This window comes from Camellia sinensis, chromosome 10, assembly GCF_055761805.1.
Source record: "Camellia sinensis isolate YWXY chromosome 10, ASM5576180v1, whole genome shotgun sequence".
NCBI classification, from domain to species: domain Eukaryota; kingdom Viridiplantae; phylum Streptophyta; class Magnoliopsida; order Ericales; family Theaceae; genus Camellia; species Camellia sinensis.
In genome coordinates, this window is record NC_138970.1 from 176,374,327 (window position 1) to 176,446,415 (window position 72,089).

At 35.7% G+C, this 72,089-nt stretch overlaps 3 protein-coding genes, 1 long non-coding RNA gene and 1 pseudogene across 8 annotated transcripts; 4 read left to right on the plus strand and 1 right to left on the minus strand.

The window, feature by feature from the left end:
• Nucleotides 1–23,416: 23,416 nt before the first annotated feature.
• On the plus strand, nucleotides 23,417–24,794 carry LOC114306771 (putative carboxylesterase 18 pseudogene; annotated as a pseudogene). The gene has a single exon (XR_014342955.1). The product of XR_014342955.1 is annotated as a putative carboxylesterase 18 pseudogene (transcript).
• A 134-nt stretch (nucleotides 24,795–24,928) lies between these two features.
• Nucleotides 24,929–34,341, plus strand: LOC145788748 (uncharacterized). Of its 2 annotated transcripts, XM_082892864.1 has the most exons (3): nucleotides 24,929–30,099; nucleotides 31,387–31,795; nucleotides 33,352–34,341. In XM_082892864.1, the coding sequence occupies exons 2-3, from the start codon at nucleotides 31,394–31,396 to the stop codon at nucleotides 34,063–34,065; spliced, it is 1,116 nt and encodes a 371-aa protein (XP_082748990.1). In that variant the 5' UTR covers nucleotides 24,929–30,099; nucleotides 31,387–31,393; the 3' UTR covers nucleotides 34,066–34,341. The 2 variants fall into 2 exon arrangements, with proteins under 2 accessions (XP_082748990.1, XP_082748989.1); XM_082892863.1 differs by having other exon boundaries at nucleotides 29,973–31,795.
• Nucleotides 34,342–39,586: 5,245 nt separating this feature from the next.
• LOC114306774 (uncharacterized) lies at nucleotides 39,587–40,555 on the plus strand. The gene is made up of 2 exons (XR_014342956.1): nucleotides 39,587–39,818; nucleotides 40,000–40,555. It is a non-coding gene; the product is annotated as an uncharacterized LOC114306774 (long non-coding RNA).
• An 8,130-nt stretch (nucleotides 40,556–48,685) lies between these two features.
• LOC114297443 (uncharacterized) lies at nucleotides 48,686–49,114 on the minus strand. Its single transcript, XM_028241874.2, has one exon. It carries the CDS (start codon nucleotides 49,112–49,114, stop codon nucleotides 48,686–48,688), a length of 429 nt encoding a protein of 142 aa, XP_028097675.2.
• Nucleotides 49,115–52,878: 3,764 nt separating this feature from the next.
• Nucleotides 52,879–59,774, plus strand: LOC114306772 (uncharacterized). Of its 3 annotated transcripts, XR_003644816.2 has the most exons (3): nucleotides 52,904–53,155; nucleotides 53,877–56,036; nucleotides 58,873–59,774. XR_003644816.2 is itself a non-coding variant. In XM_028252063.2 (2 exons), the coding sequence occupies exon 2, from the start codon at nucleotides 53,922–53,924 to the stop codon at nucleotides 55,884–55,886; it is 1,965 nt and encodes a 654-aa protein (XP_028107864.1). In that variant the 5' UTR covers nucleotides 52,879–53,033; nucleotides 53,877–53,921; the 3' UTR covers nucleotides 55,887–56,333. The 3 variants fall into 3 exon arrangements, 2 of the variants coding, with proteins under 2 accessions (XP_028107864.1, XP_028107863.1); XM_028252063.2 differs by lacking the exon at nucleotides 58,873–59,774 and having other exon boundaries at nucleotides 52,879–53,033; nucleotides 53,877–56,333; XM_028252062.2 differs by lacking the exon at nucleotides 58,873–59,774 and having other exon boundaries at nucleotides 53,877–56,333.
• Nucleotides 59,775–72,089: the final 12,315 nt, after the last annotated feature.

Below are 72,089 nucleotides of genomic sequence, written 5' to 3' on the forward strand. Positions count from 1 at the left end.
TTGTTTTTTTGTCATTTAAAGATAATCACATAATACTTATTTAATTTATAGACTTACGGGTTATTTGGAATGATTTAAGTGTATTTTTTAAATTTTATGAAAAAATGTGTAAAAAAAATAAAAAGATTATGTAATCCAAAAAAAATAAAAAAGTGTGTTATGTTAGGAGATGCCAAAGTGCATTATTAATTTTCTCTCCAAAGTAACTGGCCTTAACAAACACCTACCCAAGTGCCAACTGTCAAATTTCTTTTGTATCATTTTTTATTTTGGGGTTGGCTTCTTTTAAGTTGTCATTTCAATTTGAGGGCGCGTTTAGACTTGATAGGCTCATTTTGAGACTGATTTTGGTGATCAAACCGTTCACATTTTAAAATTTGTTTAGTGGAATATTATGCAAAAAATCATGATAATTAGACACCGGTAGCTATATGTTTAAATCATATTTGTTTTTAAAAATTGAAAGACAAGTATAATTTTAAGAATAGCCATCCATTTTTTGTAATACAAATTTAATTCAAACATATACCTATCGGTATCTGATCATCTTAATTTTTTGTATAAAAAATCTACTTAATGAGTCCTAAAAACTAAACAGTTCAAATCATTGAAATCGATTCCAAAATGAGCCTACCACCAGTGGTGGAGGTAGGATTTTAGTTCAAAAGGGGGCAATAGTAAAGTAAAATGTTATATCTACAATACTGTTCTGATCCTGTCGTGCTTCGACCGTAACAAACTTAACCCTTATTTCTAACCACAACAGTGACTTAGACTGTAATAATTGTCTTTAAAGAAAAGCAAGTATTTTATTGAGAGATTTTATCAAATAAGTAATCATGTAATTTTTTTACATATTTGCAGATATATTCGTCAAAAAAAAAAAGTACCAATAAGAATAAATTAGTAAGCACTATAAAAAATAATAGAAAATAAACATTTGAAGGTAAACTTTATAACATCGTAAATGTGATTTCACCATAAAATAAACATTTAAGTGCAAAATTATAGAAAATATTTAAAATAAAATAAAAAATAATAGTATATATTTAAATTTATAAGGGCCAAATTGAAGAACTATTTACAAACCCATACTAAAATATAAATTATAGAAAGTTGAGAAGGGGCACGTGCCGCTCCCGGGCCCATGCTGCTTCCGTCCCTGAAACCCAAATGCTCTCTCAGGTTGAGATGGTTAACTTGAGAGAAGATCAACGCTCTCTCTCTACTGGCTTTTTTTTACTCTTTCCTTTCATTTTTTTTTTCTTCTCTTTTCTTTCTCTTCTTTCCCTTCTCCTATTTTTCTTACAATATGTTTGGTTTTGGAGTTTTCAAAAATATTTTTTGAGTTTTTAATTTGTATTTTTTTAATAAACTTTTTAAATATTTTAATTAATATTTTCACTTTTTAAATCTACTTAATCTAAACACACTTAAAAAGTATTAACAAATACAAAAAATCTTCAGGAAATTTATGGAAAAATCTTCAGGAAATTTACTAAATATTAACAAATACAAAAAATTATCTATATAAATAAATTAGATACAATTTTGTATTTTTTTTATATTTATTGAATTTTTTTTTAAAGATTTTTTCATAAATTTTTTATGTACATCTACATTAGTTGCATCTAAAAAATAAAATAAAAAATTGACCAAAATATTAAAAAAAAAATCACTAAAAATAAAAAGGGGAGATTGACCAATAAGTCTTATATTTTGGACTTATAATCCATATAGTCTCATATTTTTTCTTGTAATCTATTTAGTCTTTTTAAATGTGTAATGGCTTATTTGCCCCCTAGATTGAAGTATTACATGTGGGGAGTTACATCGGAGTGTTACGTTTGGGAAAAATACAATAAGGATTTTTTTAGTGTGTTACGTTTTTGAAGTGTTACATTGCAGTGTTATATTATTGGAGTGTTACGTTTAGATGAAGTACACCAAAGAGTTTTTTTAATGTTGGAGTATTATGTTTGGGAAAGTATACTAAGGAGTTTTTCAGTATTGGAGTGTTACATTTGAAACAAGTAGACTAAAGAGTCTTTTAGTGTGTTACATTGGAGTGTTATATTGGATGAGTGTTTTTAGTATGTTACGTTGAAGGAATGTTACGTTTATAATAAATACATTAAATTTTTTTTAGAGTGTTATATTTGAAAAAAGTGTAGTACACTAAGAAGCTTTTTAGTGTTGGAGTGTTACATTTGGGAAAAGTACACTAAGAACTCATTTGGGGTGTGGGTTGACTTCTTGCCTATTTTAGTCTGGGGCTAAAAAGTCCTATTTGGGATAGGCTTTTTGGCATTTTTGACTTTTGTGAGAGAAAAAATGAAATAATTATAGGTTGGATGTGATATTTTGTCATATTTGGCTAAAATAGCTTATTTTGTATTATATGGCTATTCTAGCTTAGATGGGCATCCCAAACAAGCTCTAAGGAGTTTTTTTGGAGTGTTATATTAGAATGACGGAAATGTGATCAAAAAATTGGATCCAATTTTCCTAAGATGGAGTCCCTAATACAGAAAGGTAGAAACGTTCACCAAATCATACCAAAATTTAAAATAGGATCTCTCGGTAAGATTGTTAAAATAAACAGGACTTATCAGTGTATTAGAAAATTTATGAGACTGATTGGAGTAACTGATTCCCATATGAGACTTTCTAACAATTTTCTCAATAAAAAGTCTAAATTTAAAAAAAATCGAAGACTATTTTTAAAATATATCGTCTTCTTGTTTTTGTTAGCCAGTAGTAAGTAACGGCTACACTCTATCATCTTCTTCTTTTATTATTATTATTCAAAGTTAGGATTTAAAACGAAAAAGAAGACGATAAAATATATATATATATATATAGGATATTACGGACTTTTTGTTATTACTATTAATAAAGTTAGAGGTATAATTTAGTTCATGATAATTTTCAAATGAAAAAAAGGAATCATCATGTAGGCTAAATCATATGGAGATAAGGGCAAAATTTGTGTTTATTTCATGAATTTTGTTAATGAATCTTTTATTGTTAAAAAAGTTGAAATGGTGGATTCCTTATGTCAATACGTGTTGTGAGACCAGGAAAATCCTCTCACATGGATTATAGAGATCCAACGAAGAGATGAGCATTGTCTCTGTAGATCTGCAAAGATGAATATAGTTGGCGCCAGCCAACCAGGGTTGCCGGCCGGAGACACTTCGATGATAAAGTTAGCCACTAGAATCAGAGAAGGAAAAAAAAAAAAAAAATGAAGAGTGCTCAATATGCTGCGTGGTGCATAGAGATGAGGCATACCTTACTCCTTGGGATGCCCTCCATTTATGTAGATGGAGGATGTGATATTTGTTTGGTGCGTTTGTTTGTTTGGGTTGGGCCCATTGTCAGGCCTTGTTTAGGTTAGTCCCAATATATATATATATATATATATTTTTGGTTCCCACAATTGCCTCAAAACTTTCATTGTCTACAGTAAAAAGAATGAGAGTTTTTATTGCCGAATTATGCTGTTCAAATAATGTTAGGTTTCTTGATAAAGAGCATTTTGGATAAATAAATAAAATGAACAAATAACTGTATGAATGCATGCATGCTTGAATGTATGTACAAATATATGTATATGTATACAAGTGAGAGGGGTGAGCTAAAGCCCAGTGAGTAATATTAGTATAGAGAGGTTAAATGAATGATGTCTAAAATAGGGACCACTTGGGTCTAAATCAGAGATCTCTATAACGATGGACCATGGTAGTGTTACCCTCGGGCGAGGGCCGTAAGCCACGGTATTATTACCCCCGAGTGAGGGTTGTAGGCCACAGTATTATGACCCCCGGGCAAGGTTTATAGGTCGCGGTATTATGACCCTCGGGCAAGGGTTGTAGGCTGTAGTATTATGACCCCCCAGGCAAGGGTTGTATAACATAGGCTATGGTATTGGTACCCCCAGGCGAGGGCTATACTAAGGATGCTACAATTACTATATGTATGTTTTGCTTCGAATTCAAAGACTTTTGCTGATGGTTCTCTGTGCCGAGTGCGAAGATTGCGCCGTATTCGGACACTCTTGTTGATTTTAAGTGGCGATCAATTGCCAACATTGTAAGGATTTTGAATAATGCATCCTGTATCATTGATTTCCTGTACCAAATGAGATAGAATTGTTAATTACAAATAAGTGAAAAGTGGAAAAAGTACACCAATGGTAGAGCATTAAAAAATAGTATTGCTCTGTTGTAAGGAATTGGCGAGTATAGTTTGGAAGCAGATTGAAGTAGATTGCCGATTTATTTAAGTTGCTTTTTATTTTTTCCGAATGATACGGGTTGTTATAGTGGCAGGAAGACGCCAAACTTGTGGAATTTAGCATTGATCAAACTCCAGGCGTAGCGGCAAAAGTATTGTTTGAGCGGCGACGGAAATAGGGCAAAAATTGACAAATTTGTGGTATGGAATTGGCAAAATCAGACCATACGGATGTGTGTAGAAGGCTCCAAATAGTTGGAAACGACTATTGGATCTTTGTAATCGGACTCCTGATGGCATCGTTATAACTAGAATGGATTAGACGGCTCAGATTGGTGGGGACTAGTGCTCCGCGAGGCACTGGATAATTGCTCTGATAGATGCTGAGTGGGACAACTCAGCTCGGCTTGGCTTGATATCTTGCAGGTCGGCTTGGCTTGACTTGGTGGCTTTGGCCAAAAATAAGAAATAAGGAAAGATGGTGCCAATAAGATTTAAACCCTTGCCTTTGGAAGGAAGAAAGAGCATTGAACCACTGTGCCAAGACAGAGCCTTTTCTTTGTGTTTTGCAAGTTATATATTTGAACTTGAGTGGAGTTAAGCTCTTACGGGATGTAATTTAGCCGCGATACACCGAATAATTTGTTATGTTTCCAACACTGGGTTGTCTTCTCCTGAAAAATAGGTGAATTTCTGGGCAAACTTCGACTGGCTCGTACGGCTTCATTTTAGCTCCAATTTTGACGCAATTTGCTGTGTTGAACTCGGCTTAATGAGTATTTCACACTAGTATAGCCAAAACTTAATTTCGACAACTTTGGAAATTTCAATTTTCTAAACATGTGGTCCGTTATCGACGGACTTAGGTTAAATTTGGGCTCTGTTGGTGAGTATGGACTCCTCCAGTCGGCACAAACCTTCAGGTTGACCAAGTAATTCTTGTTGTATTGTTGAAAAATTGTGCTCATGAAGAAGAATGTAGACCCAGTTTGTAGAGAGAAAAATGGGTACGTAAATGCGATCGGTGACGCTTTGGCTAGTCGAGACACTTAATTCTTGGCATTATAGCTAACAATTAAAGATGCATTGCTCGTGGTGATTATCATTGCCGACGAGCATGAGGATGGCCCTGTTTGGTAGAGCTGTGGGAAAGTGCTTATAGCTTATGTCTAAACAGCTTATAACTTATAACTATGAACATAAACTGATTTCTGACTTATAAATTAAGCATTTCCTGCCCCACTCAAAGAATAAGCTGATTTCTGACTTCTAAAAAGTTATAAGCTATAAAGTATAAGCTAAACCAAACACATCAAAATAGCTTAAATTAAGCTGAAAGCTGAAATAAGCTGCTTTTAAGTTCTGCCAAACAGGCACGATGAAGTTGTAGCGCCGAGATGTGCTCGGTGGCACTTGTTTGGTGTTATCTTCTCTGTATCGTAGTTCAGAAAACGGTGCATGGTTTGAGTACTGAATTGATAAATGGGAATAGGTGGTCATTTGAGTGGCTGGTTAACATGGAATGGTTACCGAGTAGTGCAAAGGTCCATGCGTGGTCATGTCGAGTAGCCTTCTGCAAGGTTCACCGCGGCTAGACTGGGTTGCCGAGATGCCGAGTAACAATGGACAGCTTGGGGAGCGTAGTGATGTCGAGAAGGGTGGAAGAGTAGCTGAATAACTCCATTGTTGGTTTGTCGAACAACTTTTGTTGGAATACTTGTGATTCTAGTGTCAACCCAATAGGAAAGCCGAGGAAATTGAGTTATGTGCCGAGTAACTAGCGCTAAAACACCTAGATCCATCTCATTTACTGTGAATCTGCCGAGAGCATGGTCAACAAGACTTCTTTATGCATGTATCTTTAGTTTTGCCGAGATTTTGGTCAGCATCAAGATGAGCTGTTTATTATCTCTTTCGTTGAATTCTTGCAAACAATTCCCACAAACTACGCCAATTGTGAGACCAGGAAAATCCTTTCACATGGATTGTAGAGATCTAATGAAGATATGAGCTTTGCCGCTTTAGATCTACAAAGATGAACATAGTCGGCGCCATCCAACCGAGGTTGCCAGCTGGAGACACTCCGATGATAAAGTTAACCACTGGAATCAGAGAAGGAAGATGAAGAAAATGAAGCGTGCTCAGTATGCTGTGTGGTGCAGAGAGATGAGGCATACCTTACTCCTTACGATAACCTCCATTTATATAGATGGAGGATGTGATATTTGTTTAGTGGGCTTGCTTGTTTGGGTTGGGCCTATTGTCAGGCATTGTTTAGGTTAGTCCCAATAAGCTTATATATATTTTGTTTTGGTTCCACACGTGTCATAGAAAAGGTATAATCATTTTAAATTTCGTAAATCAATACTTTTAAGGTATTCCTTAACAAGATTCTTATTTTACCTACACATATTTAAAGGATTTCACTTTTATATAACATGCATTTTAATTAGAAAAAATTACAATTTGTACGCCTTCACAAAATAATTATAGATATATGAAAAAAATTAAGATTTTAATTATTAATGTTTGTAAAGTTTACCACATATTTGAGTAATTAAAATGGTGCACTATTATAATATTAATGTTTATATTTTTTTCATTATATAGTAAGCTATTATTTGCTTTTATTAATTAATATTTTCAAAAATATAATTTTTTTAAAAAAATTGTCTAAATATATATACATAAAGCACTTCCAAACTTAGCAGTGAGAATTTGGAATGTAACCTATTAACATGACTCAAATCGTGCACGTAAATAGAGAGTTATGGTTAATTATTTTTTAATTTGAACTCGAATATGACATAACTCGAAAACACGAATATTAAATGGGTTATGTTTGGATTGAACATGTGAAACCTGAAATGGACACGTTTAACCCACGTAAAAATTTGTGTCGATACATTGACATGAACTCATTATTTAATAACCATAAGATTTTAAGTAATTTATTCTCATCTATTAAATTAAAATTTAATAATCTCTCTATAATATACATACCTAATAAAGTGCAGTTCTAAATTAATGATAATCGACTATCAGCTGTAATTTTATAAATTGTTTTGCCTCTTCTAAAATCTTAAAGAACTCTTTAATCAAGCAAAAGCTACAAATTTTTTTTTTATTTATTCTTCTTGGCATACAAGTTACAACTTGTAATAGAGTCAATGTGATTGACAATTATAATATATTTTGTTAGTTTATTAATAATTTTTGTGTTAAAATTTGTATTAACTTTGTTTGATTTAGTTAGTTTATTAATATATTTTTTGTGTTATAATTATTGTGGGGAGCCAGAAAAAAATATATATCAGCTTATTGGGGCTAATCCAAACAAGACCTACAATGGGTCCAGCCCAAACAAATATCACACCCCCCTGCCTGTATAAAAGGGGGGCATCCCAAGTGGAGATATGTTCTCTTTCTCTACATTACATACCAACACTTTTCATTTTCTATACCTTCATTCTGTAAATCAAGTGACTGACTTCACCATTGGAGTGTCTTCGGCCGGCAACCCCGGTTGGGTGGCGTCGATTACGCTCATCTTTGCAGGTTTACAGGGATAAAGTTTGTCTCTTCGTTGGATCTCTACAATTCATGTGAGAGGATATTTTATAATGTCACAATTGGTGCGGTCTGTGGGAAAGAGCTAAAGAATTCAACGAAGAGAAGAATCAATACGACACCTAAGGTACTCGGACTAGTGAGCACTAAGGTTAACCATTATCTTTCTAAAAAAGGAGACCCACAACTGGGTTTTTGGCTTCTTTCATTCTGATTATGTTTTTTGCTAAAGTTCAGGTATACATATATATATATATATACACGTCTATGTATGTATCTATTTTTGCTCACAGATTTGATCAAACCCTTGTTGAATATTAATATTGCTTAGAAAGGTTGTCAAAAACAAGATGAAGATAGTAGCTCTACAATTGGTTCTTGACTCTCTTTAGAATTGTTCTTGGCAAGCGACTAAAAAAATAAAAAATAAAAACACTGCCAACCAAGAAGCCGAGCAGCTCATTCACTGCTTCATTGCTTCGGACCACCGCCAGAATTATAAAATGCCAAATGTACTCAAACCCAAATTCGTGTCACATCCCATCCTTGAAATCGGGTTCTGTGAACATAATAACCGAACTCACCAAACGAAGTTATGAAACAGTCTCGGCAAAGAATGAGGCTTGTTCAGCGTCGATGAACTCGCCGAGCACGTAAAATCAAACATTTTCCCTAAATTAACACCAAGGTTCTTCAACAAGCATGTTACCCAGCAATGTCGTCATGCCGCAAGAAGACCCATTGTCTAGCAAAGGCATTGGCCACCTTGACCAAGCTCAACGAGGAAAGCTAAAGCTTACTAATGCTAAACCACACCGAGTAGAATGAAGCACCAAACTTCTACACAACCAAAGTATTTCTTCTTCGGAAAACTATTTCAACAGTTGGAATCCAACGCCTTGAATTTCCTAGTAACCCACAAGCCATATCGACAACTGCAATACTATCGTTCTCACAACCATAACACGTTTGACAAGTGATAACTACAACAAGTTTGACGAGTTACTTACATTGCGCAACCATGCTCACCACTATTACTTCGCAACATTGAAGAGTCGAACACACATACACACACACAAAAAGAGTAGGCTAATTTTATTTTTGGTCAACTTTCGGAGGTCCAACGACATCCAATTCGAAGCAGAATGACGTGTCTAAATAGTGGAATGAACACTAGGCCGAGTGATGAATACAACGCTGCAAAAATGAGACCAATCAGACTTAAAAACAAGGGAGATACAAGAGCTCAAAGTTAGGAGTTTGAATATAAAATTCTGCATTTGATAACCTGTTGCATAAAGAATTTGGCTTTGCACCATTTGGGCCATTATTAATTCATCAACATTATTCGGCAGTGCATTCACTTAATTCGGCAACATTATTTTGCATCATTAGCACCATGATTAATTCATCATTTTTCATCAACATTACTCGGCAGTACCACAACTCCTAGAAGAGTACTTAGCAAAGCTACAATGCTACAAAGCAGCTTGGCAGTGCCATACCTCGTACAAGGATACTTGGCATCTCTTCCACCTTTCTCGGCATCAGTACAACTCACCCAAGCTGCCTATCGGTACATCACAACTCGGCATCTCTACAACCCAGTCGTGGCGGCGTAACTTGCAAAGTCTACTCGGCATGTCCACGCATGGACCTTCGCACTACTTGGCAACCATTCCACACTAACCGGACGTTCAATCATGAGCTCCACCCCCGTTTATTAATTCATCTCTCAAACCATGTCTAACGCCCTTCTGAACTACAATGCCGTGAACCAAGTGCTTCGGCCAGCCAAAATGTCGTCGACCGCGTTTATGTACCCATTTTCTCTCTCTAGCAAGTGGGTCTACATTTTTCTTCATGCAAGCAAGAAGTTCGTGGCCTACCAGTAGGTTCACATCGACTAGCGAAGTCTACAAACACCGACTAGTAAAGCCACGAACTAACTGTAGGCCGCCGATAGTTGCAAAATCGACTAAATATCCAAAAATCGACATTTTTAAGCATTGTCGAACTCAAGCTTTGACTATCCTAGTGTGAAGTCCTCATCAAGACAAGTCCAACGCCACAAACCGCGTCAAAATCAGAGCTAAAACAAAGTCATACGAACCCGTCGAAGTTTGGCGAATGATGTCAGCATTCTACTGGAGAAGACGACTTAAGTTGGCCAACCTAGGAAATTATTCCATGCATTGTGGCTAAGTTACATCCTGTCATAGCAGCATAATCAAGTTCGAATATATAATGTGCAAAATATATACACAAGGATATGCCATCGCAAAATGGTTTAGAATTATTCATTCACTCCAAGAACAAGAGTTCAATTCTCACCAGCAACAACTTTCTTTTTAATTTTGCTAAGCAGCCCAGCCAAGCTGTCTAACACAGCAATACAAGAGCAATTATCCAGTGCTTCACGGAGCACTAGTCTCTACCAATTTAAGCCATCAGTTCTATTTTTGGCTATAACAACGCCATTAAGAGTCCAATCATACCGATCCCATAGTCATTTCCAACTATTTGAACCCTTCTAAACACATCTGTATGGTCTAATTTTGCAAATTCTGAGTCGCATATTGAGCTTAATACCTCAGCCAATCGAGAACATTAAATGCAAAATCGACGGTCAAATCATATCCGATTGGCTTGCAATTTCAGTCACAGGATTTTGGGGCGAGGAAATAATCTTCTATCTTTCCCGATCATTCATTTCGTTACCTTGGCCATTTATTGCCCACAGTCAATTTTCCACTTTCCAATTGGGGCATATCAGCTGATCATCATCTCGGCACCTCTGTTATGCATGCATATTCGGCCAACTTGGTCCAAACATTACAACGACATTTACTTGAGTTACAAACTCCCACTCCTTTTCACACTGCTCTAAGTAAGCGCCAGTTTGGGGGCAATACATTACACACTTGGCAGTTGGCAGTTCGCATATTTTTGCACACCGTCATTTTACCAAAGTCGAATCTGCCCCGCAACATAAGGCAATAGGGCAAGTCTAATCAGCATTCCTTTCGACTAACACCTGTCATTCAAAAGTAATGGGGCAAGTCTACATTGGACTAAACGCAAACCGAGCAATGCTAATTGGCCCAAAATTTACTCGGCAATTAAATAGTTTGAAGGATATCTACTTGGCAATTCCTTACAAGCAGAACAATATTATTTGTGATTAACACGTCTAGCTCATTCGGTACAGGCCATCACTGACACAGGATGCATTATTCAAATCAGCAAAAGTCTTCGAGTCCAGCATAATCTTCACACTCGACACGGAGTGCCATCAACAAAGGCCTACACCCATGCTCGGGGGTTAGAATACCGCGGCCTACCCCTACGCCCAGAGGTTAAAATACCGCAGCCTACACCCTCGCTCGGGGGTAATAATACCGCGGTCCATTTTTTGGTTGATATATCTACCTTATTTAATCTACATTATATGGTTCAGGCAATCATTTCTATGCTCGGCACATAGAAATATCTCTAGCTCGACACAAAAGTCTATATTTTGAAACGCTTTTCGCACTCGGCGATATACTACACCCTTGCTCGGGGGTTAGAATACCACGGCCTACACTCTCACCCTGGGGTTATAATGCTGTGGCCCACACCCTCGCCTGGGGGTCATAATACTGTGGCTTACACCCTCGCCCGGGGGTCATAATACCGCAGCCTACGGCCCTTGTCCGGGAGTAACAATACCGTGACCCATCATTATGATTTGTTTGGAACTCATGTGATATAATTCATCATATGATCGCCATCTTTTATTTAACCTCTCTATACTATATTCCTTCCTGGTTTTTAGCTCACCCCCCCATCATATGATAGACATATATACATTTATCCATACATTCAAGACATACGTACATTTATACATACATTCAAGCATATATGCATTCATGCAATCATCCATTCATACATTTTATTCATTTATCCAGAGTGTTCTTTATCCAAAAAAAAACCTAACAGCTATTTGAGCGGCGTAACTCGACAAGAAAAACTCTCATTCCTTCTACCGCAGACAATGAAAGTTTTGGAGCAATTTTGGGAGCCAGAATAAAAATATATATTAGCTTATTGGGGCTAACCCAAACAAGGCCTACAATGGGTCCACCCCAAACAAATATCACACCCCCCCACCAATATATAGGGAGGGCATCCCAAGTGGAGGTATGTTCTCTCTCTCTACATTACACACAAACACTTTTCATTTTCTATACCTTCATTCTATAAATCAAGTGACTAACTTCACCATCGGAGTGTCTCCGGCCGGCAACCCCGGTTGGGTGGCGCCGATCACGCTCATCTTTACAGGTCTATAAGGACAAAGTTCATCTCTTCGTTGGATCTATACAATTCATGTGAGAGGATATTTCATGATCTCACAATTATCATTCACTCTGTTTGATATATTTTTAAAAAATTTGTTCTCTGAATTTTTTTACAAACTATAAATTAGTTTGACAAAAATATAAATCAAAAAATTATTCACCTCAAAAAAGAAAATTTAATAGTATTTTTTACTTTTTTTCGACAAACTAGGTTTTATGTTTAATTAATTTTTTTCAAAAAGAAAAATAAATTTTAAAAACCAAAACATTATATTTGTCTAATTTTTTTTCAACAAATGTTCAAGCGTAACAAGTACAATATCAGGGTTATAGTAAACGTTTGGCATATATATTATCATGTCAATATTTAAATAAGTTATTTTTATACATGTTGTGTGGGTGGTTTTCCAACCACACTGCCCGCTTAGTAACCAGCTGGAGAGCACTGGCAGAATAGATAGCACCTGACTGACCTGCAACAGAAATATAAGAATCCCGCGGTGGTTTCGACCACCCGGGGGCACTCCGACGATCAAGTCAGTATATCTCTCAAAGATAAATCAAGTAATAAACTCACAAGCTTGAGTATCAAAAGCATACCTTAGACCCATGGGGGTGCCTCTCTTTTATAGCCAATACAATCCTAGTCCCAATAGGAGCCTAGCCCTAATGGACTTAGGATTACTGCTAATCTGGGACTCCCAGTGGGATTAGGATAAACTCTCTAAGAGTCTTATCTTTTCCCAAACTGAAGTCTTTTCTCATTCTAGGACTCTTATCCCTTATCCATTTATCTCGGATTCCGATATCTTCGGAGATAACCTCGGCCTTGTCGAGATTACCTCGGCGTCACGACCAGGACACGTGGCACCTCGGCTGACACGTCGGCGTCACCTTGCCACGGTTGGGTACTCAGAAAATATATCCCCACAACTGGCCCCTAGGTTCTATTACCTCGGCATTCTGAGGTGATGGAACCTACACTGTTCGTTCATCTGTGCCCCTCTGTCCGAGATCAAACTCGCCGACCTCAAAGTTCTATGGACTTTACTGTCCACTGGTGTCAAGAATCAAGTTTCATGCTTTCCGAGCTGCTTGAAATCGCACCTCCTAGCCGAGGTTCTGGTTCTATTAATTCGTAAACTCCAAGAGCTTTGCAACTGCTTCATTCACACTCTCTGGTGAGTTCTTGATTTCTAGTCATCTACTTGACTCCGGTAATTTTCATATCGGCGTTCATTTCACTTGGTAGGTTTATAAACTCTTTGCTTGCTATTAAGCTCAATCTTTCATAACTCTTCTGATTTACTTTGAATCTGTTTATTTGCCATCTGTGGTCTTCTGTTCTCGTCTGTCTTCAAGTTTTTGATTTTTTATTGCTAAAATACCTAGAACTGTTCTTTGTCATATCCACTTTCTGTTGCTAGCATCATGTTTGGTTCATCACTTTCTTGTTCTTCACATGCTTACTTAGTGCCTGTGCACTTGGCTTTATTCTTGAACTTTGTCGTATTCTTGACTATTTTTTCTCTTTTTTCATTTAATCCTCTGGCTTCTTCTCTTTCTAGCTCTTTTGCTTAAATCCGTCATTTGTTCCAAGCTTTCAAGCTTCTGCAACTGTCTTCGTTCCTCTCCTCCGGTGAAGCTTTACGTCATTCTGTCATTGTCGTCAGACTTCGGCAATTCTTATTCCAGCTTCCCTCTTTCTGGTAAGCCACTGTTCCTCCTGATTTTATTTCTTGTTGCTTTCCAAGAAGCTCTGCTTCATTGTTAATCACCATTGCTTTTTTTACCCATTATTTCCAAATCATCTTCTTGAATACACACTGTTCACACATCTGTTGATTTTTACCACTGTTCTTGGCTTGACATACTTGTGCAATCTATTTGTCTTGATTTCTTGATAGCTTCATCATCATTCTTGATTATGAATTACATTCATGTTTCTGTTTTCTGTGTCTTTTTCCAGATTCTTGCTTTCAATCTTTGCCTTCAAACTCCGAGGTGTCAATCGCCGAGAAGAGCCTTGATCAAACTCTTCAGGAGATCGAGGCTGAGCTCGAGGCTGAGAAGGTTGCTGAGAAGTCTTCCCAACTGTCTTCTATATCTTGCCATTGATGCCGAGTAATTTTGTTTTCAATTCTCTTTCTTCTTCTTTGGCCAAGCCTGAGCCGAGAAGAAAGAAGCGCTCTTCGTCGCCCTCCTGGACAAGGATTTTCTTCAGTGTCTCTTCACTCTTTTCGGCTGGCTCCTTGCCGATATCATCTAGGACCTCCATGTCCTCGTCTTCAATCTCTACCTTCCCTGGTTCCCGAATGTTGCGGGTAGTTTTTATTGCTGCCATGGGGCAATTCTTTGCCTGTAGTTGGTCTCCTCTGACTTATTCAATCCTATGTTCTGTTGGGAACCGCAGTAGTTGATGCAACGTTGAGGGAACTGCCCCCATTGTATGCAGCCATGGCCTTCCCAAGATAATATTGTATGGTGAGGGCGTGTCAATCACGACGAATTTTGTCTTGATCTTCTCCTAACTGCTCTTGCATGATTCTATACTTAGAATATTTTGCATGCCTTTCATACTTTGCCTCCTTTGTGCAATCTTCTCGGGGTTACATACCTCGGGTATAATAGCTACAAAACTTTTACTTCGGCAAGATACTGACCTGCAAACTTTTCATAAATTCTAACAAGTGTGAAACATATACTACTCAATGTTGACTTTGCAAACTTTTTCTCAAGTTTCAACAAGTGTTTAAATGGTGATCTCGGTCTAGCCTACTTGTAAATTGCTACAAATTTCAACAAGGGTTAACATATACTGTAACAGGGATCAACAAGGATTAACATAACAAGTGTTAAACAACAATCTATTTGTAAATTGCTACGAATTTCAACAAGTGTTTAAACAACATACTTAGCTTTTTCCTCAACCTGTAAATTGCTGCAAATTTCAACAGATGATCATATGTCGGCTTAACGTCATCTTGTAAATTGCTACAAATTTCAACAAGTGCTTAAACAACATACTTAGCTTTTTCCTCAACCTGTAAATTGCTGCAAATTTCAACAGATGATCATATGTCGGCTTAACTTCATCTTGTAAATTGCTACAAATTTCAACAAGTGTTTAAACAACATACTTAGCTTTTTCCTCAACCTGTAAATTGCTGCAAATTTCAACAGATGATCATATGTCGGCTTAACGTCATCTTGTAAATTGCTACAAATTTCAACAAGTGTTAAGCATCTTCTTCGGGTAAACCAACTTGTAAATTTCTACAAGTGTTTAACCAATAACCTCGGCTTTACTTCGGCTTGTAAATTGCTACAAATTTCAACAAGCGAAGAGAAATAGTAATCTTGGCTTAACTTCAACTTGTAAATTGCTACAAATTTCAACAAGTGAAAATAAGGAATCAGCTTAACTCCAACTTGTAAATTGCTACAAATTTCAACAAGTAAAGATAAGGAATAATCTCGGCTTAACTTCGACTTGTAAATTGCTACAAATTTCAACAAGTGAAGATAAGGAATCAGTTTAACTCCAACTTGTAAATTGCTACAAATTTCAACAAGTGAAGATAAGGAATCGGCTTAACTTTGACTTGTAAATTGCTACAAATTTCAACAAGTGAAGATAAGGAATCAGCTTAACTCCAACTTGTAAATTGTTACAAATTTCAACAAGTGAAGATAAGGAATCAACTTAACTCCAACTTGTAAATTGCTACAAATTTCAACAAGTGAAGATAAGGAATCGGCTTAACTCCAACTTGTAAATTGCTACAAATTTCAACAAGTGAAGATAAGGAACCAGCTTAACTCCAACTTGTAAATTGCTACAAATTTCAACAAGTAAAGATAAGGAATCAGCTTAACTCCAACTTGTAAATTGCTACAAATTTCAACAAGTGAATTAAGGAATAATCTCGGCTTAAGTTCAGTTAAGCATCATCTCGGCTTAACTTTGGTTAAGCATCGTCTTAGTTTCTCTTCGGTTAAACATCATCTGGGCTTAACTTCGGTTAAGCGTCATCTCGGCTTAACTTTGGTTAAGCATCATCTCGGCTTAACTTCGGTTAAGCATTGTCTCGGTTTAACTTCGGTTAAACATTATCCAGGCTTAAACTTCGGTTAAGCATTATTTTGGCTTAACTTCGGTTAAGTATCATCTCGGCTTAACTTCGGTTAAGCATCATATTGGTTTAACCAACTTGTAAATTGCTACAAATTTCAACAAGTGGTAAACGCATTCTTCTTCTCTCTGCCCCCTAGTGTGAACTTAAAATCCACTTGGGTTCTCATCATACATGTAGCTTCGACCTTGTCGCCGAGGTTTAATTCAAGCCGAGGTTGTCGGCCTTGGTTTCTCTATTGATCTTACTTGGCTCCAACCTGAGTTTGATTTTCGGCCTCGCATCGGCGAGCCGTTTCTCTTTTCTTGTTCCGACGCCTTTGTTCCCGACATGTCCTCCTCGGCCCTAGTATACCTCTCAATTCTGGCCAACTTTAGTCTGATCTTGTATGTTTTCTTTTTATCTTCTGGGATCTGAGATCTGCTTATTGTGCTCTTCTCTTCTCGAACTCAAGTGCTGAGATCTTATCTTCTGGAATCTTGGATTTGCTCACTTAGGTTGAGCTTTTCTCTTCTCGGACCTACTCATCTAGGCCGAAATCATGTCTTCTAGAATTCGGGATCTGGAATTCGGGATCTGCTCACTTAGGTTGAGCTCTCGTCTTCTCGGGCCTACTTGTCTAGGCTGAGATCATGTCTTCTCGGATTCGGGATCCAGGATCTGAAATCCGGGATCTGCTCACTTAGGATGAGTTCTTCTATACTGAATGTTATCTCCTTGGGAGCGCTCATGCCCCCTGTCTTTGCATCCCTTCTGGAAGGGTCTTCGTTCCTCCGCAGGTATCTATCCTTCCATACCTGGAGGTCTTCTTCGTTGCTTCGATCTGTTGTCTTTGGTGTGTCACCTTCCTGGCCGGCTTCTTTCACTCCGTGACTCTGGTCACGAGTTTCTGTGTTGCTATTGTCCCCTTCAACGTCGAGATCGATAGGTCTCCGACTCCCAATAGGAGTGTTGTCTCTAATCTGATCCTTCTGTTCGTGATTGGCCATCTATTCTTCTTTCTTTCCCACAGACGGCGCCAAATTGTGTGGGTGATTTTCCAACCACACTGCCCGCTTAGTAACCAGCTGGAGAGCACTGGCAGAATAGATGGCACCTGACTGACCTGCAACAGAAATATAAGAATCCCGCGGTGGTTTCAACCACCCGGGGGCACTCTGACGATCAAGTCAGTATATCTCTCAAAGATAAATTAAGTAATAAACTCACAAGCTTGAGTATCAAAAGCATACCTTAGACCCATGGGGGTGCCTCTCTTTTATAGCCAATACAATCCTAGTCCCAATAGGAGCCTAGCCCTAATGGACTTAGGATTACTGCTAATCTGGGACTCCCAGTAGGATTAGGATAAACTCTCTAAGAGTCTTATCTTTTCCCAAACTGAAGTCTTTTCTCATTCTAGGACTCTTGTCTCTTATCCATTTATCTCGGATTCCGATATCTTCGGAGATAACCTCGGCCTTGCCGAGATTACCTCGGCGTCACGACCAAGACACGTGGCACCTCGGCTGACACGTCGGCGTCACCTTGCCACGTGTGGGTACTCAGAAAATATATCCCCACACATGTGATATAAAACAAGTTTTTTTTTTTTTTTTTTTTTTTTAAAATAGGCTATACAATTTACTTATTATCTGAAATATGAATTTTTATTAATTGTTTTAAGCGTGTCGTGTTAGGTTGAAACGATTATAAGTATATCAAGTCAATATCAACAAATTGACATATTTAATTAAATAAGTCATGTTAATATTAAATTATTTTAAATACAAACTTAATATATAATCCGACACAAAAATATCACGACACCAGATTCTCACCGTATCGCAAGTCACTCGTAACCCCGTGATATAAACGTGTTGCGTCTGTCTATCGTTCTCTGTTTGTTTATGGGAAAGTCACACCAAACTTGTCTAACAACAAATGTGGCCTAACAAGAGAAAACAAAAACCGTCACGTATTTGTTTTTCGTTTTTTTTAAGTGATGTCAATTTTGTACTTGGTAACAAATTTGTCAATACTTCGGAATTTGTAGAAGACTTGTTTACTATTTATTTTTGATACTCTATTCAATTCAAAACATTATTTTTTCAGGTGGGAATTTAACTTTTTTTTGTTATATAATTATTATATTTCAAAAATTTTAATTTTTCAAAATTACTTTTTGGTATTATAATTATTACACTTCAAAAATATTAATGTTAATGAATTTAAAAAAAAAGGCTAAAATAGAAATTTCATATTAATTTAATCTTTGATTTTTTAAAAATAGATTAATATTTTGAGATAATAAAAAATAAAATAATAGACTAATATTTTAAGATAGAGAGAGTAATTTAATATTTAAATTAGACTATGTGCATCTTAGACTTTCAAGTTAATAATTAGGTAAATTTTCAATATCTTTTAAAGGTGCTCACAGATCGGATGACCTCCCTTTGTTATCCTTGCGAATTTAGATGGATTGAGAAAAAATAATTTGTATCCGTCTGCTTGGGTTGCAGATATGGACTGAACGGACCATACAGATTAGTAAGTGAATGCCGATCGATTTGAGTAGTTTGAACTTTATTGTTTTAGGCATTTTTCTGAACAATTTAAGAGTAATTTTTTTACTATTTAAAGCCTTATTTGATTTCAAAAATTTTCATTATAAAAATAAATGTCCAATTTGTTGGACAATCTTCACTGTATTTAAAAGGATTTAATTCTGTTGTGTACAAAACAACAACAAGAATAAAAGAAATAGAGTAAAGGAGAGAATATGTTTGATTACAAAAATCAAACTCGAAATAAAAATAAATAAATAAAAAACAAAACAGATTTTATTTTGTTACAAAAACAAAATTAAAATCTGAATAAATAAAAAAACAACACTGAAAGTAATTAAATAACTTACTTGATTTAATTTCTTCGAATTATTTTTCTGATCAAGTCCAGTGTTTAACACTGTGTCCTTAAGACAGATTCGTCCTCTCCACGGTGCTTTCAGAATTCGGACGTCTATCTCCCAGGATGAAATGATCTACCACAAACAATAGCAGCACTACTAACTGTTTGCCTTACGAACACACTAAGTGTTTACACTCTTTCTTTCGGAAATAAAATACAAGAAGATGAAGAATAGAAAACAGAAGTGAAATACGAAATTTCTGAATGCAAAACATCAAATGAGGGTGGTCCTATTTATAGATGTGAAGGTGGCTCTTGGATTTGAAATAAACAGGTATGTAGCTCTTGGTTTTGAATTGAACAGGTATCATACCTGTTGGGTTTTGAATTCAAACAGATTTGAATTAATTCAAACAGATAGTAAAACGGGAAGGGCCCTGTTTGGGTGTGCATTAATTCCAAAACAGTTTATTTCTGTTTGAAACCGGGAAGGGCCCTGTTTGGATGAACAAAAAATCCAAACTAATTTAATTTGAATTCTGGATTTTATTTTAATAAAAAATAAAATTAAATTCAAATGTTTTTGGCCCAAAAAAGATTAGAAGCCCAACCGGACGGACGGCGGCGTGCGCGTGTGTGGTGATTTTTGGGTCCAATGGGTCTAGCCCATTTTGCCCATAACCTCTCCCTCTAAAACACTTGGGTACCCCTTGGGGCACACCCCAAGTATCTCACCCTAAGCCTTATAAACCCTTTCAAAACCTCCCACCAAATCAATGTGGGACAAGCCAATTTACAACCTTAAGGAATTTACACCAAAACTCCATTTCCATGGAGCACACTTTGGCTTCAATTTCCCATTCACTCGGTAATGGTTTTGAGCAACCAAATATACCACGTGAATCACAACGCGGCATAGAACGCGTTACCACTTTGACCCGAGTAAATCGACACTCGGGCCCCACCTAAAAAATAGACCGAACTTAGGAAAAAATTCTGGTTTTATCCAGAATTTTATAACCATTCCAACACAATTTTCATTTTTCATAAATAACTAATATCATTACTAAATAAAATGTCTTCTTTTTTTTTCTTTTTTTCTTTTTCTAACATATAAAGTACAAAAATATAATGTGTGTGTGAGTTTTTTGGATTAAATTTTTTGAAAATTGAGTTTTTTATTTTTTGTGCTTTTTTGTTTTTAATGAATATTTTTAAAATTTTAAGCATTTTTTTTTTACTTTTTTAGATGCACTTTACTTAGATGTATCTAAAAAGTAAAAAAATTGTAAAAAAATATTTTAAAAAATTAATAAATACATAAAAATATGAAAAATATATTGAATTCTCATATTTTTTTATATATTTCGTATTTAGTGAATTTTTAAAAGATTTTTTTCACAAAAATTATACTTTTTATGTGTATTTATGTTAGGTTTGTCTAAAATTTTTTAAAAAAATCAATAAAAACAAAAAAATACGAAAAATAAGAAAGTACAATTTTTTGAAAAATGTTTTTAAAAAACCAAAAACAAGCAAAGTAATTAAGTTGGGTAGGATGATTTCTTATTCGCCATCTGTCATGACCCAAATCCGCCCCTGTAGGTTTTGCATCGTAACCGACCAGTAATCCTTGGATTACCCAAGGCCTCTGACAGATTAGCAAATAGTAAGGGGCTGCGGAATCAATTATACAAAATAGACAAGGTCCAATGAGCTGTGATGACATACATGAGACAGAAGATTTCAAAACTTATATATATATACATAAGCGTGTCTGTCGAAGGACATCAATATTTACAAACATTTACAAAGTGTAATTCTCAGGACCTGACTTTACAAAGCAGACAGAGACTAGCATAAGTAAAAAAACAGCCATATAACTAAACTTCGATCGGAACCTCCTCGGGAGGCACAACGGTTGGCTGACAAAAACAAAGGTGAAGGCCGTCAACTCTGGCCCTGATCACGCGCCGACTCACCTACATATATAATATAAACTGTGAGCGAAAGCTCAGTGAACAATAACAGAGTAAAGGGGTTTCAATGAATGAGTCTATACAAATTCAGAAATCATAATTCATAATTTGTCCAGATCATATACAGAAATCATGAGGTATACATAAATATACGTGATACATCCATTAGCATTAACAGAGCAGATACAAAACAGATGCAGACATGTGAGGGTTACGAATAACCAGTTCCATAAAAGAACCTCCGGATCCGGGTAACAGAGAGTAAACACGCTGAGCCCCCATGACGGGGCCTCCGGTATGGATAACAGAGTGCAGACAGATTAGGTTCCATAAAGGAACCTCCGACTCCGGGTAACAGCCAATAGATATCACATGATGCTAATGATGTCACGAATACATAACAGAAATTGGACAGTCATTCATTGTACAGAACATAGCACTTTAGAAAACATATCTTATTTTATCACACAGAAAGTAAATACAGTTGGACATAACTTTACTAAGTTATTACTCACTGTTGGCCTTGAGATAGGTAGACGGAGTAGATTGGTCAAACAGTACGCGGCACGTGACCTATATAACACATAACAGACACACACTTGAAACACACGTTCTAATTATATATAACTTACTCCGTTGGCTCTTAGTGTGTTTTTAACCCTTAATCCTCATTATGGAGTCTCAAACATGGCCTAGGAATGCCTAGGATGGAATGAGAATGCAAGAATACATTGGAATACATTTCTAAAAACTTGCTGAAAAATAAGGTCCATGCTCGAGCGCGGCTTTCCCCGCTCAAGCGGACATGCAGACAATGAAGCTCCGCTCGAGCGTGGACTCCCCCGCTCGAGCGGACTGTAAACCTCGACAAAAGTACTAGATGCATGGTTTTCATGCTCGACGGGCGCTTAACCTACGCTCAAGCGTGAGACTTAGACCCTCACTCGAGCGTGGATTCCCTCGTTCGAACGGACTGTAAAACACACACAAACTTCTGGGTATATGCATTTCACGCTTGAGCGTAAACTTCCACGCTCGAGTGGAGTACACGTACTCAGAGTGCACGCTCAAGCGTAAAGTTCCACGCTCGAGCGTGGATCAAATTTCTGGAAATTCTAGATTTGATCACCAAGCTCAAATTCGACCTCAAATGCAACAAACTCAGTTTTCTGGGCCCAAAACTTGAGGAAATGCATGAAGACTCATAAAACAACATATTTTGAAGATCATTTTACAAAATCAAAGCCCAGATGTATGCCAATTGAGCAACATTCAACTTGAAACTTGAAATAAATTCATGAACATAACATGCACGTACATTTTTGAGCTAAGACTCTCCAAAACATGATCAAATGCTACTAAATAACATGAAACTCATTGTTTTCCCAAAATTAAAGTGAACTCAACACATACATAAGGAAATTCTTGAAAATCATCTTTCAAAATGTTATGAAACATGAATGCATGCATGGATTGACCTTCCCTTCTAATCCTTAAGCTTGATTCTCATATCATATAGCTCAATTAACTTGAATTTATGTGTGAACAACTTAAATTCATAATCAAGAGGGTGAATTTCCTACCTCAAGCCTTGAATTCTAAGTGTAGAGGCCCAATCTCCCAAGTCTTCTTCAAACTCCTCTAATTTTCTAAGCAAACTTTCTTGTTGAATCAATTTCTCACAACTCTCTCTCTCTCTCCCTCACGTTGGGCATCAAGAAAATGGAAGGGTGAAATGAAAAGGCAACTTAGTGGGGTTAAAAGGCCCTAATTAGGCTTAAATCGAAAATGTGCATAATGGGGTTAATTAGTGGGCATTAATTTAATCTAATTTAATCGCTCCGAACCGAATTTTAATTAAACCTACCATAAAATTCTATAAATCCTAATTAACACATAAATCAAGTCATTTTCTGATTCGAACGCCGATAAGGCTTTCAATTCGCAAATCGAAACTAAAACACGAACAAATCTTTCTACGCCTAACAGATATAAACACCACAATGCAACACACACATGCATTTTACTTCAGCATTTCACCTTAATCACTAATTAAGCATAATTAATCATGGATTAACGTTAATCATGAATCAGAATTATTACAGTATCTATCCAAAGATTTTTAAAAAAGTTACCCACGTCAGTCCATCCATACTGTCAAACAAATGAATTAAAATAAGTTACCAGGTCAAGTTGGTCGATAAACATCATAGTATCCCTTAAATTAAAGTGGTGCTGCATTTTTAATATATTATGTCTATTTTGATGTCTAATGAGAGAGAGAAATGGGATGTGGAGTGAAGAGTCAAATTTACTTCAAATCATTAAAGATGAATTAAGGTGCTCGTTACCAAAGCAATTTTTTCTTCAAATAACCCGACAACTTGGAATGTTTGTTTTCCAAACGCATTCTCGTTCGGCCAATAGCACGAGAGCTTATCATACTATAAAACTATTGTATAGTATAGTAGGTTTCTTCACCATAACAGAGTGAGAGAAGTGAAGAAGGTTCAATGGCTAGTGAAACCAAACCCAAACCAGCCCTTCCATGGAAGATCAAACTCTTACTCTCCGCCTACACCTTTGCTGTCAACACCTCTCGCCGCCCCAACGGCACCGTCAACCGCCGCCTCACCACCTTCCTCGACCTCAAATCTCCTCCCTCCGCCACCAAACCCATCCACGGCGTCACCACCTCCGACACCACAATCGACTCTTCTCTCAATCTCTGGTTCCGCCTCTACACCCCCACCATCACCCCCACCACCACCAGCCTCCCCGTCATCGTCTACTTCCACGGCGGTGGATTCGTCTACTTCTCCGCCAACACCAAAATCTACAACCGCTTCTGCCGCGGCCTCGCTGGAACCCTACCCGCCGTCGTCGTCTCCGTCAACTACCGCCTCGCTCCCGAACACCGCTTCCCCTCCCAATTCGACGACGCTCTCGACGCTCTCAAATTCCTCGACGACGCCGTTTTGCCTCCGATCGCCGATCTCAGCCGCTGCTTCATCACCGGCGACAGCGCCGGCGCCAACATAGCCCACCACGCGGCGGTCCGCGCCGCCGAGGAGGAATTCAGGAGAGTGAAGATAGCCGGAGTGATCGCGGTACAGCCGTTCTTCGGTGGCGAAAAGCGCACCGAATCGGAGCTCAGGCTCGCCAGAGTGCCATTGGTGAGCACCGAGATCACGGACTGGTTGTGGAGAGCGTTTTTGCCCGAAAAATCGGACCGCGATCACGAGGTTGTGAATGTTTCGGGTCCGAAATCGGCCAGTATTTCGGGGGTGAAGTTTCCCGCGACGATGGTGGTTGTTGGGGGTTTTGATCCACTGCAGGACAGGCAGAGAAGATATCATGGTTGGTTGAAGAAGTGTGGTGTAGAGACATGTTTGGTTGAGTACCCAAATGCAGTCCATGCTTTTTATTGGTTTCCTGAATTGCCAGAGTCTTCTATGTTAATTAGAGATGTCAGGGATTTCATTCAAAAGCATGAGTGAACTCAGCATGGAAATGAGTATTCGTATTGCTATTGGTATTGGTATAGGGATACTATAGGGATACGCTCCCCACCATATTTATTTCCTTATATTTATTCATATTCTTTTTATAAATTTTAATTTGGACAATGATTGGTGGTCACAAATTTTGTGATTTAAATGATCCGAAAATATCAAAACGACGTCGTTTTGGGTACAAAACAACTCCGAAAATGTCAAAACGACGTCGTTTTGACATTTTCGGCTCATTTGAGCCACAGAATTTGTGGCCACCAAACATTTTCCTTTTAATTTAGATTCATTTTGATTATTCAAATCATCTTTTTTATAAGCTTTATAGTAAAAATTATCGATATAAAAAATTAGATTTTATCGGATAATTATAAACACAGTAACAAATCACGTTTTGTTTTACAAAATGAATAGAAAATAGGATTGCAAATTTAAACCATTTGTTTTGTAAAATAAAACATGATTTGTTTATGTGTTTATAATTGTCCGATAAACCTAATTTTTTTTATGGATAACTTTTACTATGATACCTATGAAGTAGATGATTTAGATCATCAAAATGAGCCTAAATTAAAACCCACAAGAAAAATATGTATACATATAGAGAAGTAAAGTATGAATGGGAGTTTATCCCAAATAGAGGTGAATAGGAGTTTATCCCAAATAGGGATAGCGTAGGGCTGGATTATGTTGGATATTGGGGTGGTGATATTAAAGGTGTGGTTAATAATAATATTATTGAGTTAAGTTGAGTGAGATTATGAGTACGAGAGAATATTGGTGTGTGGTGATATTAGGTTGAAGATGTAAGAGAAGTTGTATTTGTGCGTCTATTAGTATAGCGACATTTGTTAGTTGAAATTAAATTTGTGAAATTATGTAAAATCCATAATTATATAAAGGGTTAATTGCACTAAGGCCTCGTTTGAGAACATGCTAATTTAGGCCAAGTTTGGGATGCGGCGAAAAAGCCACACTACGCCAAAACAGGGCATTAACGGCGATTTTTTTAACGGCGGTAACGAAAACCGCCGTTAAATGTACTATTAACGGCGGTAACGAAAACCGCCATTAATACCGCCGTTAATTTATCATTAACGGCGGTTTCGTTACCGCCGTTAAAAAAATCGCCACTAAAGTGTCTTTAACGACAGTAATGAAACCCTCTATTAACGGCGGTAACAAAACCGCCGCTAATGCCGGCCTTTAACGGCGGTAACAAAACCGCCGCTAATGCCTAATCATTACCGCCGTTAATGACGGCGGTCTTTGCCGGCAGAGCTCCGGCGAAACTTCGGCGTGCTCCGGCGAAACTCCGGCGAGCTCCGGCGAAACCATCTATAATAAAGTAAAAGTAATGTTTAAATATTTATTTAGGAAATATATTTCATGAAGAGTGGCTATGGCAGAGTGGTTGGTGTGGGTGGATGAGAGGTTTTGGGTTCAAAACTTGGGGAGTGCAAGAAGAAAGAATTACTTTTTGAAAAAATCTGAGCCTATTTACGGCGGTAAAAAACCGCCGTTTTTGGTCCTATATTACCGCCGTTTTTGGTCGACTTTTAACGACGGTAATTTACCTTTTTACGACGGTTGTACTTTTTCCGACACGTGCATAAACGGCGATAACGAAACCGCCGTTAATACCATCGTTAAAGGTTTTAACAGCGGTTTTACAGCCTTTAACGGCGGTAAAAAACCGCCGCTAAAGCCCAATTTTGGCGTAGTGCCAAAAAGTCAAAAAGTTATCAAAAAAGCCAAACAGTCACCCTACTTTCATGTTTTGGGCGGCCAAAATTGTGTGTGACCTACGGAGGGTAAAAATACTATTCTGCCCCTATTTTTTTTATTCCTTCCTCAACCCTTTTAACCTCTCACCCGAAGATCCCCTTGTAACGACCCCAAAAATGCGTATAGAAAGTTAGCCTTATTTAATTAGGGGTTAATGTGTTTTCTATTGGAATTGAAGAATGATCCGTTGAGTTATGCCTTTGAAACTGGGATTTGTGACCTTTACCATAGAATTTGGAACTTTTTTCCTCCGCTCGAGCGGAGCAGTGGGCGCTCGAGCGTACTTTTGGGGTTTCCAGCAAATTGTGCAGACGGCCTGAGATTCTGGGAGTTGTGATTTTCCGCTCGAGCGGGGGAGTTGACGCTCGAGCGGACGTCTTTGTTGGTCTTCGCACTCGAGTGCAAGGTTGGGCGCTCGAGTGAGTCTCCAAGTTGAGTTGTATTTCTGAGGCACAGGGGTTCATTTTTGGATATTTTTATTAGTGTTTTGGAACTTTCTATTCTATTTTGGAGTATTGGTTGAGGCGGTAATATGATGGTAAAGTAAGATTGGATCAAAAACTTTAATTTGAATAATTCGTTTACGACCAATCGTCACTCTTTTGCCCTTTTCTTGTTCCACACTTGGAATTTGGATGTGAGGTTAGAACCATTGGAAAGCTTATTTCCGGGGCTTCAATTTGGACACAAGAACGACCTAAAACGGAGTTCGGATGGAAGAGTTACATCTGTTTGAAGTTTTGGAATCTGTGCTGAGAGCAGGTCCGCTCGAGCGGGAATAGGGACGCTCGAGCGGGATTTTCGGGACAGCAGCTTTATAATCGGGATTTCTAGATCATTCTTGATATTTTCTTTTCCCCTCTTCTTTCCTCTCATTCTACGTCTGAAACCCTAGCCCCAAAACCTTGATTTCCTTTACTTTGATCAACAATCCACCATGATTCTTACATCAAGGATGGAGAACAAGAAAGGATCAACACTTTTAACCGATTGGAATTCGGGATTGCGAAGGATTCTTCTTAAAGCTTACTTTTCTTGCATGGTTCTTGAGGTAGGGGTTCTAATCCACTTCACTACTTATATTGATAGATAGATTTATGGTGTTTTCATTATATAAATGTACAAATTTCCATTTTGAGCATGTAGTGTATGGTATGAGAATTGGGGGTTTTAGGGTTTGTGATGTTGGGAGTTAAATTGGTGAGTTTAAATGATGGATTGGGAATCCTAGATGTAGAATCATTGGGAAAATTGGAATTAAAAGTGATGATTTAAGAAGTTTGATTTTTTTGTTAAAAATCCTCATTTTCTTGGAAACCCTAGGTTGATTAATGATGACAACCAATAAATTGGCTCAAGTTGAAAGTAGAGTAATGAAATTAAAGTATTGAAGTATATGTGTTCAAGTTGAATTGGAGTTTGGGAATGTTGGAACTTATGTTTAGAATTTGCGAATGAATCTTGTTATAAATGTTGAAATTCATGCTATCATGTAAAGGAAAATTAGAGAAATAATCTATTAAGGATATAAATGATACGAACTTGGTTTTAGAATGTTGAAATAGGATTCAAAGATTTATTGTGAATTATGTGAAGTTACAAATGGTGTTAATGAACTAAATGATGTTATACTATGATGAATTATGTTTGAATTACGTGACTTGTGTAGGATTAGCTACAAGGACGGACCACGCACCGGAACACTGTGAGTAGTAGTACGCTTTACCACCGTTAATGCTTGCCACTAGTATTCTGTTAATTCCGTTATTTATGTATGTAAATGATTCAAGGAAGATAAATGTTATATGTATGTAAATGATTCAAGGAAGATAAATGTTATATGTATGTAAATGATTCAGGGAAGATAAATGTTATGTGTTTGTGTAAATGATTCAAGGAAATTACATAAGTAAGAGAAAGAATGAAACAACCTTCCTATGATTCTGGAATTCTGTAAGACTCTGAATTAAGTTTGCTATGATAATGTTTGGGCTAAATGCCAACAAGTTTAATGCCAATATATGTAAGAGCTAAAGGCCAACAAGTCTAAATAATCAAGAAATACTCTAGTTATGATATGTTACATTTGAATTAATGAATTCATGATATCCTTAGCACATGGCCCTTACCCAGGGTAATAATACCGTGGTTTAAATAATTAAGTTACAATTGTATGTACGTTACAAGTTCAAGTATATGACAAGTATAAGCATGTTACAAGTTCACGTATGCTATAAATTTAAGTATGTTACAAGTTTAAGTACGATACAAGCTTAAGTATGTTACAAGCTATGTTACAAGTTTACGTATGTACAAGTTTCAAGTGTATTTCAAGGGCCCTGTGCCACAAGTTTCAAGTGCATTTTCAAGGACTTTAATGCCAATACATTTACAAGGGCTTCATGCCATTTTCAAGGGCTTTAATGCCAATATATTTTCAAGGGCTTCATGCCATTTTCAAGGGCTTTAATGCCAATATATTTTCAAGGGCTTCATGCCATTTTCAAGGGCTTTAATGCCAACATGTTTACAAGGGCTTCATGCCATTTACAAGGGCTTTAATGCCAATATATTTACAAGGGCTTCATGCCATTTTCAAGGGCTTCATGCCATTTTCAAGGGCTTTAATGCCAATATGTTTACAAGGGCTTCATGCCATTTTCAAGGGCTTTATGCCACAAGTTACAAGGGCCTCGTGCCACACGTTTCAAGGGCCTCGTGCCACCATGTTTCAAAGGCTTTATAGTCACTATGTTTATGTTGCAGGATTGGGCCTAAGGCCGTTATGTACTTTGCACAGATTCAGAATAACTATGTGAACTTTGCACCTTTTTGTTCATTGATATGAATTATGTTTCAAGTTAAGCATTGGTTTATGTATGTATTACTATTCACTGAGCCAGCTCACCCTCTGTTATGTCTGTTTCTGTAGGTTACCAATCAGGCGGTCAGTCCTAGTCAAGACGCCGCTTCCTTTTGTCAACCTTCATATGTTCAGGCACTGTTTAAGTCATTTAATTCTTAAGTTGTCAAGATGTTGGTTTGCTTATGAGTGTCCATCTAAGGTGGTTGTATTTACCTTTCATGTTTGTTTTTGTATACGCCCGACTGTAGGGCTAGAACTGTAAATGTGTATGTACATACTCTGGGATATAGTTTGGAGCTTTATTTATCCGGTATAATGCATGTGATGAATGAGATCCTGGCATGTAGGAATAGCTCAATGGAGTTTAATTGTTCATTATTATTTATCTATTTATTTTTAATGCTTCCGTTCAGGCCCCATATGATATATATATAACAGGTTAAGTGTCCGTTACTGAAGTGGTCATGCCCAAACTTCTAGGGGCGAGTTGTGGGTATGACACCCCTTCTCTCTCTCTCTGTGAATCAGTCGAGTTCTGCCGAGATAGCCACAAAGGGGACAATCCGTCTGCGGAGATATCCACACCAGCGACGCCGGAGATCTGTCGCAGCCTTCACCGTCCAGCACCGCAACAGCCGTGGGGAAGTCCGACCTCGACTCGATCGCAACTTAACAGCAACCGACGGCTGTCGGACAATCCATCGCCCAGATCTGCATCACTTTCGACCAGATCTACACCACGCCGGCTGGTTTCTCCCTAACTACAAGGTAACATCTCTTCCACGCAAATTAATTTTCTCACTCTCGCTCTCCTTTCTCTGATTTTGTTCCAAAACTTTTTCTCTTTTCTACCTCTCTTCTCTTATCTGTAACACCGAAACCCTCTCTTCTCTCTACTGAAACCTTCTATGAATCCGAAACTCAAACCAGATCTACAGATCTGGTTGTAAGATGTTCATTTCGGTTCGGTGATCTGTTTCACGATCTAAGCATCTCTCCACGATTTCAGTTCGAAGTTCACAATCAGTTGAACCCTCTGTCTCTAAAGATGAACAAGACCAACTTCAAGGAAGACGATGATGTTGTTGTTGTGATTGTTGTGTGTCTACAGATTGTTGTTGTAATTTTTGATTTTTGTTATGATTTTTTTTTTTTTCAATTTCATAGAGTTTTGCTGGAAACGATGCGGGTGGGAGAAATGGAACAAAGAAAACCACTGGGATACTGATCTGCAAATTTTGTTATTGTTTAGTAAAAATGCATTCCTTTATAGCCCATCTGTCCAAAAAATAAAGTATAGCTACTTCAAAAAAATGACACTGATCCTTCTGGGTCTTGGTTGGGCACATTTTTATCTTATGGAAATTTTGGAATCATATTTTGAAAAACAACCTACCATCTTTAATATATTTGTTTTTATGGAGAAGCTTTTCTAATTGAATTTGGTTTTCTGCCATGGAATGTGATATTCATACTTGAGATATTTGTTTAAAGGCACTCTTCATTGCAACCAAAATCCTATATTAAGGGGTTGGAGTAGCATATAAATTGTTTTGAGTATTCATTGATGTCATTTGTGAAGAGATAATGGTCCATTGACAATTGCCAGGGAACATTCTTTAGGGTTCCTCTGGCAAAGTTGTTCTGTAATGTCCTCTATCACCTTCTAGTTTTACAGACAAGTTCATTATCTAATAGATATTTTGAGGAAGTTTCGGATTAGCATACAATTGTTAGTGTTCATTGATTTTGTTTGTGAAGAGATCCCATTGACCAGGGTACATGCTCTAGGATTTCTGTTGTAAAGTTGTTTCTGTATTGTCCACTATGTTGCTTTTTAATTACACAGATGAGTTCGTTCTGTGGTACACATTTTGAGGAAATCATTGGAGACCTGTAGGGTGAGCCGACGAAAAAAACAATAACAATGTTCTAAGACGGTTGGATTGGAGGCTTGTGTTACATAGTTGTTTATATGTTTTTTATTTTATTTGCATTATGAGTTTCAATGTCTTCAATTTTTCCACGTATACCATAATTGTTGTTGCATTGTAGTACGCAAATGGAGCAGTCCCAAACGCAGTCGACGCCTTCCAAAGCTTTGCGCAAACGCGGTAGTAAACAGACGCAGCAGCAGTCCACAAACGTGCATAAAGCATCTTGGGACTCTGACACGGTGCGGATTTTTTTGGAACTTGTTATCAAAGAGTTGGACGTTGGTTTCAAGGGGAGCTTCCATACAATGACAATGCATGGATATCGAGCTATAAGCAAGGGCTTTCTGGACCGTACAAATAAGGTGCATGACGTCAAGCAACTGCAGAACAAGTACGCGTTGCTAAAAAAGGATTGGCAGTCATGGTCGAAATTGATGGACAGCAGGCATGGGCCAACTGGCATCAGTTACAATGAAGCCACGGGTTTGATACAAGCATCTGACGACTGGTGGGCACATTACGAAAAAGTAACATTTCCATTGAGTTTTACGTACATCATTTACATGGATACTTAAACCGTTAGTATTGTCAATGCTTAAGCTTATTTTCAATGGCGCGTTGTGTAGATTATTACGTACACCCTAGTTTTTTTAGTTTGGTCTAAACATAAATAATTGTGACATTTCGTACTGTGTCTCTAATTAGCCTTGTGGATGTAGCCCACCACCATAGGAATCTCTAATTCATGTTATTATATGTACATAATAATTTAAGAAATAAAATTAGTACATGAAACTTGATTAGAACCTTAAACTAATAACATTTTGGACTGGGACTAGAGTATTATTTACCACTATCATGGAAATAATATAAAGAAAGAATACATCTTTTCTTTATCCTAATTTTTTTCCCCATTAGATTATTAACATTATTATTTTTTCATTATGCTTACTTAATTTGATAAATTACAAAATGGTTGATAAATGTGAATGATTCTTTGCTTTTTGGGAGGTCACAAAGAAGAACAAAAACTACTATTATACATCATCCTTTATTGGGACAAAAAAGTTAAGTGTTACTACATTTAGAACCATAGTCTCATATTTCAAACCACTATAATCATCTCTTACCTTACATGATTATATCTAAGCCATATATTCAACTTACTACTCACTTTCTCTCCAAAATCCACTGAATTATAAAGTACAACATTTCACTCACATTTTTTCCCCCCTCTTTCTAAGTTACTTCTCTAAATTAATAATCTAACCACAATCTTAATACTTGTAAGAAACTTTAGACAAAATACTCGAACGACTCCCTCATAAGGTAGCCTATAAAATAAAATAATAAGTTAATCCGTTGGTTACGAGTTTATGTACCTTAATAAGAAGTTACAATTCATATCTCCTTATCAGCATAGAGGCCTTTCTTTTTGTATTTCTTTGAAATTTTTTTTGACCCGTACGTGTTGTTTGTTTATTACCTTGTATCTCCATTTCAATTTTTTACATAATATTTGTAATGGGATCTAACTTCTCTGTTAACTGAAGAGAAGATTGAGCCATCTAGTTGGTTCTGTTGAGCCCACTACAGCCTTCAAATTCATAATTCGAACCGTTGCTCCTTTGAATCCGCTGTATGTAAATTATTAATAAAAATATTATTCACCCAATAATAGTACTCATTTTGACCCAATAAAAGGTATGCTTTCGAAAATATATTATTTATTTCTTTAAGACAAACATAATGAAATTATGTGACTGTCTAGTTCAATTTATTTTTTATTTTAATAAATAATCTACAAATATAAGTCCATAAAATGAACAAAATAGATCATCCAAATAGGTTGGTTATGGGCTACATTATCTATTTCTTTAACACAAACATATTGAAATTATGTGACTACCGAATCAATCTATTTTTTATTTCAATAAATAATCTACAAATAACCGTTATTATGTACGTCATTTACATGGATACATAAGCCTATTTCTTTGCTGCCTGTGTTTGCTCCCCATTATTCTCTGTTTCACTATCTGACATGAAGTTCTTCCGATGGGTTTTTGGTTGTTTTTCCCAGGTTGACAAGAATGCAATCAAGTTCAAAACAAAACCGTTGGAGCACATGGACCTCATGCGAAGGGTGTACGAAGGCACTACAGCAACCGGAAAATATGCATGGACACCAGGTGCAGCGTTCGAACCTGGGGCACCCGATGACGGTACTTCGCAGGCGCCTGACGAAGACTGCGAGGACAGCAGCGGGCTGCCCCCTTTCCAGCCTGCCGCGCAGCATGAACACACTGTGCAGCACACTGTTGCGCAAGAGGATGGCACGCCGGCAACCGTGCACGCTGCGTCGTCGGGAATTAACACTGACGACACACCAACTAGTGGCATGAACAAACGCAAATCGCCAGGCCCAACACACCCACAGCGAAAAAGAGGGCTGAGTGAGGGAGCTTCTCTGTTGGCGAGTAGTATGGAAAACCTTGCATCCTCCGTGAAATTACAACAACGACAAATCCGCGTCTCACATGATTACGCAGATTCGGCACAGCACCTAATTCAGAAGTGTATGACACGGTTGTATTCGCTGGAAGGGCTGGATCCGCAAGACCCGCTAGTTCCTTTTGCTCAATCGGTACATGACAACCCTGCAAATCAAGCCATAATGATGTCGATTCCTACAGACACGGCTGTCATTGCTTGGTTGCGAACGAAGAAGTCCCGTGAGCAATGCATTGGTGGCCCATCAGCAGCAAATCCCGGAATGGGTGGTGGCTGGTTCTGAGATTTCGCAGCAAATAATTTGTGTTTCCTTATTAATATTTGTGTGTTGCTTCTTTATTAATGTTTGGGTGGTGGCTGGTAATGAATATTGATGTAATGTTTCTTATGTAATGTTTGTGTGTTGCTTTTTGTTTTTCTCTCCCTTGGAACAAACAGTTGGGCAAATATCCTTCCTTCCCAAAACGATGGCATTGTTGGTTGAATTTTTCGGACATTATCAGTTGATAATATTTGTGTGATGATGTTGATGTTGTAGTATATGCTTGTTGCTGCCAAATAGGTTTATTATCATTTCTTTTTGATGAAACATAAATACATTATCTATAGACCATTTTGGATGAGTTCATTTTTGGTCACTTCAGTGATGGTGATGACCAATACATTCTATCGGCCCTTTTGGATGAGTTCATTTTTGGTGGTTCGGACCACTTTGTCAATCTCATCCATCTATAATTTGTTAAATTAATAACAAAAATTTTAAAATCAATCAGATATAATTTTATCACACGAGATGAGATTCACCTTCACCTTTCTTGCTAGAGAGTTGTAAAGTTCGTATTAAAATCTATCATATTACAAAGTGAAAAAGTAAAATTTTAAATCTCAGTTAAAATTATTCAAATCAAATACATGATGTAATGGTTTGAAATTGTGAAAACGTAATATTTGATATCTCAATCAAAATTAATCAAATCAAATATAATATACTGGTTTCAAATCAGTTTGAGTAATTTTTTTACTCCTTTTGATTAGGCGAGGAAACAACCTCCATAAACACAAGTCACTAGTTTTGGTAGGAAGTGCACGAAATTAGTTGATTACACGTCAGGTTACTTTTTTAAAAAATTAAATTAAAATAATGAAAAGTTTTATACATATTAATAATTAAATTTATAATTTTTAGGGTCGTCCCGAAAAATAAAAACAAGACTTTTAGGGACAATTTTTAAAAGGTTATTAATAAATAGATTTTTTGGGACAAAATAATTTGGTCTAAAAAATTTTTACTTTTTGAGACAAAAAATTTGGTCAAAAAATGGTAATAATTTATCACTAATTTCCAATTTTTGTTGTTAAAAATATAAGGACGATATTCGAATCGTTGTTTTGTTTTTATCTATTTATTTATATTATAATGAATACTCCATTTTTATTAAAGTGGGTAATGAAAAAATGACAAGTGAGGATTGGTTTTTGTTTTTCTTACATGTTTTGTCGGCCCAGCACACAGTTTCATATACACCAATAATTTGGTATCTATTACCAAAAAGAAGAGAACCCCTTTTTGTTGAAGCCCCCAATAATTTGTGTGTTGCCCAATTTGCATGGACACCACGTGAAGTTGTTGAAATTTTGGTTTCAACGGTCCCACCACAATCTTGGTTTCAAAGAAGAGAATCCTTTTTTACGCATGCTCAATTTTTTGGTTTCAAAGAAGAGAATCCGTTTTTGTTGGTTTGTTGAAATTTTGGTTTCAAAGGTCCCACCCCAATCTTTGCGCATGCTCATCTTTGATTTCTTTATATAAGACCACAAATCAGTTGACATGTTAGCTTCAAAGGTCTCACCACAATCTTTGCTCATCTCATCATTCATTTCTTTAGAGAACACCACAAATCAGTGTGGTTGTCTCCTTTCTTACCCTCGCCCCAATCTGCTTCTTTCATTGTCCAAAGTCGTAATAATTTTCTTGGTAAGCAGCCTCGTACTTGCGAAGTCAGATTTTGGTAAACCAGCTTGGCTCTATATATTCTGCGTTATAGGTTTCCAAAATGGCAGACGACGCAGGTCCTAGTTACACTGTGCCCAGTAATGCAGCCCGGGAAGCTATCGATGAAATTGCACGGGAAATGGTGGTCGAAACTGATCACAACTTCCTAAAGGCGTATAACAGTGTAGCTACATATTACTACAACCATTATCACAAAGTGCCTCGAAATACATCCATACTTACAGGACGTTTATGGATGTATGAGTTATTTAACGGTCACCAAGGCCGGTTTGAAGATGCTGTCAGCATGTCCAAACCAGTGTTCTTGATGTTATGCGACACTCTTCATAGTTTCGGATTGACACTGCCACTGTGAAACCCCGTATTTTTGTATAATAAAAATAATATATATTCAATTTTCTTAAGTAATTATTCACAATATTTTGAATTTAACAGTTTGTATATTTTTAAACTGAAAAATCCTGTATTTTTATAAAAAATAAAATAAAATAATAATAATAATAATAATATATTTAATCAAACTCTAATAAAAGTCAATTAGACTAATTAAATTAGGTGGGATTTAAGATTAGTAATAATTAATTAATTTTGTGTCAATCAAGGTTCATTTAGATTAGGTATTGCTCAATTAAATTAATTAGTATAATGGCTTAAAAATTTGAGAGTGCATGTGGGTGTGGGTGTACTGAAAATAAAGTGTGAGTACAAAGACATCTGTTAGTGTGTGCATGTGAGAGTGTTGTGTTGGGAGCCTTAGATGAGTGCATGTGTGTGTGTATGTGATGTGCTGGAAATCAAGTGTGATTAGTGTGTCAAGCTACTGAAACATGGATTCATATTATGTGGACAAGTGTCCCACTAAATTGATAAATAAAATAATAAAATAAAAGATGAAGAATGGAGTCAAAAAGCTTTGTTTTTGCTGGAGTCAAATTAGAGAGAGTGCACGGGAGAGAGAGAGAGAGAGAGAGAGAGAGAGAGGTCCAACTCTTATGCTGGAAGAAACTTTGGAGAAATGAGTTTATGAGATCTACATGAAGATAAAGGAGAGGACTCAAGGAATTTAAAAGAAATTCAGCTATGGGAGGTTAAAGGTAAGGATTTTAACCTTGATTGTTGTAGAATTCTTGTATCACACTTGAAATTAAGGATGGAATTGGACTCATATCATGTAATTAATAGGAATTAGCAAGAAGATGAAGAAATTTTGAATTATGTGTTAAGATCATGGAAATATATTTGGAAATTAAGTAGTTAGAGTTTGATTTCTATTATTCTTCACAAACTTGAAATTCATCCTTGCATGCATGTTGGACTTTCAAGGTTTTAGATTTAATTCATGTGTAAAAGATTGATAAGTTTAAATTTGGGTTAGATATGAAGGAAATTGGGTTCTAAACATGAAAGGGTTACATGCATGTGGATGATCATGGAAAATAAAGTAGAAATTAATTATTAAGAAATTGATGTTGAGATTAATTATTTGAGTTTGATTTTCTTCATCCTTCACATATTTGAAGTTTATCATTGCATGCATGGTAAGTTTTCAAGATTTTAGAATTTAATTCATATTTTAAAGTTTATGAGCTTGGGATTAAATTGTGATATAAATTAAGAAGTCAAATTATAAATTGAGCTTGATGATGTAAAATTTGGTTGGATTTGATAAGCGTTTTATACATGCATTATGGATTTTGAGGAATTTAAGGTAAACGATTTCATGTTTTGAAGAAAAGAAGGAAGAAATTTTATTAAAGAAAAAAAAAATCAAGTTTATGGAAAATTAAACATTGGTTTAATTTTGAATATAGAAGAATTAATTAGTTTTAATCTTAATGTCATATATGCAAATATTTTCCTAAGGGTCATATAACTTCAATTTCATGTACATTAAAAGGAATTAGAAAAATGGTGTAGAATTGAATTAGATTCAAAATTATAGAAGTTAATTTGAAAATAACCCTTTTGGGTTTGAATTTATTTGTCTTATATGAAATTGAGTCATTCAAGTTCTTTTTGAAGAGATGAAGGAAATGTTTTAAGAAAGTCAAGTTTATGGAAATTTGGAATTAATCCTAAAATTTTGATTTTATAATTAGATTTTTATTTAATCCATGCATGTGATGTAATTTAAGAATTTTATTCAATTTAGATACATTTTAGAACACCCATGATTATAAATCAAGTATTTGGTTAAGAATTGAGTTAAGTTGATTTTGTTATTAATAGTAAGATTGGATCTATATGTATTATATACATCATGGAATTTCAAGAGGTTAGGAAGTCTAATTTATATTTTAGAATTGTGGGTTGATGTTACTAAGATGAATTAAAACTAAATTTGGGCAATTGGAACATGATTTTAAATGAATTGTTTATTTAAATTTTGTACAATTGTTTATTATTGTGTGACATGTGTAATATTTTATGTTCGAATTTTAATGAGTTGGTATAACATTATTTGTGATTAAAAATTGGAATTATTTGTGATTAATATCAAAATTAACTGAAAGGATTAAAGGCATATACAAAGTTAACAATTGACGGTTAATACCAGTTTTCAGAGTGAGTCTTGGTTTAAAAGAGTGTATGAAATCAAGGGATTGACGGTTAATACCAGTTGTTCAGGGTGAGCCCTGGTTTTGAGAATTCTCACGTAAATTGTGTTGCGAAACTCTAAGATGGCACGGGACTTATTTGAACCCTTTTCGGTATTTGGTTTTGGAATAAGGGTGGATGTGCCGGTGGCACACAGGGAGGTTACGTACCCCTGGCAGACCGTTTCCTTGGGGCAGACCACGGATGCTACTACTTGGGTATATAACTCCGGACGTGGGCATCCCTGGTAGTTACGGTTGGTAACACTTAAATATTTGACCAAGGGAGGGTTTCAAATTAACCGTTGCCATGCTTAGTGGTTGGTGAGTTCAATCTCTTTGGTGAGATTTCAAGTGTCGCCTAATTTATTAAAATTATTGAAATTATTTTAATGGTTGTAATTCATGTTTACAATTATATTATTATCTCGTGTTTATAATCTCATTATTTTTTTCTTAAAAAGAATGGTAGGTTGGTTATGTTTCCTTACTGTGTTGCAAAACTCATGGCATATATTTTTGTTGCCCTGGCGTTTTATGTCAGGTCTTGGCGAGAAAATAATTGAAGCTGAAATGGAGTCGACGCTAACGTAGAGCCTTGGCTGACCTGAAACCTTGAGTAGAGCCGAATAAATTATATTATTTTATATAATAGCTATTAAGGACGTTATAATTTCATTTGATGTTGTATTTGGATAATTTTAAGTTTTTATCTATTGTTATTTGGACATTTGGTTATGTACAAGAGCTGGATTACCCTATTAAGATGTCAACTTTCTAGTTTATTAAGTCATTTTGTTTATTTAATTTCCCTTGATATATAAAAAAAAAAAAATTGGGGCGTCACAGCCACAGCGGGAGCATGGCGTTCCGCTAGAAGAGAAGGTAGCCATTTTCATTTGTGCATTGCAGGGAATGAAGATGAAAGATTTGCAAGAACGATTCCAACACTCGAAGGAGACATTGTCACGGCATTTCCATGAGGTTTTGAAAGTTATGATACCGTTCACAGCGGTTCATAGTAGGAGTCTTACGCCTGAGCAAGTGCAACAGGGGGGCCACCCACAATTACAATCGCAACGGCGATATCGGCCATTCAAGGTGAGATTGTTTCACATAATTTTAAATATCACAGTGGCGACATATACCATGAATTTTTATTTATATATTCTGCGTAATGGTGCGTTGTGTAGGACTGCATCGGTGCACTAGATGGCACGCACGTGATGGCTCGTGTCTCGGAAGAGTACGCCACTTCGTATTACGGCCGGAAAGGCGTCCCAACACAGAACATACTGGCCGTATGTGACTTCGATTTGTGCTTCACGTTTGTGTCAGCCGGTTGGGACGGGAGCATGCACGACAGTAGGGTGCTGCACTACGTGACAACCGAACCTAAACATCGCTTCCCGCACCCCGCACCTGGTAAAAGTATATCTTACGTAACAAAGTAGTATAATCTGAAAATAATATAAGATAAATTACACATTAGTACTTGCTATCGTAATTGAGAACTTACCAAAAATAGATAATATCATGTAAAAAAAAAATTGACGCAAAATTATTTTTCTCAAAGAACTTGTTTGTAAAAAAATGTTCGTTGTAGGAAAATACTCCTTGGTGGATAGCGGCTACAGCAACAAGACAGGGTACCTAGCCCCATACAAGGGATATAGGTATCACCAAAATGCTCATCGAAATCGAAGACCACAAAATGAGTTCGAACTATTCAATAAAGCACATTCGTCATTGCGTAGTTATATCGAGAGGACATTCGGTGCATGGAAGTCGAGGTGGGGGGCATTACGGAATATTCAGAAGTTGAGTTTCTCTAATCAAGTGATCTTCGTGTGTGCGTCGATGGCGTTACATAACTTCATACGCCGAAACAGTGAAATTGATGAGGTCACAGTTCCTATCGCAAATAGCACCGAATACGTGGCTCCCGAAATGCCCGACCACGATGAATACGCACGGGTTGCGGATGTGATTGAGGAAGGGGACTCCGACCCCGCAATGACAGTTGTACGAGCGAACATTACGTACCAACTAGCCCAGCAACTGAACACGAATAATTGAAACATTAATGTTGGTTAAATTTATAATGTGTGTAACTCAGATTCAAAAAAGATTATTATCATGGTTTGTTAATGTGTTTTGTATTTCTGAATTTGTAATACTTCTCAGCAGGAAGTTGATAAAGTTTTGTATCCAATTTTATGCTACATATGTCCAAAAAACACTATTGAAAACGAAATGAAAAGAATAAAATAAAAAAACTTGGTTGAACAACTTAGAACAGCACTGGGCATAATAAAAAAGGAAAAGAATAAAAAAAATTACAAAAAAAGCAATAAAAAAAAGAACGAAACCAAATTTGTTAAAACGAAAACAATAAAAGTGAAAAGAAAAGAATTTTAAAAAAAAATTAAAAGGAAAAGAAAAAAAAGTAATGAATAAAAAATGAAAACAATCAACAAAAATTTACACGTAAAAAGAAAAGAATACAAAAAAATGACAAAAAAAGGAAAATAATAAACCCAAATTAATAATATTAAAAGGAAAAGAATAAAAAATAAAATATAAATGTGAAAAGGAGAAGAAAAAAAAAAGGAAAAGAATGAAAAAGAAATATTCACAACAAAGGAAAAGAAAGAAAACAAAAATTATAACGAAAAGAATGGGAAAAAAAAATTGAATAAAAAAATGAAAACAAAAAAAATAATAATGTTAAAAGGACAAGTACCGACTACAGGATGGAAAAAAAATTATGTTAAAAGGAAAAGAATGCAAAAAAAAAAAAAATGAATAAAAAAGGAAAGAAATAAAACAAATAATAATGATAAAAGGAAAAGAATTAAAAAAATACATTCTTTTAAAATGGAAATTAATAAAAACAAAAATGTTAAGAAAAAGAAGAAAAAAAAAAATTGACTGCAACGGAAAAAAAAATTAATGACAAAAGGAAAAGCATGATATAAGACAAATTATGAATAAAGAAAAAAAATCAGTTGCTTTGACCGTTGCACAGTGTTGAAGGAAATGAAAAAAAATATTTAAAATTATACGTTGCACAGTGATTGTCACCACAGACCTACAGTCACGCTTCCCAACGGTGACACGTACGCATGAGATTGTGTGTCAGTTAGGATGGGTAAAACAGTCATTTTACCATGTTAACTAATATTATATTACACAACTTTTTATAAAAAGTCAAAAATTTATTCCAAACAACTATCTTTTTTTTCTCAATTTTTTAGTCTAAAAAGACAAAAAGTACACTTATTTAGGACACCCCAAACAAGCCCTTAGTAACTTTTGATTTTTTGACTAAAATATGAACTAAAAAAAATTAGGCCTGGTTTGGCATCTTAAAAAAAATCCAAAAAGTCAAGGTGGTGTTTGGGAAGTTTGTGGGTTGGGTTTTTTTTTTTAATTTTTTACACTAAAAGACAATTTTTTTGCAAAATAAAAAAAAAGCAAATCCAAACAAAATATCATATCCAACTCTATAATCATTTTACTTTTTCTCTCACAAACATCATATCAAACTACAAAAAAAAATCAATTATCTTCCTAAACACTAAAATTTTTTTATCCAATAATATCCTACAACTAAAAACCTACATAAAAACCCACTTCCCAAACACCTACAAAAAGTTACTAAAAAAGTTAAAAAGTTATCACTATTCATAAATTAAAAATATAAAAAAAATTAATTTACATAATATTTTAATACAAATCAATCTGTTGACATGACTAGTACTGAACTGATGGAAGTGGGCTGTCAAAGGAAAAAAAAGAAAATTAGGTATATATATTCATTAAATTGGAGAGTAATGTTGGGCTAGTGGGGGCCCATCACGAGTCTCGTTTTGATAATCTGAATCGTTCAATGTGTAGAACTCGTCGAGTACTATATGCTTGCAACAATCATGTTGATCGGATATTGCTAACTATATGATCAAATGAGTTTTGTATAAAAAATGGATAGTGTTATAGTTAACGGTTGACAAAAAACTAACACGATCAGATAGCTATCGATATCCGATCACCGTGATTTTTTACAAGCATATATTACTCGACAAGTTCTACACATTGAATGGTTCCGATTAGCAAAACAGGACCCATGGTGGGCCCTGAAGGGCCAAACAATACCGTCCAATTCAAGCCCAAAAAAGGAGACAATCATTTCCTATCTCTTAATCCACCCACTGCTCTAGACTGTACGAATTACATCACTAACTTCTCCTATACACTTATTTATACAATTTTTTAATACACATTTTTTTGTAAAAAATCAAAAAGTTAACCCAAACATTCATATTTTTTTCCTCAACTTTTTAGTCTAAAACAACAAAAAGTGCACTTATTTAGGACACCCCAAACAACCCCTAATTTAGGATGAACTTTTTGACTTTTTATGAAAAAAATGTGAAAATAAATAATATAAAAATGGGTAAATTGACAACCCTTATTATAACCCGTGACAGTATGATTGCACGACACTGTGCAGACTGGCAGCCATCATGTCATGTTTGTAACTTGTGTTCAATATTAATTTTTCTTTTTCTTTTTCTTTTTTTTTTTTTTTTGAAAATTGACTTGAATTTGAAAATTTCTAAAAATATGTTTGGTTATAAATTTTTTCAAAAAAAATTTAAAATTACTTCTCTCTCTATTATATATCAAACAATCACTTTTCTCTCTCTCTCTCTCTCTCTCTCTCTCTCTCTCTCTCCTCTCCCTTACTCAATCACTTTTTTTCTCATACACATCTACTCAACTATAACAAAATCAGTTCTGCTATGTAACTCGAAATATCAGAGGCTCGAGTGGCCCGAAATTCCAAAACGACATTGTTTTGGCATCTTTTCTTTTCTTTTTCCTTTTCCATAACTCGCAGAAGCAGAAGCAGAAGCAGAAGCAGAAGCAGAAGAAAAAGAAGAAGAAAAAAGAGAAGAGAAAATGAGAGAAGAGGAGAGAAGCGACAGAGAGAGTCAACAACCAAAACCAAAATCAAAACCAATCAGACATCATCATCAACAACCAAAACCAATCAGACTGTTCAAATCATCATCAACAATAACCACAACAACACACAACATCATCATTATCAAACACAGATTTTCAAAATCAAAATAATAAAAAAAAACCAAACACAGATCTACTACAACAACACACAACATCATCATCATCAAACACAGATTTTCAAAATCAAAAAAAAAAAAAAAAAAAACCAAACACAGATCTACACCGTTACTCATCACCGTCTCACACCGTCGCCTATCACCGTCGCACCGTCACCTATCGACGTCCGTCACCCATCACTATCGCACCGTCGCCTATCGCCATCACCATCACCATCACCATCACTAGCTCTCTCTCTCTCTCTCTGTGTGTGTGTGTGTGTTCGCCCTCCCTCTCTTTCTTTTGTCATCTCTCTTTCTCTCACTCTCTCTCTCTCTCTCTCTCTCTCTCCCTTCCCTGTTTCAGATATAAAAAAAGGAAAAAAAAAACTGCCCAAAACGACGTCGTTTTGGGCAGTCGAGCCATACGGGGCAAAAGTGTTTCGAGTTACGAAACATTTCTCATAACAAAATATCAATCATCTCAAACTCCCAAATTTCAAAATTATTTTCAAAATATACAACCGAATAAATCATAAAAAAATTTAAACTCTCTCTCTATATTTTTTTTTTAAAAAAAAATTTGTTTAAAAACACAAACCAAATACACCCATGGCTCGCAATAATTTTTTTCCACACAATCACAGTGAACAATTTTTTATGGCTGCCAAGTACACGAAAAGGTATGAAGCGAAAAACCAATTGTTGTCTAGTACACTAGTTATTGTGCATAGGTTCGTAGAATAAAAATTGTAGGTTTTTTGATTTTTTTTTAATACCTTTTTAGCTTTTAGGCTAAAACAGACACTTGCCAAATGAGACCTAAAGGCCTTTTGAGAATTGACTTTTTTAATGATTTTTTAATTTTTTATAAAAAAATATGCAAAAAAAAAAATAGAGATAATGAGTTACTTTTTGTAGTGGCTTTTTTACTAAAAGCATGAGTTTTTAAATGAGATCTAAGAACTGTTCAATTATTAACTATACCATCCTTTGTGGTGTCAGGTAAGGGTGGGCATCGTGTTGTATTGGGTCATATTCGTGTCGTGTCATCTTGGGTTTGTATTAAAATTATCTCAACACTAACTCGGTCCGTTTATTATTTTGTATGATGTCGTGTCATTTATGGTCAATATCCGGTTCATGTCGTGTTATATCAAAAAATATCACTACCAACTAAAAATAACAAATATATGAAAAAAAAATTAAAAATTTATTCACAAGTTAAATTTAATGAAACTAATCTTCATTAAATGAAATTATTTACAAAAATATTTGATTTCAACTTAGTTTTATTTTCTTAATTTATAAAAATTATATTTTTTTACTAGATTAATTTAAATAATAGACAAAAAATATATTAAGTTCAATTAAAAGTAAAAACAAAACTTTATTAAATTTAAAATTATATTTTACATACTTTTTAATAAATTAAATATAATTATACAAGAGATTAAAAAATATCATGATCCTGTAGAACAATTTACAATGCTAGCAATACAATGCTTATCCTTAAATTGTACATATCATACATAAAATGAGATGGTGGTAGCTTTTGATGCAAGTCATTTTGGATCTTTTATTAAATTTTTTTTTTAACAAAAAGATTTTGCTCACTTTTTTTTTGATTCATAGGAAATAAAAGCAAACACAGGAAATAAGTCCCAGAAACAAGCCGAGAGATACTAGTCTCTCAGCACACTACAACCAATCATGTTTTCTATAAGCAGGGAACAAGTTTCTACTGGTGGTGATTCAAGGAAAACAAGGTGTTCATCTTGGGCAACTCCCAGGTTGGCTAATCTATCTGCCACTCTGTTGCCTTCTCGCAGAGTATGTCCAAGGGAGCAATTGCAGCGAACCAGTAAGAACTTGGCATCTTCAATGAGTGCCTTGTAAGGAGAGTGTGGAGTCGGGCCTTCTTGAAGTTGGTTGATGGCTTGCTCCTAATCGGTTTCAATCTCCACCTCGTTGGTGCCTTTTTGGAAGAGAATGGTAAGGCCTCTGTAGATGGCCCATAATTCAGCCTCCAAATTAGAGCAGTGGCCTAGCTTGCCATAGTAGCCCCATACCCAGCTTCCTGTCTCATCCCACAATAGTCCACCATAGCCTGCTTAGTCGGGATCTCCTTTGGAGCACCCATCAACATTCAATTTTAATTTACCTGCAAGAGGGTGAAGCCAATGAATCAGTCTAGGAGGAGAGAAATGTGGGTGAAGAAGGGATTGAAAAGCCTCTTCAATTTCAGTCACAAGATCTGTGATCTTCTTGAGACTATTAAGGTAAGGGTTACTTTAATTTTCAAAAACAACTAAGTTTCGATCCTTCCAAATTTGCCAAAGGGAAACAATAAATACAATGGACCATCTATGACCTTGGAATTGGATTTTACTTTTAAAATGACAAGTAACCCATTCCTCAAGAGGCTTATCAATTCCCTCAGCCCACCACTTAGTGTTTTGGAGGTGAATCCATATGATTTTGGACATGGGGCAGCTGCGCAACAGGTGGTTGGTGTCTTCACTGGACTGACCACATCTCGGGCAAAGGTCAGTTTGGGATAGATTTCTCACAAGTCTCAATTGATTAGTTAGAAGTCTCCCTTTTAAAACAAGCCACAGGAAATACTTAAGTTTTTGGGGAATTTTGAGTTTCCACATCCATTTCCAGCCCCTGTCAGTCAGAGTAGAGGAATCATTGGAAATTAATTTATAAGCAGAAGTAGTAGTAAAACCACCATAAGATGAAGCAGCCCAAGTAGGAGTATCAGAACAACATACAAAGGAGGGCCTAGGGATACCGAGGATAAGTTGAAGGTCCTGCCAGCGAATCAGAAGTGCAATCTGGGCTAAATTCCACCTGCCTGTTTCATCCATGAGTAAACTAACCTTGTCAAATTCATTAGCTGGATAAGAAATATTCAGCTGAGATAGGAGAAGTTGCCCACACCACCAATCAGTCCAAAGAGATATGTCCTTCCCACTACCTACTGTCCATTTAATCCCTTTTTTCAGGACATCTCTGTACTTACACATGCTCCTCCAGATGTGAGAGGATCTTTTCTTTAAAGGCCAAGAGTAAAGACTCTGATGACTTAAGTATTTAGAGCGGAGCACAGTACACCAAAGTCTATTGCCCTTAGTCAGGAATTTCCATCCCAGTTTAGTTAACAAAGCAGCATTTTGAAATCTAGCTTTCTTGATACCTAAACCTCCCTCTGATTTACTTCTACACACATTGTCCCAATTGACCAAATGAATTTTCTTATGAGTCTCAGAATCACCCCAAAGGAAATTACGGTTGATTTTGTCAATCTCGTCACAAATCTTTCTAGAGAGCTCCATGGTTTGCATATTATAAGTGGGAATGGCTGAGGTAACAGATTGAATAAGGGTTATTCTACCAGCCAAGTTAAGCGACTTAGTTTTCCAACCCGTTAGACGAGTTTTATTTTGGTGAGGATATCATTAAAATATTCTTGGAGATTCTACAGTGAAGCAGAGGGGAACCTAGGTACTTGCCAAGATCCTGGGTAAGAGGAATGCCACAGTGAGAGCTAAGGGATGTAGCAAGATTATTATGAATGTTGGGAGAGACAAAAAGTTTTGATTTGAGGTAGTTAATTTTTTGGCCAGAGATATCACAAAATTTTGAAACGACCTCCATAATGGTATCACAATTTTTATGATCAGCATGAGCAAAGAGCATAAGGTCATCAGCAAAAAAAAACAAGTGAGAGAATGGAGGGCTTTTAGCAGAGGCCTTGAGACCTTTCCAGGATCCCTTTTGGACTTTGTAATTAATCATATTAGACAGTCTTTCCATACAAAGCACAAAAAGGTAGGGTGAAAGAGGGTCTCCTTGTCTGAGAACCCTTTTGTTCTGGATACCATCTAAGACTTCTCCATTCCAGAGGATGGAGGAGTGATTGTTAGAGACATAACTCATGATTAGATTAATTCAATTGTCATTAAGCTTGAATTCAATGAGGGTTTCTCTAATGAAGTCCCAGGAAAGTCTATCATAGGCCTTTTCAAGATCAATTTTAAACACCATACCACATCTCTTGCCTTTTTTATGTCTCAACGTATGGAGAATCTCCTAAGTGATGATAATATTATCAGTGGTGTTTCTACCAGGGATGAAACTACTTTGGTTAGGGCTAATCAAAATATCAAGAAGGGGCCTAATTCTACCCACTATGAGCTTGGTGATGATTTTGTAACTTACATTGCAGAGGCTGATGGGTCTAAATTGCTTAATGGTTTCGGGGTTTTCAACTTTAGGGATCAAAACAATAAGGGTTTCATTTATAGACGCAGGGACATTATAATTCATAAAGCAGGTTTGGACAAAATCACACACAGAGGGGCCAACGGTACTCTAATATTTTTGATAAAAAATAGCCTCCATACCATCCTTTCCAGGAGCTTTGAAGGCACCAATGCTTTTCATAGCCCCAAGGATTTCCGAGTTACAGAGAGGTCTGAGCAAAGCTGTATTATCATCCAGGGTGAATTGAGTTGGAGCTAGATTATACCAATGCTCAAGGTGATTAATGGGCTCACTGTCAAAGAGGTTATGAAAATAATCCAGGATAATATGCTTAAGACTATGAGCCTCAGACGTCCAAACACCTGACGAATCTTTAAGAGCATTGATTTTGAGTTTCCTTCTCTTGGTGATAGTAGACACATGGAAGTATTTAGTATTCTTATCACCAAGAGTTATAGATTTAGATCTAGATTTTTGAAACCATAACACCTCCTCCTGGAATAGAGTAGTATTATAAGATTTAATGAGATCCTTTTCCAGCAAAATCAAGTTATGAGAAAAATTAATAGCAAAGGAGCGCTGGATGCCCTCAATGAGAGCAAGGAGATGTCGTTTTCTTTTAAAAATATTTCTGAAAACTTTTTTATTCCACTCTTTTACCCTACGGGTGAACTCATCAGTAGAATCAATGAGACTATTTTTCATATCATTCCAGGAGAAGGTGATAACATCAATAAGGCCTAGGTGGGTCATCCAAGCTGCTTGAAATCTAAAGGGCCTATGAAAGGGGGTAGGGGAATGCAAACCTTGGGTGTAGAGTATCAATGGTGAGTGGTCAGAGTAGGTTCATGGAAGAACCCTGACTGTGGCTTCTATGAACAGGGTTCACTAATCTGAGTTACACATAGCCCTATCCAACCTCTCCATAGTGTTGGCCAGGCTATGCCTGTTGTTCGTCCATGTCATTCTGGGGCTCAAACTCCCAAGGTCGATCAGGTTGCAATTATTGACCCTGTCCAGGAACTTTTGGTAACGAACAGAGTTGTGGGAAGCGGTGTAGCTCCGTCTTTCCCCTTGGTTAGCATAGTCGTTGAAATCACTAGCTACCAACCATGGTTTCTCCATATCCCTAGCCACTGCCTCCAGGTCCTTCGACAGGTTTTCCCTCAAAACAGGGTTAGGGCTGGCATAGACTGCTGCAAGGACCCACTCTTCAAAATCTTCTTTATGAATGGTAGTGCGAATAGCTTGAGAGTTAGCAGAAGAAGCTCGAACATTGACTTGGGTGGGATCCCAAACTATCCAAATTCCTTCCATTCTTCTTACTGGATCAACTACAGTGGATGCGGTGAATCCCAGTTGGTTGAAAAAATTTCCTATTTTGCTAAAAGTCACTTTTGTTTCCAGGAGAATGATAATTTCAAGTTTGTGAGTTCGAACAAGCTCAGTTAAATTGTGTTTAAAGGTATTATTTCCGGCACCGCGGCAATTCTAGAAAAGTAAACGGAGCAAATCCATGGATGGGAGAGTTAAGGGAGAGTCGGTTACCAGGTCCTTAATGATGCTGCGGATCCTCCAACGGTCGTCTGCCTCTGCCCTCATGGAGGCCATTTGAAACTAGTGGAAAGGCTTCAGTTTCCTGTCCTCCCAGCTTAGCTCTGCTGTCATTCATATTTGTTCGATCCACCATACGAAAGCGACGACGTGAGTTGCTTCTGTCTCTGGATCTAACAATAGGTTCAGAGAGCTGGTCTGGTTGAGGTGCTTTACCGCTTCCATTTGTCGGTAATCTGCAGTCGGGCTGCCTTCCGTCGCCATGGATAGGATCTCCTGGATCAGGTGGCTCTCTGTTGTGAGATGGGGGAACGGAGGGATTGAGAGCTGGTGTGTTGATAAGAGGTGAGAGTACCCTAGTTGACTGGGGTAGGTTAATATCAACCATAGTTAGATCATTCGGGGGTTGAGTGTACACTACTGAAGGAATCAATTCAGTAGCTATTGCAGTTTGATCTCTATGGTGTGATGATGTACCTTTCTCAGATAGCTTCCAGCTGGATTGTCTCTGAATTGTATTATGGTTATCTGAATCTGTGGAAGGGAGATGGTGTGCCCTACCTTTGCCTTTGCCTTTGCCTTTGCCTTTAGGTTCATTGGGTTGGTTTGATCCGATATGTATGTTGGGCTCTTGTTGGGCGATGTCATGACCTACTGGGATATTTTTCTTTCTCCTGTGGTGGCTGGCTTGGCCATCTGGGCCCTCTTCGAGGCTTTTAAATTTATTTCGATAGGTTGGGTCATGAGGGTCTTGGGCCCTTTTGTTATGGACTGGCCTTCTATTTCTTTTAGTAACTAACATCCATGGGCCAAAAGCCTCTACATTATCTACCTCTTGTTGCAGGTAGCCGTTAGTTTCTGATGTAGTGGCTGGATTTTTCCCCTCCGGTGGAGCATTGTTGGTCTTGAATCTGCATGCTTCTTTTCGATGGTCTACTTGTCCACATAAGAAGCAAAAGGAATGGAGGGATTCATACTCAATGGTGTAACAGTTGCCCTCAAGTAAGAATCTGGGTTTCAGGGGCCTGCTCAAATCCATTTCCACACACACTCGAGCAAATTTTCCCCGAGTAGCCATTGCCGTGGTCCAGTCAATTTTTAGAGGTCTGCCAATGGTTTTGGCAATAGCGAATAAGACTTTCTCCTGGTAATACTCTATCGGAAGCTCGGGAAACCGAACCTAGACTACGGTTATGGTTTCAAAAGCTTCCGATGGTTTAAAATTTGGTTCCCATCGTCTGACGGTGAGGTAGTGATCCATAATCACCCATGGGCTCCCCGTGAAGACAATTTCACAGTTGGAGGGGTCAGAGAATTTAAAGAGGAAATAATTGTAGCCAAGGTCAATGGCATTAAATTCCCCTTGCAGTCTCCACATAGTCTTGACTTTGGCACAAAGCATTTTATACCTAATACTTTTGCCCAATAATCGAACAATCAAAGTATTAACCCACGGCTTTCTAATCTTCTCTAGAAGTTTTTTTGGCAGTGAGATACGTGGGGTCCCATATGATTTGGCAGAGTGGTTTGAATATGAGAGTGAGGCTCCTGGTTGTCATCATTCTCATCCGAGGAGAGGATTTCTACTCTGCTATCAAAGAGATAATCGCCATTGGAAGTGGAGGTCAGTGCTTCCTTGAAAGATTTGGGTGGGGGACTTTCCTCTATCCTTTCAGTCTCCATAGCTACCTCATTTTCCATGGGTTGATCCATAGTGGAGGTTGAACTTTTGATTTTTTTGGTACTTCTTATGAGGTGGTCTTCCTCTTCTTCTGAGGTAATCACCAGGGCCAAGGGGTCTTGATGATCGGTGTTGTCGGAGCTAGCTTCAGGCATGATTGGGAGAGGGTTTAAGTGGATTAATTAACAAAATTAGTTGGGTCAATTCAAGGCCCAAATGGCTTGATCAGGTTTTGAGGTAGTCGGGCTGGTTTGGGTTCAAGTAAGAGCTAAAAAGTGGATTGGCCTATAGCTTATCTAAGGCCTACTGAAAAGGATTAGACTCCGTTTATTTTGCATTAAAATATGTTCTTGAATTGACCCAACTAATTTTGTTAATTAATCCAATTAAACCCTCTCCCAATTCTTTTTGAGAACGTAAAAATAAAAAATAAAAAACAAAAAATAATTGGTTGTAATATCTTTAGATGAAAAAAAAAAAATAAAGTGTGTTTGGTTTGAGTTTTTTGGATTAAGTTTTTTGAAAACTGATTTTTTTTATTTTCGTATTTTTTTTGTTTTTAGTGAATATTTTTTAAATTTTAAACATTTTTTTACTTTTTTAGATGCACTTTACTTAGACGTATCTAAAAAGTAAAAAATTTATGAAAAAATATTTTAAAAAATTAATAAACACATAAAAATACAAAAAATGTACTGAATTCTTATATTTTTTTTTTTGTATTTTTCGTATTTAGTGAATTTTTAAAAGATTTTTTTTATAATTTTTTTTTACTTTTTAAGTGTATTTATGTTAGGTGTGTCTAAAAAGTAAAAAAATTGCTTAAAATATTTAAAAAATTCAGTAAAAACAAAAAAACGAAAAATAAGAAAGTAAAATTTTTCGAAAAGTATTTTTTGAAATGTGGAAACAAGCAAGATTGTATTTTCTTTATATCATTTTTGAATTAGTAAGAGTAAAATATGTGATATAGGTATATGAATGAGATTTTCTTGTATTTTTAAATATTTCAATGGACAATTTGAGTATTATAAAAAATAAACAGTTGATCAATTTATTTCTCACACCAATTTTGATAAAAATATATATATATATACATATACATATATAAAATAAGAGATTTCGTTCTCAATTTCTTATCATTTATCATTTAACTTATAAATCAAATATATATTTTTTCTCTCCTCATTCTATCATTTCTCATCAAATCGTATCAGTTTTGGGCATTATCAACTAAAATACAATAATACTATAAACTCATATTTTTTACCTAAAAATTTTATTCATCATCGGTGATTTAAATTTATTCTATACATGAAATCACACAACACCAATTCAATCTCCTTGCAAAATTACAATTTGTATAAAATTATGAGATAATTTTTCTGAACATGACTTTCTAATTAAAATATGCATAAAATATGATTAAAATAGCGTTATAAATTTATATTCACCGTTGAAAAATTAATAAATTAAAGGCAATTCTTGATCTTCCTTTTCTTAATTTTTATTTTTATTGAGTAAATTACAAATACATTTATAAAATTTATTTAAAATGCATATTGCTCCTATAGTTTAAAAAATTACATCTTGTCCTCTGAAATTTTTAATTTCATGACAAAAGGTTTATTTTTTCAATAAATTATCAATTCAATTAACAATTTTTAATATTATCAGAAATATATTTTAATTAATAATTCAATTAATTTTATTGTTATACAAAAGAACAGTTAGGAATTTTATTAAATAAATATTTTTTACAAAAAAGTATTTTTAATTTTTTAAATTATAAAAAACAATTCGTATTTTAAATAAATATATTTATAATTTATCTTTTATTTTATTGCTTTAGAATTAATGATCATATTATAATGGGAAGAAAGCTCCGACACCACAGTAGAATACATCGCAAAGAAGAGAGAGAGAGAGAGAGGAGAGGCCATATGCGTGTTTGTCTGACCTCGCAGCTCAGAGCCTAAAGACAAAAGAAGAAGAAGAAGAGTAAGCGAAGCTCTAACCCGATATTTAATCTCCCTACACAAATCGCACAAAACAAAAGAAAAAAGAAAAAAAAAGAAAAAGGAATTCTCTTTTCAGTCAATTTATGATGGTCGCATGAATTGGTAAGAACGAAATCAAACTGCGATTCGATTGTTTTCAGCTGATTTTGGTAATTTATATTCCGATTTGTTGGGTTGTGCTTTGACTTTGATATTTTTATGCCATATATTCGATGTTACCCTCTAGCGGGTGTTTGCGATTTATCAATATTTTGAGAAATTACATGGTGGGTATTTGAAATTTGTCTGTTTTTGGTGATTTTTTTGAAGTGGACATTTGATAATTTATCAACTGTGACTGTAAATATTATCGTCATCAGATGGGTATATGAAAATATAAGGTTGGCTGCATATGTGGGTTTAGATCTCTATTTCTTATTTAAAGATCTCTATGGTTCTTTTGTTTTAGGATGATTAAGATTTCACAGTTAATGTGCTTGTGTGTATGTATACATATAAAATTTTCTAGTTCTGTTATTTATTGATCTATTATGACTATTAATTTTCTTATGTTGTGCTCTGTTCAATTCTCATCACTCATTAAGCTTGCGAGTGTTTTTGATCTCTATATTTCTGTTGGAAAAAAACTTGAGACTGTATCAGGGAGTGTTTTTTATCTCCATCAGTTATTGATCTGTTTAAAAATCAACCACCTAAGACTCAAACTCATGCCGCATCATTAGGGGTGAATTTAGGGGTCATGTTTTAGGGATCTGTCTTCTTTGCTTCCTGTTTATGCCAAGTAAGAGACAAATGTAATAACTATTTTATTGTTTTCAAATAGGTGGAGAAATAATAGGTACTCTTGATTATTTTTGAGTTAGCTTAAATGGATCCGACAGCTGAAGAGCAATTAGATTATGGAGATGAGGAATTTGTAGGGGCTCAAAAGATGCAGTATCAGGGAGGTGGAGCGATTTCTGCTCTTGCAGATGATATAATAGGTGAAGATGATGAATATGATGATCTATATAATGATGTTAATGTTGGAGAAGGTTTCTTGCAGCTGCAGCGTTCAGAGGCACCAGTGCCATCTCCTGGTGTGGGTAATGGGGGATTTCAAGCACAGAAAACTAATCTTCCTGAACCTAGAGCTGAAGCTGCAGGGGCACAACAGCTAAGCGTCCACGGGGTTGCAACTGAAGGGAAGTACTCGAATTCTGGGATCCATTTTACTGAGCCGAAGGATGGGTTGACAGCTGATAGGGAACAACTAGGAACTACTGATATTGCTCAAACAGGAAGGGTTCACGGGATGACTCATGATACTCAACCTGCAAATTTGGGCTTTCAAGGATCAACTCCAATGCCTCAGAAAATTGGGGTTGATTCTACTAAAATGTCAGTAAAGTTGGCCGCTGAGTCTGCTTCGCTGCTGAACTCTGGTACAGGCGGCCCTAGAAGTGTTCCACAGATATCAGCTAATCAGATGGGTATGAATGTAAATGCAAATGCAAATGCAAATGTGAACCGTCCAATGGTTAATGAAAATCTGATTCGGCCTGCTTTGGAGAATGGCGGAACCATGATCTTTGTGGGAGAACTGCATTGGTGGACTACTGATGCGGAGATTGAGAGTGTGCTATCCCAATATGGGAGGGTCAAGGAGATTAAGTTCTTTGATGAGAGAGCTAGTGGAAAATCAAAAGGCTATTGTCAAGTTGAATTTTATGATGCAATTGCTGCAGCTGCGTGCAAAGAAGGAATGAATGGTCATATTTTTAATGGGCGAGCTTGTGTAGTGGCCTTTGCTTCTCCACAAACCATAAAGCAGATGGCTTCTTCTTATATGAACAAAAACCAAGTCCAGCCTCAGTCTCAGACACAGGGAAGGAGGCCTATGAATGATGGGGTGGGGAGAGGTGGTGGGATGAATCAACCTAGTGGAGATGGAGGGAGGAATTATGGAAGAGGTGGGTGGGGGGGACGAGGTGGGCAGGGAATACTCAATAATAGAGGCCCTGGGGGTGGACCTATGAGGGGAAGAGGAGGGCCTATGGGAGCAAAGAATATGATTGGAAGCACTTCTGGTGTCGGAATTGGTGGTAGTGGAGGAGGGTATGGGCAAGGCCTTGCGGGTCCTGCTTTTGGTGGTCCTCCTGGTGGTTTGATGCATCCTCAGGGTATGATGGGTGCTGGATTTGACCCAACTTATATGGGTAGAGGAGCTGGCTATGGAGGGTTTTCGGGTCCCCCTTTCCCTGGGATGCTTCCTTCATTTCCAGCTGTTAATGCAATGGGACTTGCTGGGGTGGCTCCTCATGTGAACCCTGCATTCTTTGGCAGAGGAATGGCAGCTAATGGAATGGGAATGATGGGGCCCACTGGGATGGATGGACATCATGCAGGAATGTGGACAGACACGAGCATGGGTGGATGGGGAGGGGAAGAACATGGCCGGAGGACAAGAGAATCGAGCTATGGTGGTGAAGATGGTGCTTCTGAATATGGATATGGAGAGGCAAGCCACGAAAAAGGAGTAAGATCAAATGCTGCTTCCCGGGAGAAGGAATGGGGTTCTGAACGTGATTGGTCAGGAAACTCTGAGAAAAGGCATCGTGATGAGAGGGAGGTGGAAAGGGACAGATCTGATAGGGAACACAGGTACAGGGAGGAGAAGGATGGTTACCGAAACCCTCGGCAAAGAGAACAAGACTTGGGCTATGAGGATGACTGGGATAGAGGACAGTCTTCTTCAAGATCTCGGAGCCGGTCCAAAGCGATGCCAGAAGAGGATCACAGGAGATCAAGGGATGTGGATTATGGGAAGCGCAGACGCCTGCCATCAGAGTGACATAATCAAGCTTTTAATTCTCCATATAAGGGTCCTATGAGACCTTGACCTTAGCATTTTCAAATCATCATGTCTCATCAACGGATTGCTAGAATGCATCTACCTCTGTTCTTTCTGGTGTACATGCAGTTTAGCTTCTGAACTGAAAAAGTAAGTTCTGTTTATGTGTGGGTAGGAAGGAAAAATATATCTTCCTCTTTGCTTTTACCTACAAAACCTAATTTGATGCAACACTTGCATAAAAAAACTTTATAGATTTGAAGTAGCTTACAATTGTGGATTTGCCTTTTAGGGGTTGGACTGTTAATGCCCAGCTAACAGCCATCCCATTGGTTCCATGTTTGTTTTACTAATCCTCCTTTTTCAAGACTACTACTTCTTAGGGCATGCAACCTTGAGATACTTGAAACTTTTTGCTATTCTATATGATTTTGTGAGTTGGTTGTCTTTTTTCTTGGTGAAGCCTTTAACCACTAGATGGATAGAACTGTATTATCCCATCATGATTATTGCAGTTTCCTTTCTACTTCTGACATACTTCAATGGTAGAATTTTGTATATAGATATTTGGCAAGTTATCTAATTAAGTTCTTTATGTGCAATTGGCATCAGTTATGGCCAAATGATTGTGTTTCCTCCGTTCTGGTGTTTGTTAGAAGATAATGTGTGTTTTGAAGAATTAGGTTTATCTTTTCAATTTTGTATTCATAGAATGCTTATATGCATCTTTGGGTGGGTTCTAGCTTTCTAAGACTTGTCTTGGTGGATATGAATAAATCCTGTTAGAACAGCCAAGAGGAAATATATTGTTCCTTTGGTTTCTGACTATAAAATCACAGTAGTTTTGTTATTTGGATTTGACTACAAATTAGGATTATTCACCTTTTATGACCTTTCATGACTTTGTCATGACTGTTGTGTATTTTTGCACTTCAAAAGTTACTCATATAAATTACATAATATGAGTCATACAAGACTAAGACATGTCTACTGTTCATGCATGTGTAAACCTATTTATAGTTGTGCATTGAGTTTGCAAACTCAGTATACGGAGCTTTTTTTGTCTTGTTCTTAACCTTTTGTTTTTTGAAACATGCTTTATATGGCATTTTTGGTGTGTAGAAAGGTGAAATGTAAATTGACAGTGCTGTTAGGTAGGTAGTTAGATGCACCATTGCTTGATGTGAACATATTGGAAGGAAACATCATATGTTTGGTATTAGAAGTCAATGTTGCATTTGGATTAGTGAATTTCAAATGTGTGGATTATAGTTAATTTTAAAGGTTTGCTACATAAGCATATATTCAAACAAGCTATAAGTGGATTTTGAAGCTATATACCTTGAGTTTAGAAGCCTAAATCATAATTTTGAAATAATTAGATTACAAGAAGAAAAAAAAAAAAAAAAAAAGAAAAAGAAAAAGAAATCCATCCTACTAAGGATTTGAAGTGCACGTGTATTTTAGTTAGGATGCATCTCTCATGCCTCGCTTTTAGCATTTCCCTCAAATCTCTCAATACAACTTAATTGCTCCATCCTCTTCAAGTTTATCCTAAATCCCTTCATTTCAAATCTGTTAATCTGAATGCAACCTAAGTGCTATTGGTGTTATTTATGTATTTACTTCTTGGGGCCAATGTGACAAAAGCTAAAGTATTTTGTGCTTTTATTGCCTGTTTTGTGCCCTTCTGTCCTTTTTTGCAACTGGTCATTGATGCATGAATGGTTATTCAACCTGTCAGTGGTTCCATTGATATAGATAAAATTCATCCTCCACATATTAGTCTCTTTAAAAAAAAGGAAAGAAAGAAGTAATCCTCATCATGTTAGTCTAAAATATTCTCATTTCCCTCTACCTGCTTTAGAAGTCTTGAGCTCCTCAATTGCACCTAAAATATGTACTGTTTTCTTCCTAGGTGTAATAGGTCAAGATTATCAACCGCAGAATGTAGAACATTTTCTATCTTTCCTGCTCCCAAACATTCTTAGCCTGGATGGGAATTGCTTTTCTTGAGTTTGGTAGCTGATCCCTTGTGTGATTGAGGTTAAACCGTCTGAGAATCTTCAAATTCTGTATGGGTAAAAAGATAAAGAGAAATCTGAGACTACCCCTTATTGATAATGAAGAACAGGTGTGTGAATTGAGATGGTTGCTTAAGGTGTGGCAAAATCACTGATGGTGTTAGTGAGCACTTGGAGTATATATTCAAATTCTCTATGGGTAAAAAGAGAAACCTGAGACTACCCTTTATTGATAATGAACAACAGGTGTGTGAATTGAGATGGTTGCTTAAGGTGTGGCAAAACCACTGATGGTATTAGTGGGCACTTGGAGTATATATTGCTGTCCATGCCCCTGTGTATATGTGAGCAGTGATAGACACAAACTGACTGATATATGTGCACATATAGGCACACATGTACATGTGTACATGTATATAGATTTTACAGACATACATGGGGAAAGGGAAGCTCAAAAGAATGGTTTGGTTGGAAGTCAAGATTATATGAATGTCCAGTTAGTTTTTGAAGTTCAGTTCTAGTTGATTGGAACTTATCATGTCTGACATTGGCATCATTTGGATTCTTCTCTACCGAGGGATATACATGCCTATCTCTTGGGCATTTTAGCTTGGTAGTTTATATTAAATATCTTAGAAAAACCAACTTTAGAGTTAACCAGAATGTGTCGAGTTGATATATCATGTCCTCATATCTTCTAGAAGTTATGTACACGATGCTGCCTTTTGATTGAAGGATTGAAATCAAAATATGAACTCTTAGGTGTTTAACCGAGTAAAATGGTTGTTATATTGATAAAGAGTTTGATATAGAGCTTGATGTCAGTTCGTGATTCAATGCTCTTTTTAATATTCTATCCATGATAATCAGTGTTGATATAGATTATGGTGTGGCATATTGGGCAGTCTTTCTTAATAAGTTATGACTTTTGACATGGGGATTTTTCTTATCATCATATTCAGGGAGCGAGTTGGCAACTACCTGTTTTTGTGATTGAATCAGCCTATGTTGGTTATCTCAAGGAAGATGGTTTAAGTTGGCTGCTTTTCCTGGATTTCTATGAAAATCACATGGCCTGCTAGTATGCCAAAGAAGCCTTGAACATATTACTTGTCATTTTGTTTTCCTCAAGCACTTCCTCAAAACTTTGAAAATGTGCTTCTGGAAGAAAACGTTTAGAAAGCATCCAATTCATGAACTTATCAATAAGTGAAGCATATTGGAGTCGAGTTCTTGGATGCAACCACAATGCCTGCCGGTCTGCATGCCGAGCACTTTTATCTCGTCTGTGAACTGATTTTGTTGTTGTAGGTTCACAGCATGTAATTGGCCCATCTTTGTAGATCACTTGTATCTCGTCAGTGTCTTTGTAAAATTCTTGTACAAATTATGAGGCCCATGTTTGTTCATATTTGATCTGTTGTATCAGATAATGTTGATTCTTTTCATTAGGGGTCAGATTTAGCTATTTGTACTTTGTAACATGGGTCGCTGTTCCACTTGTAAGTGGTTATTGTAAAATCTCAAGAAATTGTTGTCTGTTGATGGAGCTTTCTTTCCTGTAAGCACGAAGAACCATCAATTGTTTTATGTCTGTAATCATGTAAAGTACAAGATGTAGGTTTTTTTTAGGAGTTAAGAAGTTGTAGCTTGATTCTTTATGTTAATGCCGGAAGTGGAAGAGTTGTTTTTGTCCTGATGAAGGACTTGTACATACTATTGTTGTTACTACTTTTTTAGGTTTAGGTTTTCCTTTGGGAGCAGTGTTTTTTTGTATCTCTGTTCTTGAGGGAGATTTCATTGTATAGATCATGTGTAACAGTTTGATTCAATAGGAAAATGAAATGTATAGTTTCTCATACAATGTAAATGTTTGATCTTCCTTTTGTTGGAAATGAGGAGCGGCTTCATTCTTGATGGAGCTTGACAAGGAAGCTCACAATCATTGGCTAACTTTTGTACTGGTTTGCATCTAATCTGGTATGCTTGGAAATCCTATGACCGCAACGGGTAATTCTTTGTTATATTATCTTCTATGGGTTGTATTTATTTATTGGCCCTTTGATGTACTTTTTGATCAAAATTTAATTTAATATTGGTATTCTTGTACAAGGTTGACCCATCTAGTTCTTCTGTTTTTGTCTTTTTCCAATTTTCTGGATTTGTTTGTCTAACTTTCTCTATGGTAATCTGGCTATTGTTTTCATTCTTTAGCATGCTTCTGGGGCATTTTTCATTTATTATTTGCAGTCATTTGATTTATCAATGTACGCATTTGAAGCATTTATCTTTTGTTAATGGAATCATGATCTTTAACAATCCCATTAGTTTGGCAAAAGTTTAATTATCCGACATTTTTTCAGTTCTCATTATTATACTGAAAACCCCAATGCTTCAGGACAGATTTTTAATGCTAATATGATCCATTTTCTGCATATTTTTCATTTGTGCGAATTCTTCATATGCTTCTCTTTGGCTCTTTGGAAATAAAAGATTTATAGATGCATATATATTGGTTTTTCTAGTTGTCCCTCATTAACTTTCAGTGTTATTAACATCTATGATCTGCGGATACTTAGTTCTTTTGAATAGTAATCCATATGGCAATGTTGTCATCACATTCTCGAGTCCTAACTCACGCTAAACACCCACATACACGGACACATGATATGACACGGACACACTGACACGGAAATTTTCAAAAAATATAAGGCACAACACATGAAGGACATATGCAACATATATAATTTTATTTATTTGGTATTTTTTTTATAATATATATATATATATATGAATATTTAAATAAAGATAGTGATTTACATTATTTTTGTTTTATTGTTGAAATCGTTGTTGTTTTATTTAAACTTGTAATATGTCTCATGTTTGTCTAAATGTTGGAAAAGTGCCCGACGAATGTCGTGTCGTTTTATTTAAACTTGTAATATGTCTCATGTGTGTCTAAATGTTGGAAAAGTGTCCGACGAATGTCGTGTCGTGTCGGTGTGGACATGATACCTTCTTAGAAGTGCCCGTGCTTCTTTGCCCACGGAATCCCCCCTCCCCTTCTCTTCAAAAATCAAAGAAATTTGTGTAAATGTCCTTATGCCACCGGACTTGTTAAAACTTAATCATGTCTTTATTATCTTACTCTCCCTGTTGCTTCAGCACATTATGGTAAGTTCACCAAGACACATGCATGCTGTATCTAACCATGCCCCTATGTTTAGATGGAAGCTTTTGTGTCTGACTCACTTAAATTTTGCCAATGATTAGTAGTGCTGTGCCCAATTCAGTCTGTATATGATATTGATATTTGGTTTTTCTTATAAAAGTTCAAGACGTAAAGGTTTAGTCATCTTATTGTTGTTGTTTTGATTGGATGAGTAGGAGAAGAAAGAGTGTGATCAAATGCATTTACTGCAATATGAGATTTTGCAATGCTAAAAATGGTTCGGTATAGAAGCCTTTTCACAGGTGTGTTGTTGATAAAGGCTTTCTCTAATAGCGTGATCGTTTCCATTAGCTTGTTTAATAGGCCTATCTTTTAAATGACTAAAAGATTCATACTGCTAAGATGACCGGGACTTGTTTTCGTATCGTTTTTCTTTTTTCGTTTTTGGGGTGTGTGTGTTGGCATCTTTGGTGTGCTACTCTGCAACCGGGCCCCAACCTTTGACAGGAAATTTTCTTTTATCATTATTATTGAAGTGGTAAAATCTTCTGGTTGTTTTTATCATTTAGTTGTTCATTAAGGAGCTTGTATGAGTTTTATATTGGTTATGAGATTTGTACTTCTCTAGGTTAGAATTGTCCAGTTTTGTAATGTTGTGTTTCTGAGGAGTACGTGCTGCTGTCAACCTATTGTATATAGGGTTTCATGTATTTTCCATTGTATCTCAGAAGCCAGTGTCTATTTGAGACATAATTTTCAGTTTTACCTTTGTTGTCTTTTATATCCCAGTTTGCACCTTGTAACTTCTGTTTATGTGCTTGGATTTGGAGTTGCAGAATTTATTTGATGTTGTATTCTGTAGGGGCTAGAAAGTGTCGTGTTTTCTCGATTTACAGTTCTGAAATATGACACTTGTGTCACACACAAAGAATTTCACATAATGGGACACGGGTTTGAACATATTCTGTGCGCCTAGACTTTTTCGAAGTTTAATTTAAGGTTCTTGGCTTATGGTGGTGTTGGGTGATGCTTTTGTTATGCTCAAGCTGTTGGTAATGTGTCATTTAGATGTAATAAAGGCTGTTGATAATGTGATTGCATTACAATCTTCAGTATATCCCATGGAAGAATATGTTATTTATATGCATTCTACATGGTTATTTGTCTCGCATCTTTAGCCTTCTAGTCCGAAACCAAAGCAACATCTAACTTCAACCCCGTCTGACCAAAACTGGTGACAAAGGTTATGATACGTCTGACCAAAACTGGTGACAAAGGTTATGATACATCTTTGTGCCAACTCGGGGTGTATTACAAGTCACAACTCTTGCTAGCTGCATTAACACAACCCAAACCCGCATTTGATGCACCACAATGCATGGTATACACTACACCTCACATGGGTACCATTCAAATTGGGCTGATGGTTAAATCGTGTTTTCAACTCGCGAATAGGTGAGTCACATGTCTCATCCTAAGGGAACAAAAGGTGTTACTAATCGTGAAAACTCATTTCTTACAAAACGTTATTAGTAACTAGTTAAGGTAAAGAAACTACAGTTTTCAAATGCAGATTGAGTTACATAGACTATAAAAATAGAATGGCTTTTCTCCATTCGAGGAGAGGATTGGAGAGTTTTGAGCTTTTAGATTGTTCCAGCCTGGTATTTTTGGAAATTAAAGATTCAAATTTTGTTTATCCATTGATTCATTTAATATTGAGTTAAATTTTTTAATTAGATTCAATATCAAGTTTGGTATGTGAGTAAAATTTGAAATTTTAATTTATAAAGTGATGATGTAGTACAATTTGAAAATTCGGAGGGAGTGATTTGGCAATTTTGAAGGAAGTGATACTAAAGAGAAACGATATGATATTTCATAATGCTTGATGAATAATAATATTTAAAAGACATATGATAACACAAAAAAATATATAATGAAGGTGATATTTTGGTAGTTTAATATTAAGGCAATGCTAGAGGTATTTAATTTTTTACTTAATAATTAATTTACACTCACATGGGTGTGCATGTGCGCGTGTGTAAATTATTAAATAAAAATTAGGTATACGAATCATTTTTCTTAATCTCATTGTACTTTAAAAATTAAATTATACATAGATATAAATATCTACAAAACTATATAATATATAAGCGGGGCATGATAAAAAAAATTGAGGCCTAAGAAGTAAATACCATCATCTCCTTCTCGTTATCTTATAGGGACATGAAAAAATAGGGGTGCAATGGGGGACATAGGGATGGAGCAAGGGTGGAGTAAATTGCCATCTCTACATATTACAATAAACCTTAATAATTTACGATCAAAATCAAATACATTGAGTCATTATTATTATTATAAAAAAAAAAAAAAAAACTCATAAAGAGTAATTTAAATGAAACAATCATAACAAACATCATTTATATTTTAGAAAATGTTTAGTAGCTCAAAAATTTGTGCCTCAAATGGTTCAAATCTGTCAAAACGACGTCGTTTTACACTCATTTACACTTAAAACGACGTCGTTTTGAGTGATTTGAGTTTTTGAGTCACAAAATTTTGAGTTACTTAGAATTATTGTTATATTTTATACTGGCAATTTTTATATTGTACTCAATTGATTTTTAATTTTAGATTTTGTATCAATTTAATTCAATTGATAATGCGGTTCAAATTTTTGACGTAAAATGTTCATTGAGTTAAGCAAGTTTATATATTTAACCTTAAAAGAGTGTGATGTGTTTCTTACGTACGTATTTTTTATTAAAAAAATTAATAATAGATATAATTAATTAGACTAAATTGAAACAAAATCATAAATTCGAGATTAAAATTACAATAATTAAAATGACAAAAGAACCCATCCTATCTTTTCAACAAGTCTAATTTCCATTACATTGCCAATGTGGTAAAGGTCGTTCAACATATCCACCGGACAAAAACCAAAAGATGATTACATTATAAATACAATTTCAAAGATTTGTTTAAAATATGATTTGTTTGTGGTTCTAAATATTATATTTCATCTTTTAAAATTTTTAATTTCATAATAATTCTGTCAAATAAAAAATTTTAATAAAATAATATTTATAATTTTCTAAATTATAAGAGACAATCCATAAATAAATCTCAAGGACAGGTGTATTTATAATTTATTAAAAAAAAAATGTTTACCAGTAAAGATAGATCCTTTATAACCCTTCATTAATAACCACCTCCAAAATTATTTATCTTCTCAACCATTGTAGAGACCTCCACCCCCTAACTCTACGCTAAAACAACCATTCTCTTCCCCTACCCAACAGAACACTATATATATATATATACCCATCATTCCATTTCATTACCCATCATTCCATTTCATCTTCTCCACCTTGCAGTATTTCTTTATTTTCTCAGGGAATCACTGCATTTTCTATTCAACCAAACAAAAATAAATAAATAAAAAATCGTAACCTCTTCAACTTTTCACGAAAATGGCACGTAAAATTCTAGCTATTGCTCTGGTTCTCTTCTTCGTCGTGGAGCTGGCTTCTGCTGCTGGCCACGACGCCCCAAAGGATACCTCGTCGGAGACTGCGGCGGCACCGGCACATTCGGAAGATTCTGACACCGTTGGTAACATTGATGGTGACGACTCGGAATTTGCACCTGTTGGGGGACCTGTTCCTGAAGGAGCTTTCTCTCCTACTGCTACTGCTGCTGCTCCCGGCGCTAGCGGTGCCACCGCCCTCAAGATCTCCTCCACCGTTGGCGGTGTCGCCGCCGTTGCCGCTGCCGGTTTTTTCTTCTAAACTGATGAATATTGACTTGCGCTGCCCAGTGAAGATAATGTTAAATTGGTCATTGTTGTAATTGTGTGCTTCTCTTTGTGTTTCATTAATTGGTTCATGAAATAAAATTTACATAAAAGAAAATTTTTAACAAAAATTAGTGTAATAGGTTGGTTTGAAAATATAGAATTATTATATGTATGTTTTATGTAGTAGAATTGAATAAATATAAGAATTATTATATAGAATATGTGTCTTATTGTGATATGCGCATTTAAAAGTACAAGACTTATCATTGTGAATTTACATGATCATATCATTGTGAAACTAATTTCTACAAATTCGTTTGTTTGATTATAAATTATTTTTAAAAAGTAAATTTTGTATTTTTGGGGATTTAAAATAATAGAATATAAAAGTTGAAGAAAAATATTTTTTATGATTAATAAAAAATAAATCAGTTTGGATAAAATTATTTTGTACTTTCATAACAAGTGAAAAATATTTTTCTGAACCTATATTTTTAACGTCACCACATTATCATTATTACCATCACTATCACTATTACACCACCACCACTAAGCCCACAACCACCACTGCTATCCCCTCCACCACCTCTACAATCATTGCTACCACCATTACTACCTCCTCTACTCTATCATAATGCTACCACTGTTGTTGCACTACCATCACACCACTATCACTACCACCATTACTATCACCTCTACTCTATCATAATGCTACCATGGTTGTTGCACTACCATCACACCACTATCACTACCCCTACCTCGCAACCTTTATTTCGTTGTTGTCATTGCCACCACCACTAATATAATCATTAGTATATTAATTTCAAAACACAACTAAACATAAAAGAGTTTTTTTTAGGGACTCGGTTCATAAGTCCAAAGTTGAATTTTATTTGGCCAAAGCTTTAGACGCTGAAATATATTGGCCATAAGAACAAACTCTGACAAAATGACCAAAATATCCTGATATATATATATTGGATACACTTATCAAACCCTCATTTTCTTATCTACCTCTCTCTCATCATTCTCTTATCTCAGGTTCTCTCTCTCTCTCTCTCTCTCTCTCTCTCTCTCTCTCTCTCTCTCTCATTCTTCATTTTCTTCTCTAAACCTAACTCTCTCTCTTCCCCTCTGCTGCTGCTTCTCCGTCATAGCTGCTCTTCGTCACGCTCCTTTTCTGTTGCTACTACCTAGTCGGCTATCCATCGTCCTGTCCAGATCCGATACCACCTAGACCGCTGCTTTCTCACCGCCACTATCCAGCCATTATCCAGCCACCACCAAAGCCAGTGGTCGTAGATCTAAGTAGATTTGTCACCAAGGACTTTTAGTGGTTCTTGCTCAGCACCACTACTCGTGGCGGAGGTGCTCTGAGGGACTGTAAGTGTAGGACTCGCATAAAGGTCTTGTCCTTCCAGTAGATATCCATCAACAAGAAAAGACTTGATATATGTATATACTAGGGATAACCCGTGCCTGAAGGCACAGTTAATAATTTTTTTGGTACCACACGTGCTACGGAATTCAATTGTAATAAATCAATTTAAAATGGTATATCACTCCAGCTTAATACTTCACAAATAAGTTGAAATTATTTCGACACAGTAAACTGGCAAAAACATTCATAAATTTCAAATAACAAACTTCAAAATTACAGTCCAAATAATGAATTTTATATTGCAGTGTAGCATAAGCAAAGAATAGAATCTAAAAATCTTTGCTAAAATTCAAGTCCAAACAACAAATTTTAAAATTCAATCCACGTCAAAATGACACATGTATAGGAAACCTTCAATAAAAGGATGTTACTGAATTAGTATCATAACTGATAACCTTTTCGCTTTATCAAATTTTAATGCCTTCAAGAAAAGGTGAACGAATATTTTGGTACAAAAGAGTAATCATCCTATCCAACTAAAAAATATAATAATTAATCATCCAGTTTAGAATGAGAACCAACCAACTACACACATAAAGAGAAACAACATAACCCAACGTTTCTAATATGGATCAGCCACCTGCAACAAAATCACTCGCTTAAATTCACTTTAAAAAACCAATAGCTATGAGAAATTGCATCAAAATACATATGAGAAATCAACAAAATGATTCTTTAAAAGCAACTCTAATTTGACAACAAAATGAACTCATTGCAGTAATAAAAATAATTTGAAGAACAATAACAAATGCATGAATAACTTAATATAATATTATTGAATCAAATGATTTTACGGTTTCAATTTGAACAATACCAAAAAAACTCAACAAACCCATGTTTAAGAGTGATAATTGCATGTTTCACAATTTTTTGCAATGACATTGTCATAGCAATGGGACTAAAGGCTTGGTTTAATTTGGTTTGGTTTGGTTTGAACATTGTCATAGCAACAAATAATCTTCGTTCAAATTGTTTTGTAATTAATCCATTTTTTTCAGCACAAAATTCATGTACTTCTCTGATAGCTCTGAATATATCAGTGGTAAGCATAATTCTAGCCCCATCATTGGTTGAAACACACATGAAAAATAGCATTGAGCAAATATTCTAAACAGGAATGTAAGAGAGATGTTTACACAGGTTTTACATAGTGAAACCTATTAGTAAAATGATAACCCTTGTATAGAAGTCTTCCTAGTTGAACCGGGGAGCAAATTTCAACAACAGCAAAAATATGAATTAGACAAACCTCTCCAAACACTTTGATCTAGATAATGAATTACTACAGTGAAGCAAACATAGAACACGCATTGATGAACTCGTCATTTTCCCAATTATCTAAGCTCTGTAAATAGATCCAATAATAAAAATAAAATTAAAAAACCCTAAAAAAAAACACAAACTATTCATCTCTATAAATAGATCAAATAATAAAAATAAAATTTAAAAACCTTAAAAAAACACAAATTATTCATCGCAAAATTCACGAAAAAATCAAAAATTTGTGTCATCACTACTATAAAACACAATATTTGTAATCTTTGAAAGACATGATGAGGCCACAATTTTAAATTCCCAACAATGCATAAAGCAACACATGACAAATTAATTGAAAAAAAAGAAAAGAAAAAGAGATGATATGAAATGCATAGCTTGTATTGGTCACAACAAACACTAAACTAATTTGGAAGGAAAAAATGAATCTGAACAATAATCTCGCAAGCAAAATCAATTTTTTACTTTGATATAAAGGACCAATCATCACTTCACAAATAAAATCAAATGTTTTACATAGAAACAAAATGAAGATGCCATCTAAGTTTGAATGTGACATAAGAAATTGCCCTTTTATTCATAAAGACTTCAAAACAATATTTAAGCGATTGCTATCATAAAAAAGAATCTCATGGATGACTAAATTAGTGCATCAAATCTTTAGTTAGTGTATGGATATTACTCAGTACAACTGTATCAAATCATTCTCCCATTTTCTAATTTCTTGTATTTTCTCTTCTACAAAACGAATTGCCTCCCTTAACATTTAAAGTTTTCAAGTGCTTTATATGGTTCAAGCCATCCCTAAACCTATCCAGAGAATAAAAAAAATTACCAAGATAAAATGTGGGAAAGTGAACCACAATATAACTAAAACCAAAGCAAGTAAAACCAGTTAATAAAGATATTTAATCTTTTGGCCGTACACCTAAACTGAGACTTGAAGCAGCAAAGGAGCTATACATAACCATAAAGAAAAGGATAATCAAAATACAACTAAATTATGTATAAAGCACAATCCCAAAGACAAAAACCCTCAACGAAATTCACAAAAAATTGTCATTATCATCACTTGCAAAGAGGTTGTGTGTGTGTGTGTGTGTGTGAGTGAGTGAGAGAGAGAGAGAGAGAGAGAGAGAGAGAGAGAAAGAGAGAGAGAGAAAAAGAGAGAGTAAAACTAAGTAGAGCTCTTTCCGGTCTTCAAATTATGTTGTAAAAAAACTAACTTTTAAGGTAATCCCACTTACATCAAAACCAATAGAGCTTTTTCTGGTCTTCAAATTATGTTCTAAAGAAACTAACTTTTAAGGGAAAGAGAGACATTTGTAATAAACAGAGGTACTGGTAAGCGAGAACCAGAGGTCTAGCATCAACACACATTTTGTTCAACTTATACTTTTTACCGTCCGATGTTGATTAGGATTGATCTCAACCATTAAAAACAATTGTATGTAAGACATTTTCAAAACCCCTTGTGGTTTATTAGATAAGTGGATTTTCATTTTTGTTTTGTGGCCTCTCGAAATATATAACCCATTTTGAAATCAACCATCAAAAATATTCTTACGCAATAACAACCTTTATTGCATCAACAAAGAAGCCATCATAAAGGGCTTTGGATCAAGAGCTGGTGGGGAGGGGAAGAGTATATAGATGTGAGAGAGTGAGAGGGGTTTGTATATGTATGTATATACAACTATTTATAACAATTGCAAAAACTAAAGTCATCAAACACAAATAAAAAGTTCACTTTTAGGTTCTAACCACTTTAAATCTTAACTCTTAAACATGATTTCAGAAGTTCAACTTTTAGCCTCTAAATACTTAATAGAACATTTAGAAAAATTGATCCAGCAAATATAATTAATTTCCAGCTAATAAAAAAATTTCTAAACATAAAATTTAGCATGTAGCATAAATATTAACTATCCAGTGCATACTGATATTTTTGCCAATGTACATTTGTAATCATTTTAACTTATATCTCCTCTTTTAAACTAAATCAAATCCATTAATTTAATTGCAGACCATTTTCCGCTGTCATATCCCTCATATCTTTCCCTCACTATTCTATTCATTTGTTTGCACTTTTTTTCTCCTTATACATCCATTCCCTGACATCTCACAGCCTCATTGCACAACCAAACCCTTTCCCCGCTTTTTGTTTAAGTTCTCTCTCACCCATGACATACCAATGCCATGAAAATGCATTTTCAAAAGTAGACCAACTAATATACTTCAAACAAAAGTAGCTCTTTGAATTGAAGCTTAAGGTGTTTAAATTTGGATTGAAGTTTTTTCATAGTCATGATCAATCTAATTTTAAGATGTTTATATTAGCCAAAATAATGCACGCAAGATAAAAACTCAATGCTGTTTCGTTATCATGAAAGAGTAAAATATGAACAATTTATCAAATAAAATAGTACCAAGACCTAAAAAATGAATTTATGTAAGAAAAACATAATAATTGCTCCAATTATACACTGAGCATCAAACAGAGAAACTACATTCTGGAAGACAAAAATAACATGAAGAGGAGGTTACTTCGTGCCTTATGCTAGTGACCATAGAAATTGAATGTCAACTGCAAACTAAATTGATCTAGACGTAAACCGTATTACACAACCACCACCCTTATTGTATTCCCCTCCGAGAATATCATTTTAAATTTAGATAGGAATTTAAAAAGGAAAAAGAAAAAATGAGGGAAATATAAAGTTATTATGATCCAAATACAACCTTACATATGTAAGCAAAATTATTTTTGTTGACGAAATGGTGCCAATACATGTTTTATAGAGGGACCAATTTGAGAGAGAGAATAGACAAATGATTGCTCTTTACAACTATCAATTAGTAAGCAAATTGATACGTACACAGTTCCTCTAATGTATTTTCTACCACTGGGAATCCTTAAACCAGTTAATTGATCAAATATAAAATTAACCGTAAAAATAGATATGTGATTTTTTTTTAATTATAATTCATAACTACACAACTGAGTGAGTAATAAGCCTGTGAAATTGGGCAAAACTTTGTCAAGCCAAAATATTATTTCTACCACTCTACGCAATGGCAATATAAACTTAGGTTTTTGCTTAATGTTGCCCCCAAGCCAAAATATTGGTTCCGCCACTAAACCCATTGGCAATATAATTTAATTATGAGGCTAGGCTTGATTGTTCTAATGCTATGTCCTGAAACCATAATGTTGAAACCATAATAGAAATATAAAATTAGAAAATAATGTTCTAATGCTATGTCCTACGAAGACTAACATATTGAAAGCATAATGGAAATATAAAATTAGATTAAACAGCACCAAGAACAAAGAGGCTATCATTATGTTTAGGGACCAAGTTTAAAACATTAACCAGCTTTTAGGAAGAGTTGTCTCAGTTTACGAGTGATGCTACATTTCCTCCTTGGAAAGGAGCAATAAGGAGGATGTGCTCCTAGTAGTGCTTGATCTACCCACTTGGCATCTATTGGGTTACTAAGTAGAGTAAATGATCTTTGACAAAATCATAGAATCCAAAAATCAACTCAATAGAAATGATAACAAACTAAGTGAACATTAAATTAAACTGAGTGAATATTGTTTTGTGTCCTATACATGGCAGGATAACATACTGAGTGAATATTTATATACAAATTAAACAACATAGAAATTAAAGCTCTATTTCTCTCTCTAAAAAAAGGCCTCATCAAATGGTTCAACAATTAGAAACTAACCTTTTTGTATCTCAGAATGGTTCATCAATTTTCATCTCTGTCTAACCTATTTTCATCAAATTTATTGTCTCTCGCAATAAAATCTATCAATTATGACCCACTTCAATTTAAAATATCAAATTTAGTAAATAATAATTTAAATCTGAATACATAAAGATATCTAGTTAAATTAACCTAGAACAATGAAACTCTCAGCAACCAATAAGAGAATTCTAAGAAAATACAAAGACTTTTGCTAATGAGATTAATTCAACCTTGAACAGTATGATACTACAAATTCAAACCAATTAACTCATGAATTTAAAAATCAATTAATTTAAAAAATTAACTCATGAATTCTATATTATGTTAAGAGCCTATTCGTTGAAATAGAAAAATGAAATGTGGTTTAGATTTAACTAAGATAAAATGTAAAAATAAAAAATAAAAAAATAAACATAACAAAGAAAATCCATGAGCATCAAATCATCCATCTTGTTACGCCCTTGTGTCAACATCCACTTATCCACATGCAGGAAAAAAAAAAAAAAAAAAAAATCTCTCACATACCGGAACAAATCTAGTAGTCCACGCCTAAACTGATGAGCATGACAAATTTGATTAAAAAAATTCTTATTTTTTGCTGACATGACAAATCTCGTAGTCCATGGTATAACTCAGATTACATCTAATCCTACATTCCTAAAGATGTATCAATGTCAGCATTAAGAAAAGCATAACAATAGAAAGGATAACAAACTGGCCTCGT

Bases quoted from the DNA above. Each gene is read 5' to 3' on its own strand.
- LOC145788748 (XM_082892864.1), top strand. From the start codon at position 31,394: ATGGAGCAGTCCCAAACGCAGTCGACGCCTTCCAAAGCTTTGCGCAAA. The intron at 31,796-33,351 runs GTAACATTTCCA...TGTTTTTCCCAG, and splicing joins GGTGGGCACATTACGAAAAA to GTTGACAAGAATGCAATCAA.
- LOC114297443 (XM_028241874.2), bottom strand. From the start codon at position 49,114: ATGGAAGGAATTTGGATAGTTTGGGATCCCACCCAAGTCAATGTTCGA.
- LOC114306772 (XM_028252063.2), top strand. From the start codon at position 53,922: ATGGATCCGACAGCTGAAGAGCAATTAGATTATGGAGATGAGGAATTT.